A 72,089-nucleotide genomic window follows, 5' to 3' on the forward strand; every position below is an offset into this window, starting at 1 on the left:
TGATAAACCACACGAAGCATACCCCCAAGATCAAGTGAGAATAACATCATTAGGTAAAGAAACCATTAAAGTATCATAGTGGACTATATTCAATGCCATCAACACAAAAATACTTCACACAAGCCTTTCCTTCAAATGTCTTCCAAGCTAATGATTTTGTAAGAAAGTTTCCACACTTGTGTTAGGGAGGATTATACAATTATCCCTAATTTCTTCCAGCCCTAAGGGGAAGGAAGATTCCTTGGTAGGACCATCGGTCGTTATGTGCATGTGATAAATATGTACATGGAATGGTAAAGACATCAAGGAATATGCCACTACCTTTGTTCTAGCTAAAATATGTCTAACATATTGAGTGTAATGATGATAAGAGGGAGCAATCATGAATGGCTAAGTTACCCTTTCCTTGGCCTATTTTTATCACCCTTGTGGTGCACATTTTACTTCAATGATCTTCCTTTTTTGTTATTGCATAGCTCTAAGAAAGGAACATGCACATTTACTTCAGATAACATACTTCCCAAATCGACATCTAATGAAGCATGTTTAGTCCTTTGGGTTGAGGTGGGTTTGGGATTACGATCTAAAGGGACAAGGTTCCTTGTTCCAATTCCTCAGTGGAGCATCACTAGTGCATTATTTGGGTTTTTATGTTTATTTGTTTCTTCTAGTATAATGAAACCCTTTCAATCTACCCCCTACTTCAACAACATTAACATGTTATTTGTAGTTCTCTAGTTATTTTTTCATGTTGTCGTTGAGTAATAAGGAAGATTCTATTTGGAAAATTAGTTAAAGTACTAGAGTCATTTATTAAGTTTAGATGTTTAGGGATTTCCTTCTCATCAACTTGATTATGAGCACACTCTTCTTTAATATGGAAATCGTTACAAATTTTACACTAAGGGAATCGTTTCCAAACTATGATGTCGAAAGGGGAAAGAGTGTTAGGCACACTTTGTTGAGGAAACCTCTTGCTACTAATTGGGCTTGTATTCCCTCTTAGAGCCCTATTGTTTTAATATTCAGGATTAGGATCATAATTTGTATTGGAAGCTCTTTCATAATCCAAAAGATTCAACTTTTCATCACAAGTTGCCTCTACATAATCTCATTGGTCACTTTATCGAATTTTTGGGCAAATTCTTGTAAAGTGGAGTCAACTTGTATTGAGGGTTTAACCTTGACTTCTACTTTGGCTCTAGGATAAGATAGCAAATAAACTTTAGATGTGGTTAGATTGCATTCTGTAGTTGCAACATATGGCTTGGCTTGCTCAATAGTTATAGGTTCCTTTTTATTTAAGGAATAGGATAAATGTACATTAATGCCATCAATATTTAGATCCAATATTGTTTCTGCAATAGGTTTGTAGCTTAGGGGTACCTACTTAAGTAATTGATCAAACATTTGAGTGAAATACTTGAAACTATTATTCTCCTTTTTCTTATCCTCTTCGAATTTGGCTAATAATTGCATCCCATATTTGATGATTACCCACCTTTGGTTGAAGGCATTATGAAATTGGATCCAAGTTTCCATTCCTCTTGAGGGTGTATCTAAGTACCAATATCTAGAATTATCTTCCAAAGAAAGGGAAAATATTCACATCAATACATCCTCTTCTTTTTTGTCTATTCCAATACCACACAAGTGAAATAGATCGATGTGTTTTTTTAGCTATGATTGCATTATTTACAATGAACTTAGGCAACCATTCTTCATGCTTATTGGGAATTTTATTGGGATATCCTTTAATGGTGCTCATGTTAAGGGGCTTATAGACACTAGTGAGCCATGGTTTTTCCATTGTCACTGATATGGATTGGATAATTATATTATTTTTCATCCATAACGATACATTCAGAGTGGAAAAGTGGAGAAATCAACTCACGGGACTGTTTTTACTGGCGAGACCCAGTTTGGAAAAACATGGGTCTGAAACCTTCTAGGAGAATTTTGCGGCATCAAACGAAATTTTTTGGGGGTAAAAATTCACCTCCTAAGCATGCAACTTTTTATGCTATACACACAAAGATATTTCCAATGAAGTAAGAACTGCGTCAATCAGAGTCTGTATGCAAAAGTTATGCCACTCAGAAGTGGACCTTTATGTTTTCACATCTATAGTTCACTAGGATGCCACGTCAACCCCCATTATTCATGGAAAAGGGTATAGCCACATGTTTTTGATGTAAAAGACTCTATAAGAGTCTATATTGTAACTTTATTTAAGAGTTGATGTAGTCAAACTTAACCACTAGTAGGCTATTAGGTTGTGTTATAACTAGGCCACTAGGAGGAATAAACATTTCATTCTTTCAAGATCACTTTGCTACATAATTGAGAAAAGATAGCCAGGAGAGATAGGAGGTAGAGCACAAAGAGAGGATTTGTGCACTGTAGTAGCCCACAAGCCACAAGAATTACTTCTTTGTACCCACAACCTCATTTTCCAAACAAATAAAAAGAGCGAAGTGGCCTCACCTTCCAGTCGGGTTTTCTCCCGAAACGGTTCCTAGAGCATAACTTATATCTTATGTGTGTGTGTGAGATTATCTTTCCATTCTCTAATTTTTTGCATAATTTTCAACCGCATGCATGCACTAATTATAGTTAAATTTACAGATCTAGAAGTTTAATAAAACTGTAATAGTGTAAAAATTGAAATTTTTAATATATTATTATCAGATCTGTTGTGATGAACTGTCCAATTTAATATCCACAGTAGTTTACAGATCATATAGTATAAGAGTAGGTTTCTTTGGGTATTTTGTGGAGATTGCAGGGATCTAGATCTACGGGACCGAAAATCGTAAAACCATAATAATGACAGATGGATTTGTAAATGAACCTCGTGATCCTGCAGAGGTGAGGTTTATGTAGCTGGCAGACCAAGGCGCAGATATCAACCGCAATGTAAGCCTCCTCATGGAGGCCTTGAATAAAAAGCTGGGGATATTTGGAGAAGTTTGGGGTTCAAATGTAGAGGAAAATTTTGAACGGGGATTAGAAGATCAGGGAGAAACAAATAACCAGTCGAAGAAAAAAATCAGGAAAATATCAACCCAGTTTGAGTGTTGTGAATAAATACCTATTTAAAATGGAAGCAAAATTCGATATCAAGCCATACCATACGAGATCAACACTCTGAAGCTGAACCATTGGTTACAACAACTGGAAGTTTATTTCAACGTCTATCAGATTGAGGAAGGAGACAAAATCTCATTTGCGCAGTTGAAATTGGAGGGCCATGCACTGACTTGGTGGGAGAGCCACAAAAACAACTTGAGGTTGGAGGGAGAACCTCCAATGACTAAGTGGGAAGATTTCAAAACCCTCATTATTTCATTGTTTTATGCCATTGGGTACGTGGAGGACCAGTGGATCTAGTGGCATTACTTCAGACAAAAGTCAGGCCAAAGCGTGCAAGAGTACACCATGGAATTCAGGAAGATGTCTATAATGTTGGGTATCTCCCCAAAGAACCCAGATGTACTGATCAATTATTTGGTGGGTCTACACCCCATCTATGTGATAAAGTGATGTTTTTCAAGCCCAAATCGGTGGATGAGGCTTGTGTACAAGCACATTATATGGATAAGATAGGCCTGAAAAGAGAACAATCAATTGGATAAAAGGAGAAGGAGAAATAGGAAGCTTCTAAGGAGGGGAAGAAGAAGAAAAAAGGGGGAAAAAAATACGGTAGCCACAACATACCAGTGCAAAGATCCTAGCAACCATTGCAACCACTGCAACATTTATGGCCATACAGAGGAGAAGTGTTGGAAGTTACATCCAAAGCTAAACTCAAAGAACAAGAATAAAGATAACAAGATGAAGAATCATATGGCCGCAGATTTGAGCAACCAAGTTGAAAGAAGCTCAGACGTGGATGAGAAGATCTTTTGTATGTCAGTGCAGAAGGAGGTGAATCTGAGTAGCTTGAGCACTAGGAAGAGAAAGAAATGACCAAACTCTTCCATATACAGATACAGGTCAAGAAGACGAAGATTAATGCTCTATTTAGCTCAGGATCACAGGCGAATCTCATTGTAGTAGAGCTGGTTAAGAAGTTGGGGTTGGAAGTTCATGACCATCCAAACCCATATCCACTGGGATGGGTAAATAAGGATGCAGAGTTGAAGGTAAAAAAATAGTGCAAAATTAGATTTGATATTAGTGTTGATTTTATTGATGAAGTATATCTAGATGTGGTTCCCCTTAATGTATGTGGAGTCGTGTTTTGGAGTCCATACATGTACATGCGAGATGTAATATTCATGATGAGAGCCAATCAATATCATCTCGTCAAGGATGGAAAATTGTTTATCATTAATGTGCACAAAGGCAAGTCGAAAATTTCACTAGTAAGTGCCAACTAAGCCAAGAAATTGATCAATTCTAGCAAGAAGTATGTTTTATTATTTTTTAGAGAAATTCAGTCTAAAGAGGAGTAAATAAGAGGCAAGGCATCCCTGGAGGGGTGTACTAAGAAAAATAAACAACAATTGGAGGCGTTATTATAGGCCTACAAGGATGTGTTCTGAGAGTCCAAAGGGTTACCACCTAAGGGAGAAGTGGAACATGAGATCCAACTATTATTGGATGCCCTAATGCCAAATATTGGGTTGTACAAGCAGTTTGTTATAGAAGCAAGTGAGATGAAGAAACAATTGCAACAACTAATGGAATAGGGTGTCATTTGACTGAGTACATATCCATGTGGGTCACCCATTTTCATTGTTCCAAAGAAGGACGAGACTTAGCAAATGTGTATAGATTATAGGGCGTTGAATAAAATAACGCTTAAGAATAGATACCCTCTGCCCAGGATAGATGATATGCTAGATCAATTGCAACAAGAAAAGTACTTCACCAAGCTGGACTTTAAGTCTGGATATCACTAGGTTCGAGTCAAAGAAGAAGATACATGGAAGACCACATTCCAAATCGTGAAAGGTTTGTATGAGTGGTTATTTATTCCATTTGGCCTATGTAATTCACCAACTACATTTATGAGATTAATGAATGATGTACAACATTATTTTATAGATTCATTTGTTATTGTCTATTTGGATAATACACTAGTATATAGTGCTACCTGGGAGGAGCATATTTCACATTGAATGGAGATGGTGGAAACATTGAAGAAGCACCAGCTATTAGAAAATATCAAGAAGCGTGAGTTTGCGTAGCAGTCCTTGGTGGAGGAGAACTGAAGATATATCCTTCCAAGATGGAGGCCATCATGAAATAGTCGGTGCCTACTAATGTTTATGAGGTTAGGAGTTTCATTGCAGCAACACAGTACCTAAGGAAGTTCATAGCCTCATTTTCAGTGGTAGCAACACTGCTCCATGCCATAACAACAAGTGGCAAGAGTTTCCAGTGGGGAAAGGTTCAGTAGAAGGATTTCGAGGGGTTAAAGAAGAAGTTCTGTCAAGCACTAGTTCTGGCATTACTAAACTTGCAACGCCCCTTTGAAATGGAGACAAATGAAAGTGGGTATGCTATGGGAGTTGTCTTGATGTAGGGAGGAAGGCCCATTTGTTACCATTCTGAAGTATTTCATGGGGAAATTATTAACTACCCTACCTATGATAAGGAGCTCTATGTCATGGTGCAAGTTGTGAAGAAGTGGAAGCACTATCTGATGGGAAAGGAGATAGTAATCCACATAGATCACTAGTTTTTACGGTACTTGCAGGTCCAAAGTAAGCTACAACAGACCAGGCATTACAAGTGGATGGGATTTTTACAACAGTTTCATTTGGTTGTCAAGTATAAGAAGGGAAGCACAAACAAGTTGGCCAACATGATTTCAAGGCCACCCATATCAAAGATCATAGCTTTGGGGATTCTTATGCACATGGATCCATTCACCCATGATGCATAAAAAGAGGCATATTCAGAGGATGAGGACTTCAAGGAGGTGTATCAACCGTTGTAGAGTTAGAGTCATGTGCACAATGGAGACAACGCCGTTGACTACCATCTCTAAGATGTGTTACTCTACAGGTTGGATAATCTATGTGTTCCTAAAGGTGAGCGACTGCAACTGATTAGAGAGGCTCCCACCTCTAAGGTTGCAAGCCCTTTGGTGTATAGAATATTGTGGCTAACTTGCAAATGTATGAGTATTGGCCTAAGATGCAAGAGCAGGTAGCTAGGTTCATAAGAGGATGTATTCTTTGTTGTACCAGCAAGCCTAGAAACATGAATCATGGTCTATATCATCCCTTACATGTACCTACTTATCCTTGGGAAATGATTTCCATGGACTTTGTGGGAGGTTTACTGAAAACCAGGAAGGGACATGATTACCTGTTCGTGGTAGTTGACAGATTCAACAAGATGTGTGTTTTTATGCCCTGTAAAAAGACCATCAGCGGACAAGAACCAATAAACTTGTTCTTTAGATAGGCCCGTGTGAAATTTGGGATACCAAGGAGCATCATTTTAGATAGGGATACAATATTTCTTAGTGCATTCTGGACTATATTTTGGGAGAATATGGACACAAAGTTGAAGAGATATAAAACATTCCATCCATAGATAGATGGGCAGGCATAAGTAGTCAACAAGAATTTGGTGCAAATTCTTAGGGGATGCAACCAGAAGCATCCAAATACATGGGATGAAAATATGGTATATATACAACATTCTTACAATATAGTAGTGCACACTTCTATAGGAAATTCCCCATTTAAGACTTGTTTTGGATATTTTCCACCTTAACCTTTGGATATTACGTATGGGAAACAAGGAGGAGTGAGGGAAGATCTTAAAGGTGATGCTTTGAGGGCTGAAAAATTTATAGAGAAGATCAAGAAAATCCATCTATAGGTACAAGACACACTGTAGAATCGCAAGAGAAGTATAAGGCCAGGCACAATCAACACTAAACAAAGAAATCGTTCAAGGTGGGAGATAGATTATGGCTACAATTGAACAAGGAGAGGTTGTAGGGGCCTGGTAATAAAATCAAGGCCTTGAGGTATGGTCCCTTTGAGATACTGAAAAAGGTGGGTGATAATGCCTATCGACTCAGCTTACCACCGTATATGCGCATTTACTCAGTTGTGAATGTAGAGAATTTGAAACTCTATGAGCCTTCCATGCTATATCAGGAAGAGTAACATGTCCTACCTTCTATGGAGTATTTGGCTCTAGATGCTCAGGCAGAATTGAAAAAAGATACATTTTTACAGAAGAGGTTCAAAACTACAAGAAAGGGGCAACATGACCTTTGGCAGAATGGGTTGAAGGTACAACTTCCAGGCAAAGTTGAATGGTACACCAGAGAGAAGGTGGAGGAAGAATTTCCTCACCTCATTCAGTAAAAGATTTTGGGGACCAAAAGCCTCCCAAAATAGGGAGGTGTGATCTAGATTGGATCATTATATTGTTTTTCATCCATCTCGATGCATTCAGAATGGAAAAAGTCAAGGAATCAACTCATAAGACCGTTTTACCAGCGGGAGCTAGTTTGGCAAAACGAGGGTCTGAAACCTTCGAGGAGCATTTTCAGGCATCAAATGACATCTTTTGGAGGTAAAAAATTTCCACTTTGGTGCCACACCTTTTCATTCTATTCTACACATAGACATATTTCCAACGACGTAAGAAGCGCATCAATCATAATCCACATGCAAAAGTTATGCCACTCAGAAGTTGACCTCCCTGTTTTCACAGCTATAGTTCTGGAGGATGTCGCGTCAGCCCCCATTATTCATGGAAAAGGGGATAGCCACATTTTTTTATATGTAAAAGACTCTATAAGAGTCTATATTATAACTCTAGTTAAGATCTGATGTAGTCAAACTTAACCACTAGTAGGGTATCAGACTGTGCTATAATCAAGCCACTAGGAGGAAGAGGCAGACCATTCTTTCGAGAGAATTTTGTTTCATAGTTGAAAAAGGATATCTAGGAGAGGTGGGAGGTAGACCACACAGATAGGATCTATGCATTGTAGCATCCTACGTGCCATAAGCATTACTTGTTTGTACATGCAATCTTATTTTCTAGACATAGAAAGAGAGCGAAGCGACCTCACCTTTCAGCTGGGTTTCATCTCGAAAGGGTTTCCCAAAGAATATATTGTGTCTTATGTGTGTGTGTGAGCTTATTTTTTTGTTCTCTAATTTTCTTCATAATTTCCATTCAATTGCATGCACTAATTACAGTTAAATTTACAAATATAGAAGTTTAATAAAATTGTAATAGTGTAAGAATTTAGAATTTTAATATATTATTATCATATTTGTTGTGATGAACTGTCTAGTGGGATACTGAAGAGGAATTTTTTCTAGAGGAGATTTTTGAGGTACAAGATGTATACTTTGCTAGGCTTATGACTAGAAGACTCTAAACTAGAATAAGACTCAGAAGTGTCTCGATGAGCAATTTTAACTTTGGATTTGAAACTTTCTTATAAAAAATTATTGAAGCATGGACTTCAAATTATAAGGATAATGAATCAACTCCTCCACGGTAACAACACCAAAAATTTCACTACAAAATCTAGTATCGTATTGCAAACTAGGCACTCTAGGTCTCAAGGAAACACTAAGATCAGACACCACTATAACCTCAATGGATTCTACCAACTATTTTGTGGTTAAATACCATCCCCACAAAGGAGGATTCCCTAACAATACTTAGAGGTTAGATGATTAAGGATCCTAGGCCAAATGGTTCTCTAAGGAGCTTTCAAAACATACACCCAAGACTCATATTCAATTAATAAAGGCTCAAGGTGAAAAATAGATGATGTATTAGAGGAAACTATTTGCAAAGCCTTGGAGGCTGAAATAATGTGTAAGGATGTTCAAGTAAGTTTTTCCACTAGCCACCATCAACTTATAAAATACCATAGTGAATTAGGTTTTCAAAAATATGCAAGTTAATAACATGCAAAACATTACAACAATTGTAAAACAACCTATTAATGGTAAGATCAACAAAATGTTGAGGATGTTAGAGGAGGTAATAGTTTGTATTTAATGGTTGGAAATGCAAAAAACACCACAAATACTCTAGGCGTTAGACCTAATTGAGGGTAAACCATGCATGAAATGATATATTTTTCTTTTCAAACATTAATAGACGCGATTCCTACCTAAAGGACAATAAAATGTAGGTGTAATTATGCTATAAAATGCATTTTTTACTAAACCCTAACCCTAGTTCACCATAAAAGAAATAAAAATGGAAAAATTAGGTTGATCGACCCATATACATTAGTTCCTTTAGTCAATTAGGCAATGGAGTCAAAAGGAGAAGCTTTATGCACGAGGACCTTGGACATAGAGGGTCAAAAGGAAGTTTACTTCGCCTCAAAAACTGTAACAAATTTATTATTTAGAATATTTAAGGTCAAAGGGTGAAAATCTAAACCCTCTAATGGATACTTGATGACAAATTTTGCATAAACACATAAGAAATAGGAGTTGATTAAGGATATTGCACTTTTTAATATGACATGTGAAAAACCCTAATTTCAGCGATTTCATGCAAAATAGAAGAAGATAAAATTAAAACTTACACTATTCAAGAAAATGTGCTTTCATCAATCTATAAAAGGTCTTCTCCATGCAAAATATATCATTTTCAGACAATTCACACTCCTGCTTAGCTATTGTGTTCAAGAGTAAAGAAGATAAATCTATAGAAATCCGTCTCCATGCAAAATATATCCTTGCCAAGGCAATTTACACTCTTGCTTAGTAGGGAAAAATTTAGGGGCTAATATTCGCAGGGGGGATAATTTTCTATACTTTTTCCAAAAATTATATTTGCCAATTTCCTTTTTTTTTTCTAAAAACAATTCCCTCAAGCTTTATAGTATGGAATTAGTTTACCTTAAAAATTGCTAAGATCTTATACAGACTAATATAATATAACAAAAAATTTAGATATTTTTACAAAAATATCATCAAACATTTTACAACTTTTCTACTAGAGATTACTAAGATTCATCAAGATTTCTAAACTTTCAAATAGATATCCATTCTTAAAATTTTCCCTGCTGCTTAGCTATTGTGTCCAAGAGAAAATAAGATAACTAGTGTTCAGTCTTTGCAAGAGAGGTAAAATGAATGTGTATTACAATTATCCAAGGAAATTCAACTCCCCTCTATTTATAGTAGGGAAACCAAGTCAAGTTTCTCTTAATTTACAATCAAAACCCTAAAAAATAACTTTAAGCATTCAAGAGGAGATAAACTAACAAAATTATGAAACATAATAAAATGACATCATTTCTCCACATGTGTGGGACAAATAGCTCTCAAACATGACATAATCATCATTTAATGAGCATCTCCATCAAGAAAGGTGACAAATTAGTAAGCCACGACCCCTCATACCAGACGTCATCATCAAGAGGCCATGCATTATCATCCTAGGGAATGCATAGGTGACATGAAAACCATAGAGCATGGCATCATAATTAAGAAAAAGTGTTCCAACCCTCCAATGTGTCTTAAGTGATCATCATCCTCATATGGACTCTAGAACCAGGCAACACCCATCAAGTAGATATAAGACCAACCTAGGGTTTTCCTGGGTCCTTAGAGGCACATATGAATATTGTGAATGATTTAATTTCTTGGCTCAATTTTTGATCATTTTCAAGTTTGAAAGAGGCCATATGTCCATGTGCAGGCTCCCCAAAGTCCAATGTTCATATTTCGAGGGGGAACTTTGAGACTTCAAGTTCACAAGTGCTCTCATGTTGGGCTAGACGTCCTCTTTATTGTGTTGCAAAAGGGGTAAGACATCCCTCAAAGGATATATAATCCCTAAAACATGCCCTCAATATCAAGTCAGACCAACAACATTAGGTAAATAAACCATTAAAGTATCACAATGGACCATATTCAATGCTACATGCATAAAAATACTTCACACGAACCTCATCTTCAAATATCTTTCTAGTTGGTGATTTGTAAGTTACCACAATTGTGGTACAAATGATTATAAAATTATCCCTCTTAGGTTCTTTCAAACTTATGGGGAAGTACAATTCCTAGGTAAGCCCATCAATCAATAAGTGCATGTGGTAAATGTGTACATGGAATGGGAGACTTCAAAGAAGATGCCATTTCCTTGGTGCTAGTTGAAAGAGGTCCAACATTTGAATGTAATGATGATAAAAGGGAACAATCATGAAAACCTAAGTTACCCCTTTCCTCAACCCATTTTTATGGTCCCTCTAGTGTTTTACTTTAATCACAATTTTTTTTAATATTCTTGCATAACTTGGTTGACTAGGTTGCTTAATGCTTTTTCAATACCTCTTAAAGATGTAGTGGTTTATTTCTCATCAAGGTTGGAGCATTTATGAGTTCATTTTTTTTGGAGAGAGTATACTATGCTTAGGGATTGGTTGATGTATAATGAGGGGGGTAAAGCTTAGATTTTCCCACATGCTTAAAATTTGTCATAACTCAAACTTATAAAAAATAGCTAAGCCAAGGGAGAAGACACACCTTTGAGAAGAAGACATAGTGAGATAGCGAAATCTTAGTGATTGGGTGAAGGAAATTCATGCAAGTGTACAACCAGAAGAGGAAAACATTATGTAGCAACACGTAAAATCATCGAGGTGGAGGTTGTAGAAATTCTGACTGTAGATTAACCTAATTATGCAATATAACTAAAGCAAAATACTTAATCTACTTCTACAATCAAACTTGCGGAAGCTGAATCAATTTGAGCAAGATCAAGCAGAACACATATAACAGAGAAGAAGAATCAATACACATGAAACACAGAAGAATACTCTGGGGAAAGCCTCAAATAAAAACCCCGTTATCTATATTATCATACAAGTGGAAATATCTCAGGATTACACACAACTTTAGCTGTCATAGCTATCCAGCTCTCAGTACAATCCCTCACACTGCTCATAGACAGAATACACTACTCATATGCCTTCTCCTCTACCCTCCAAGCCTCCTATTTCCTTGCGTTGTTTTCCCTGGGTGTTCCAGCTGTAACCTTGTGTGACACTGATCTCACACACTGCTCCAACACACTGTAAAACTGCACAAATCTCAAGGAATGGATTCCTTCTGCATGCAAGAGATTTTCTTATAGGAAAATTATTGCAACAGATAGTACATTGTCCCTGTCTTTAATCTCAACTGGGTCTTTGTCTGAACTGACATGCATGAGTTATTTATGAGAGAATATTCAGTTATCTGGAGTACACTAGTTTCATGCATACATGCATTAACTGATTGAACTCACAATTACTTCCTCAAACTATTTGGAACTAATTTAACTGGACTTAACTCAGCTAATTGAGCTAACTAATTACAACTCAAATACAACTCATTCTTATCTCCTTAATTAAGGGATAAATTCCTTAATTTAAGGGATAATTGTTTCATGACTTCACAAAGACTTCTAGCTTGAATTTCTCCAACTAATTAACTCAAGATGAATTAATTAATTATTTTTGAAGCAACTGGTGAGACTAAATTCGAATTTTAATTCTCAATTTTAATTCAAGGACAAATTAAAATTGGAATATTCTTGTTGCCACATTTCAACACTCCCTCTCAACAAGAAAGGGATTATCTACCACCTCGATCCTGTCTCTATGGAACTAAAATTTACACTTTGACAATGCCTTAGTCAAAATGTCAGCATCTTGCTCCTCGGTCGAAATATATTGCAACAACATGATCCTCCTCGCCACATAGTCTCTGAGATGATGACACCGAGTGTCGATGTGCTTGGACCTGTCATGAAATACTGGATTCTCAGAGAGTTTGATACAACTCTGATTATCACAATAGATCACAGTTGGATCCATCATCTGATCAAATAAACCAACTAGAATTTTCCGCATCCAAATGGCCTCACATGCTACCTGACTTGCAGCCATGTATTCAGCCTCTGCTGATCTGAGTGCAACCGACCTCTGTTTCCTACTATACCAAGAAACTGCAGCTGACCCAAGGTTGAAAATTCCTCCTAATGTTCTCTTCCGATCTGATGGACTCCCTGCCCAATCTTCATTTGTGAAGCCTTGTAGCTTCACTCCCTCTGTTCGTTTGTACCATAATCCATACTGAGATGTGCCTCTGAGGTATCTTAAAGCATGCTTAGCTGCCTCCCAAAACATCTTTATAGGCTGAACCATAGCTTGACTTAGCTGGTTCACCGCATAGCACAAATCTGGTTGTGTGTTCACTAAATACATCGGTGAACCCATAAGCTGCCAATACACAGTAGCCTCTACTACTTCTCCTGAAGTAGCATCCTCCTTCCTCTAGTTACCTGCTAGAGGAGTATGCATGGGCTTGCACTTCTCCATGTGGAATCTCCTGAGTATCTCATTGGCATACTTGCCCTGAGACACAAACAACTCCCCATCCTTCTGCCACAGTTCCATGCTAAGGAAGTAGTGCATGAGACCCATTTCTTTCATCTCGAATTCTCTTGAAAGGTCCTCCTTGCAAGACATGATCAACTGATTATCACCTGTCAATATGAGATCATCAACATAAAGAACAATGATCAACTGCTTACCTTTTACCATGATATGGTACATGTCCGCATCCACTTCACTCTTTGTGAAGCCCAACCTGGTGAAGTAGTTGTCGATCCTGGTGTACCAAGCATAAGGTGCTTGCTTCAGCCCACACAAAGCTCTCTTGAGTCGGCACACATGCGACTCACGATCGAAGGTCTCAAAAGCTTACGGCTGCTCTATGTACACCTCTTCCTCAATCTTGTCATTGAGGAAAGCAGTCTTCACATCCATCTGATGGATATTCCAACCCATCTGTGCTGATAGTACCAACATCGATCTGATAGATGAGTACCTTGCTACATGAGCAAAAGTCTCATCATAGTTGATCCCCTTGACCTGTGAGAAACCACAGGCAACAAATCTTTCCTTATGTTTCTCCACACTACCATCAACAACTTTCTTTACCTTGTAAAGCCAACGGGGACTCACAACTGACTTATTCTCTAGTCATGGAACCACATCCCAAACACTGTTACGAACTATGGAGTCATACTCCTCCACCATAGCATCAACCCAAATCGGCTGCTGCACTTCTTCCTCTAAGGAAGATGGCTCGGTCTCAACACATTCCCCAACAAGGGCCATGTATCCAGTGTACCTCTCAGGTGACCTCCTCTGTCTGCACAGAGAAGATGGTTCTCCCACATTCTCTCTTGCATCCGACAACAATCTGTCATCTTCTCTTGTGCGCTTTCATCCCTCTCTGGAAGACTCTTCTTGAGTGGATGTCTCAACTCCTAGAACCTCTGCATGCAGCTGCTCCACATCAGTCTGAGGCTCCTCCTCCTTAGGAACCAACAGTTCCTCCACAACTTGTAGTTGGAGCTCCCTCTCAAGGGAAACTCACATGGCCATATGCTCATCAAACTTGAGATCTCTATGAACCACTCTCCTCCGACTAGTAGGCAAGTACACCTGATAGTTGTGGGGTGTATCAGTGTACCCCACAAGTATCCCCAAATCAACTGTCGACTCAAGCTTCTTCTGGGCATCCTTGGTCACATGGAAATCTACAGATGAGCCAAAGATCTTGAAGTGACCCACATCTGGTCTCTTCTCGGAGAAATCTTCCTCTAGTGTCTTCATCCCAAGTATGCGATGCGGGCTTCTATTTTGCAAATAGACCGCTGTGTTGCATGCCTCAACCCACAAATGAAGTGGTAGGCCTTGGTCATGTAGCATCGCCCGAGCTGCCCCCACAATCGTTTTGTTCTTCCTCTTGGCCACCCCATTCTGTTGTGGGTTATGAGGTGCCATCAACTCCCATTTAATTCCTTCCGCTGCATAGAAGTCCTTAAACTCTTGAGAGACATACTCTCCACCATTGTCGCTTCTCAAGGCTTTAATCTTCTTCCCTGACTCTTTCTCAACCAAAGCTTTGAACTCACAAAACTTTGAGAAGGTTTGGTCCTTCTTCTGCATGAAATAAATCCAGCATTTACGAGAAAAATCATCAATGAAAATCACATAATACCTTTGCTTCGCGGTGGATGCTGTCGAGAATGGTCCACACAAATCAGTATGAACTCACTCTAAGATCGCTTCAGCTCGACTGTCTCGATCATGAAAGGAATACTTGGCGTACTTTCCCAAGGTAAAACCTTTGCATGTGTCCACTTGCTCAAGTTTACCTTTGGGAAGTCCAGTAGAGATCTGCTACATTATCTTCAAGGACCCATCATGCAAGTGGCTCAACCACCTATGCCATAACTTGCCAATGTCTTGTCTTTGCACCAATTCTGCTTTCGAACTCAATGTAGCATAGTCATCTACCTCTAGTTTATAGAGATTCTTCACTCGAATCCCAATCCTCTTGGTCTGACCCATGGCTATGTGTCTCAGGAACGCCTTTCCTTTACTGAAGACAACATCGTAGCCTTTGTCCTCCAACATCACGACCGATACCAAGTTCTTCTTCAGTCCAGGCACATACTTTACATCAGTCAAGGTGAGAGGAGCTCCATGCTCCCTCTGAAAAGAAATTGTGCCTTCTCCTGAAACACAATACTTTCCATCATCACCCATCTCTATGCGCATCTTGAGGTCTTTCTCCTCCAAGGTATTGAATAAACTTTTATCGTCAGTCATGTGGAATGAGGCTCCACTGTCAAGATACCAAACATAACCCACCAACGATGAAACCATGATTGCGATGAGAGTAAATTACAATTCGAACTAAGAGGCTAATGCCTCACCTTCTGATCCTTTCGAGGATCCCTTCTTGGATTTCTTCAATGGAAAATTAGTTGCATAATGGCCCACCTCATGGCAATTAAAGCATCTCACTTTAGATTTGTCAATCTTCTTCCCTCCATGAGAAGAATTCGATTTGGAATGGGAAGCCTCCCCTTTCCCTTTCCTTGGCTTACTTGCTAAGGCCATATTTTCTTCATCATCATGCTTAGATGAAGAACCATATCTTGTGCTCCTCCTGATCTCCTCCTGCATTAGATCCGTCCACAATCGTTCCCAATCCGGCAGTTTCTCTCTTCCATTCATAGAGTCCTGGTAGCTATTCTAGCTCTTTGGAAGATCGAGGAGAGCAAGACTCACCATATCATCATCGGCTGTAGTTATTCCCACACTACCAAGCTCATCTCTGCAAGTGGTGAGCTTGTTCAGATATGTGGAAATAGTGTTGCCCTTTTCCATCTTGATTTTCCGAAGCTTATCCTTGAGCGCCAGTTTCCTCTGGTCACTATTGTTCTAATATAGGTCCTTCAATGTCTTCCACATTGAAAACAGAGTCTCCTTCCCATGGAGACTTGAGACAATATGGTCTCGAACTCCCTCCAGAAGAATCTACCTTGCCTTCTTCACACACTTCTTCCATTCAGCCAATTCTTGTGCATTAGCTGCAGCTGGCTTAGGGATTTCTTGATCAATGAAATCCTTCAAACCATTGTCTTCTAATACCGCTTCCATGTGATCCTTCCATGCTATGTAATTCGAGTTTCCATCCAGAGCATACTCGAGTCTCAAGCCATTGAACGCCATTGGTGAACTTTGAAGTATGATAAGAATTCGATTTTGTACCTGCAACCAAGAACTTCAAACTTTGAATTTCCCTTCTCAGTATACTGTTCACAACTTTGATCACCTTTGCTCTGATACCATGTAGAAATTCTCACTGTAGATTAACCTGATTATGCAATATAACTAAAGCAAAATACTTAATCTACTTCTACAATCAAACTTGCGGAAGCTGAATCAATTTGAGAAAGATCAAGCAGAACACATATAACAGAGGAAGAATCAATACACATGAAACACAGAAGAATACTCTAGGGAAAGCCTCAACTAAAAACCCCGCTATCTATATTATCATACAAGTGGAAATATCTTAGGATTACACACAACTTTAGCTCTCACAGCTATCCAGCTCTCAGTACAATCCCTCACACTGCTCATAGACATAATAGACTACTCATATGCCTTCTCCTCTACCCTCCAAGCCTCCTATTTCCTTGCGCTGTTTTCCCTGGGTGTTCCAACTGTAACCTTGTGTGACACTGATCTCACACACTGCTCCAACACACTGTAAAACTGCACAAATCTCAAGGAATGAATTCCTTCTGCATGCAAGAGATTTTCTTATAGGAAAATTCTTGCAACTGATAGTACATTGTCCCTGTCTTTAATCTCAACTGGGTCTTTGTCTGAACTGACATGCATGAGTTATTTATGAGAGAATATTCAGTTATCTAGAGTACACTAGTTTCATGCATGCATGCATTAACTGATTGAACTCACAATTAGTTCCTCAAACTATTTGGAACTAATTTAATTGGACTTAACTCAGTTAACTGAGCTAACTAATTACAACTCAAATAAAACTCATCCTTATCTCCTTAATTAAGGGATAACTTCGTTAATTTTAAGGGATAACTGTTGCATGACTTCACAAAGACTTCTAAATTGAATTTCTCCAACTAATTAACTCAAGATGAATTAATTAATTATTTTTCAAGCAACTGGTGAGACTAAATTTGAATTTTAATTCGAGGACAAATTAAAATTTGAATATTCTTGTTGCCACATTTCAATAGAGGTAATGGCTATATAAGGGAAAATCAAGTAGGTTGAGGTGCATATCAAGTCGTACAATAGAGAAGGGCACATATTTATCAACATTGTAGTTGTACAGTAGTGTGGAGATTTTGTACAAGTCACATAAGTGGGCATCAAGTGGTCTGTGGGTGATTCAGAAACTTTTGGGAGGACCATACAATGTGTACAAGTGCCTAGCTTATTCCCAATTTTTTGTTGTAATAAAGTTTTTCTGAGTGGGATATTTTCTCAGTAAGGGAGCTATTGAGGGTCTAGAAATTTACTACATGAAAGGTAGATTTTGAAAGGAAAATATTTGTGTATTTTTCTGTGGAAATTGGATGTTTTATTTTTGTTTTTCTATTAATTTATTTGTCATTTTAAATCCTAGTAGTACTTTTTATTTAATAAAGCTTAAATTTAAATTTGAAAAATCAACAAGGAAATTTACTAGGACATAATTAGTCATTTACCAGGGTTAGAAAATTAAGTAACTAGACATATAAAAGGGGAAATGAGCATGTGAAAATATGACAGAGTAAAATAGGGAAAGCAACTAAGCAGCAAACAAGTCATTATATTTCATTAAGCAAATTAGCCTACATTCAATCATTCCAATATTTCCATTTAAAAGAAGGGTATTCACTTGGACATGAAGACATAAAATCACTAGTACACATTAAAATATCAATGATATTTGAAATGAGTGAATGCAAATGTAGTCGTAGCGAAGCAATGACAACCAAGAAGCTATTAGAAAATTGGAAAGGCAGAAACATTTTCTTATGTTGATAATTACTTGTGATATTATTATGTTCTTATTAACTTATTTATGTTATTTCTTTGTCTTCTTCTCGTCAGGCAATCATCAAAGAAAAAACATGAATATCATGGACACCATATGTAAGCACTCAGCCAGGGCTAAAACCCCTATATAGGGGAAAACCTAGTTAAGGACTCTTCCTTCAGTAGAATCCAAATGAGATAGACCAAGACCCTAGACCAACAAACCTTCTTCCTCCACCAAGTTAGACTTCCAAGATTATTTAGTAGTCTCTTCTTATTCAGAAGCTTCAGCCCAACAACAATACAAAAATTCAACTTCCCAGCTACATAATTTTGACCCCCAACTACAAAATTTTGGCCCAACTTCAACTCTATAGTTTTTTGTCCCTCTAGTAGATTCACACATGTGATAAAGACAGATAATTTCGACTTCGTATGCTTGAGAGAGGTCTCCTTCTTCGCTAGCCCTTTCCTCTTCTTTCATTAAAATTCACACTTTTTCTAGCCCCAAAACTTGTAGATCGATTTTGATGAGTGAGAGTGACAAATGAGGTCGATTTCTATCTTTATATAGGTGTTTTTGCCCCTCTATTTAGGTCGACTTGTCCAGTTTGAGGCCGACTTGGTGGAGGAGGCCTAATTGACCTATTTTACAATAAAATAAATTTCTTCTTTGACAAATAGAGACCAAGAAGGATCTTTTACAATATGATGTGGACAATGAAACTTGACATAAACCCTAGAAGCCTTCAAATGAGGTGTTGAACTAGAAAAAATTGACCTAAGAATGAAACCCATGCTTTAATAAGTTAATTTCTTAAATAATAAAATTTGTTTTTCTTTCTTTTGATAAATATATTTCATTATGACTCAAATACAATTATGAAGGCCGACACTAGTTACATTCTTTAAAACTCCCTCATAACTAGGGGCGTATTCATAATTAAATATATATAGGGGTACATAGAATATCTCAAAATGAACTATAAAGAGTTCTAGCGCACTCAGTGTTGTAGACTAGATACCTGACTAGGGTATTCTATTCGGTTGGGACTAAGATGGACTCAAGCTTTCAGCCACTCTAGGTACCATCAGGCTTACTAGCTAACCATCAACCTAGGGATCTAGGAGCGTATCCAAGGTCGGATCTCCATGACCAATGCCACCCTCCTTCTTTGGGATCTATACATCAACACATAGGCCAACCAAATGTCATCCCAAGCATCCACCATTATATGCTTCAACTCTCCCTATCAAACTAGATATATCCATTTTTCCAAACATGTTTCTAGAGTGTTCAACCTTTTTATGAAGATATTTACTTGTACAAACACAAACTCCAATCAATAATAAACTTTCAAATATACACACAAGTAAATCCAAACCTTCAGGGTCCTCAATCGTTTTGATGTTACTTTCATCATCAAGTTATATACAATTTGTAGGAATATTTCTTCTTCTTTGTTTACAACTTCAGATATTTCTCAAGTATTTTGTTTACAACTTCATGAACATTTATCGATAGTACTTTTTATTACTTCAAAGTATTCACTACCATAATATGCCCTCCCTCTCAACTGGGGAGATATACCCTTTATTCTATCCAAACCCCCTCTTAAATTAGGGAGATCAACCACTTCTTTTATAACATCGGAGAACCTTTCATGGCTTCTATTCCTTCTTACGATATAAAGGTTATCTTGATCTTCATCATTCACATAACTTCCAACATTAGGTTTATCAATATTATCAAGCCATATTTACTTACCGACATCTTCAACATTTTGAAGATTATGTACCTGCAAAACTTTTGATAGCCAGTACGAACATACAGAAGCATGAACTCAACTATATCATAATCATATGAAATCATTTTGAATTATAGACATTAAACACCTAAACCTAATTAGTTCATAATCAACAAAAGTTACATCTCTTTACATACAAGACTTCAACTTCTTGCTAGCGTTTTTCCATAAACTCTAGACTCCATCTTCAAGACACAAAGCCTTAGATAACAATAATTCAATCAAATAACAATCCTAACATACATCTAAGGTTTCACCAATTTTCAAAATTTACATGCCAAACTCTACTAGGGTTAGTTGCAAACCCTATATTTTATAAAACAAATCATATCGAAAATTAAAAACAACATCATCATCTCCTAGAATATCAATTTCTACTAGGGCTTCGCTACATACCCTAGAATTCATAAAACACGAGCATCAACACATATACATATCTAGGATCACATTATCATGTACTAACATCTCATATCAATATCCCTACCTATTAGGTAAACCCAAGACACAAACATCAATACATCAACAATTTTCACAAGGCTAGGATTTCGATCAAACATATGAACATACACCTAGGGCTTCATTCCTAGGATCTTACTATAATCTTTATAGGGGTTCTACCAAACCCTAGAGTTATAGGGTTTCAATACATAACTTATACATTATCAACAAACCTTAAATGGCTAGGGTTTTTATCATAAAAATGTCAAAGCCTAAACATCAAAGTATAGAATCAACAACCCTAAGTAAACTAGGGTTTCATAATCAATATTAGCATACCCTTAGCAACAAGAGGCTAGGGTTTTATACTTAACTCTAAAGGTTAGGGTTACACAAGAATGATCAAATAATATCATGAGGGTAGATTCAATCTAATGATTAATCACCCTAACAAAAATCTTTTTGATTCAAAACCCTAGTGATAACGATGTCAATAATGTAAAGCAAATTTCAAAAGAAGAATGATCGTACCTTTTATATGAAGAGAAATTTATAACAAAGCTTATAGTCTAAGACATACCTTGATTTTTTCCTTAACAAACCTTGTAGGACATCAATTATTAAAGGGTAGAACTTCTTCGATGCTTCAAGTCTATTCTTTGAAGTCTCTTCCATAACCCTTGGGGATTCAACATGCTTTCATAACTGAGGAAAATATAAAGAGAAATGTTATTAGAATACCATACAAACAACTCTTGATGTGAGGAGGAAACCAAACATGAAAAGATGATACAAAGAACAAAATACTTATCTTTTTGGTGATAGTGGAGGCTCCCTCTTAAACCAATCCTTTTGAGGGATACCTAAAACCTATCAAAATAATTCAAAAATGTTCTAACAAGACATGTTAGACCTAAAAACTCTATAAATCAAAACAAAAATTAAATACAAGACTAAGAAGTATATGTATGATAGGAATTAGTAGTATAAGTCCTTGACTTCCGATTCCTCAACCTTATTCTTCTTCAGTGGTTCTTCATCAACAATATTTGCTTGATCTTTATCTCTCTTCTTATTCCTTGGATTCTCAGGATAATGGCTTTTATAATGACCCATCTTATGGCAATTATAACATTCAATCTTTGATAGGTCAACTTTCTTCTTTGGTCCTTTGAACTTCACAAAGGTTCCCTTCTTCTTGTGATGAACATAATAGGCATTAGAGATGTTTTCTTCTTCATCCTCATTGTTGTTTACTAACGACACTCAAGCTTCTTCTTTACTACATGCATTCCATGTTTTTTCAAATGTTGGAGTATCCTTCCAACTATTAAGTCCTGATGCAAAGAGATTCCAAGATTTTGGTAGTCTTAGAAGAGCAATAATTACGAGTTCCTTTTCTAGGACAACTTCATCTATTGCTTGGAGTTCATCTCTAATTCTAGATATCCTTATAAATTAGGGTGATATAATATTGTATTTTGTCATCTTAATAGTTCTTAATTAATTCTTGAGACTTGCTATTTGACCAATGTTCTTGATGGCGCATAATTTGGAAAGAGCCTCATATGTTTCTTGAGCAGAATCTATGTTGGATATGTATGGGATGAGGTTGTCATTTACTCCATCCACTATTAGGTTCATGGCCAATATTTTGGTTTCTCTGCTTCAACTGTAGGCTTCTTGAATTTTCCTTGAACAAGATCCAAAACTTTGTTCTTTTCAAGTATGAGATCTATCCTCTTTTTCCAGGCCTTGTAGTTGGAGGCTCCTTCTACTTTGTTTTCTCCTTTCATTGAGTTTGACATAGTTCCTATAGATAGTAGACTTATCTCCTTATATGATCCTTTTTCCTTAATGACCTTTCTTTGATCTCCTTTTCCTCAGTAGATCTTCAACCTGCCTTTTTCCTTCTTCTTCACCTTTGCTTTGATACCATGCTATAAAATCGGAAATACAGGAAGATTTTATTATATAATGATAATTACTTGTCATATTATTATGTTCTTATTATCATCTTTATGTTCTTCCTTTATATTCTTCTCATCAAGGAATCATCAAAGAAAAAACATGAAGATCATGGACAACAAATGTAGGCACTCAACTAGGGATAAAACCCCTATATAGGGAAAAACGCAGTCAAGAAATCTTCCTTGAGTAGATTCATAATGAGATAGACCAAGACCCTAGATCAATAGACCTTCCTCCACCAATTAAGCCTTCCAAGATGATTTAATAGTCTCTTATTATTCAATAGATTCAACCCAACACCAATCTAGAAATTTGACTTCCCAGCTACAAAATTTCGACCTCTAGCTACAGAATTTCAGCTCAGCTTCAGCTTTGCATTTTTTGGCCCCTCCAACAGCTTCACACGTGTGTGTGTGTGTGAGAGAGAGAGAGAGAGAGAGAGAGAGAGAGAGATAATTTCGAGTTTTTTATACTTGAGAGAGGCCTCCTTCTTCACTAGCCCTTTCCTTTTCTTTCCTTGAAATTCACACTTTTTCTGGCCCCAGAAGTTTCAGATCAAACTTGATGAGTGAGAGTGACAAATGAGGTCTAGTTGTTTCCTTTATATAGGTGTTTATGCCCCTTTGTTTAGTCCAACTTGGTGGAGGAGGCCTAATTGACCTATTTTACAATAAAATAAATTTCTTCTTCGACAAATAGAGACCAAGAAGGGTCTTTTACAATATGATATGGACAATGACACTTGACATAAAAACCTAGAAGTCTTCAATGGAGGCTTTGACCTAAAAAAAATTGTCCCAAGCATGAAACCCATGCTTTAATAAGTCAATTTCTTAAATAATAAAATTCCTTTTTCTTTCTTTTGATAAATATATTTCATTATGACTCAAATACAATTATGAAGACTGAAGTTGGTTACATTCTTCAACACTCCCTCTAAATTAGGGGCGTATTCATAATTACATATATATAGGGGTACATCAAAATAAACTACAAAGAGTTTTAGCACACCCAGTGTTGCGAACTAGATACTTGGCCAGGGTATTCTATTCGAGTGTGACTAAGATGGACTCAAGCTTTCAGCAACTCTAGATACCATCAAGCTTACTATCTAACCATCAACCATGGTATCTAGGTGTGTATCCAAGGTCGGATCTCCATGACCAACACCACCCTCCCTCTTTGAGATCTGGACATCAACACATAGGCTGACCTGATGTCATCCCAAGAAACCACCATTAGATGCTTCAAACTATCCCTATCAAACTAGATATATCCATTTTTCCAAGCATTCTTCCAGAGTGTTCAATATTTTTTTGAAGAGATTTACCTATAAAAACACAAACCCCAATCAATAATAAACTTTCAAATATACATACAAGTAAATACAAACCTTTGAGGTCCTCAATCATTTTGAGTCTACTTTCATCATCAATTTATATACAATTTGTCGGAAGCGTTCTTCTTCTTTTATTTCTTCAAAAAAACCAAATACATCTTTAGATATTTCTCAAGTCATTTGTTTACAACTTCATGAACGTTTATTGATAGTACTTTTTCTTCAAAGTATTCACTGTCATAATATGCCCTCCCTCTCAACTAGGGAGATATACCTTTTCTTCTATCCAGGACCCCTCTTAACTTAGGGAGATCAACCACTTATTATATAACATCGAAGAACCTTTCATGGATTCTATTCCTTCTTACGGTATCAAGGTTATCTTTATCTTCATCATTCACATAACTTCCAACATCATGCTTATCAATATTATCAAGTCATCTTTACTTATGAACATCTTCAACATCTTGAAGATTATGTACCTGCAAAATTTTTAATAGCAAGTACGAACATACTGAAGCATGGAGTTAACTATATCATAATCATATCCAAGCATTTTGACTTTAGACATTAAATACCTAAACCTAATTAGGTTCATAATCAACAAAAGTTACATCTCTTTACATACTAGACTTCAACTTCTTGCTAGGGTTTTGTCATAAACCCTAGATTCCATCTTCGAGACACAAAGCCTTAGCTATCAGTAATTCAATCAAATAAAAATCCTACTATACATCTAAGGTTTCACCAATTTTCAGAATTTACATGCCAAACTCTACCAGGGTTAGTTGTAAACCCTATATTTTATAAAACAAAATCATATCGAAAATTAAAAACATCATCATCATCTCCTAGAATATCAATTTTTACTGGGGCTTTTCTACATACCCTAGAATTCATAAAACATGAGCATCAATGCATATACATATCTAGGATCACATTATCATGTACTAACATCTCATATCAATATCCTTACCTACTAGGTAAACCCAAGACACAAACATCAATACATCAACAATTTTCACTAGGCTAGGGTTTCGATCAAACATATGAACATACACCTAGGGCTTCATTCCTAGGATCTTATAATGATCATTATAGGGGTTTTACCAAACCCTAAAGTTCTATGGTTTCAATACATAACTTAGAAATTATCAGCAAACCCTAAAGGGCTAGGGTTTTTTTTATCATAACAATATCAAATCCTAAACATAAAATAATAGAATCAACAACCCTAACTAAACTAGGGTTTCATAATCAATATTGACATACTCTTAGCAACAAGACGCTAGGGTTTTACAATGAACCCTAAAGGTTAGGGTTACACAAGAATGATCAAATAATATCATGAGGGTAGATTCAATTTAATGATTAATCACCCTAACAAGAATCTTTGTGATTCAAAACCCTAGACATAACTATGTCAGTAATGTAAAACAAATTTCTGTAGAAGAATGATCATACCTTTGATATGAAGAGAAATTTATAACAAAGCTTATATTCTAAGACATACCTTGAGTTGTTCCTTAACAAACCTTGTAGGGCATAAATTCTTAAAGTGAAAAACTTATTCCATGCTTCAAGTCTATCCTTTGAAGTCTCTTCCAAAACCCTTGAGCATTCAACAAGATTTCCTAACTGAGGAAAATATAAAGAGAAAGGCTATTAGTATACAATACAAACAATTCTTGATGTGAGGAGGAAACCAAACATGAAAAGATGATACAAAGAACAAAATAATTATCTTTTTGGTGATGGTGGAGGCTCCCTCTAACTAATCCTTTTTAGGGATACCTACAACCTATCAAAATAATTCAAAAATGTTCTAACAAGACATGTTAGACCTACAAACTATAGAAATCAAAACATAAAGGAAATACAAGACTAAGAAGGATATGTATCATAGGACTTAGTAGTATAATTCCTTTACTTCCTATTCCTCAGTTTTACTCTTCTTTGGTGGTGCTTCATCGAAAATATTTTCTTGATCCTTATCTCTCTTCTTATTCCTTGGATTCTCATGACAATGGCGTTTATAATGACCCACCTTATGGAAATTATAACATTCATTCTTTAATAGGTCAAATTTCTTCTTTGGTCCTTTGAACTTCTCTAAGGTTCCCTTGTTGTGATAAGTAGAATAGGCATTAGATAAGTTTTCTTCTTCATCCTCCTTGTTGTTTACTAACAATACTTGAGCTTCTTCTTGATTGCATGCATTCCACATTTGTTCAAATGTTGGAGTATCCTTCCAACTATTAAATCTTAATGCAAAGAAATTCCAAGTTTTAGTAGACCTAGAAGTGCAATAATTACGAGCTCCTTTTCTGGGACAACTTCATCTATTTCTTGGATTTCATCTCTGATTCTATATATCCTTATAAATTATGATGATACAACATCGTCTTTTGTCATCTTAATATTTCTTAATTCATTCTTGAGACTTGCTATTTGACCAATGTTCTTGATGTTGAATAATTTTGAAAGAGCCTCATACATTTTTGAATGGAATCTATGTTGGATACGATTGGGATGAGGTTGTCCTTTACTCCATCTACTATTAGGTTCATGGACAGGATTTCGGTTTCTTTAAACTTTGGTTTCTCTACTTCATCTGTAGGTTTCTTGACTTTTCCTTGAACAAGATCCAAAACTTTGTTCTTTTCAAGGATGAGATCTATCCTCTTTTTCCAGGGCCTATAGTTGGAGGCTCCTTATAGTTTGTTTTTTCCTTTCATTGAGTTTGACATAGTTCCTATAGATAATAGAATTATCTCCTTATATGATCCTTTTTCCTTAATGACCTTTCTTTGATCTACTTTTACTCAATAGATCTTCAACCTGCGTTTTTCCTTCTTCTTCACCTTAACTTTGATACCATGTTAGAAAATCGGAAAGACAAGACGATTTTCTTATATACTGATAATTACTTGTGATATTATTATGTTATTATTATCGTCTTTATGTTCTTCCTTTATCTTCTTCTCATAAAGAAATCATCAAATAAAAAACATGAAGATCATGGACACCAGATGTAGGCACTCATCCATGGATAAAATCCCTGTATAGGGGAAAACACAGTCAATAACTCTTCCTTTAGTAGATTCAAAATGAGCTAGACCAAGACCCTAGACCAACAGAGCTTCATCCACCAATTTAGCCTTCCAAGATGATTTAGTAGTCTCTTCTTATTCAACAACTTCAACCTAACAACAATCCATAAATTCGCCTTCCCAGCTACAGAATTTCGACCTCTAGCTATAGAATTTAAGCTTAGATTCAACTCTGCAGTTTTTGGCCCCTACAATAGCTTCCCAGTTTTACACGTGAGAGAGAGAGAGAGATAATTTCAAATTTTTATTCTTGAGAGAGACCTCCTTCTTCGCTGGCCCTTTCCTCTTTTTTCCTTGAAATTCACACCTTTTCTGGCCCCAGAAGTTGCAGATCAAAATTGATGAGTGAGAGTGACAAATGAGGTTGAGTTGTCTTTATATAGGTGTTTCTGCCCCTTTGTTTAGGCTGACTTGGTGGAGGAGGCCTAAATGACCTATTTTACAGTAAAATAAATTTCTTCTTTGACAAATAGAGACCAAGAAGGGTCTTTTACAATATGACATGGGCAAGGACACTTGACATAAACCCTAGAAGCCTTCAATGGAGGCTTTGACCTAAACAAAATTGACCCAAGCATGAACCCCATGCTTTAATAAGTCAATTTCTTAAATAATAAAATTTATTTTTCTTTCATTTGACAAATATATTTCATTATGAATCAAATACAATTGTGAAGACCGACACTAGTTACATTCTTCAACAGAACCCAACTAGGAAATTAGACATAAACACTCAAGAAAATTTGCTTTTAATTGATCATAGTTTGATTCTATGTGCTAAAATAATTGGATCATTTCTCAATTTATGTTTCATAATTTTGTGAATTTCATGCTAAACTTTTTTGTATTCTTTAATTATATTGGAGCTTTTCTAAAGAAAAATATAATTAAATTTCAAACCAAATTTAGGAAATATGAATTATACTAAGCAAATACGCTAGAGATTTAAATTTAACAAAAAAAAGAAAAGAAAAAAAAAAAAACAACAAAACAACCAAGTTAGATTTCAGTATTGTAGTTATGTCTTTGCTTATTTTCATTTATTCTATAAAGAATATTGTCAATAACAAAAACAACAATGAACTTAGTCGATTTTATATCTGTTAAACATTAGATACATGGAAAACATAGTGTATTTATGAATTTGCTTCATTTAAGTCACATTTGAAGCTGGCCACTCAACAAACACATATTTAACTGCCTTTGTGAACTAAACTAAGAAGAAATCAAACATTTCTATAGGTGGAGAGACAAGTGATGTTTCCACTATGATAGTGTGCTTGGCATATCATACAAATGCTTTGCAAGCTATAAATGGGGAAATTGAACTCAAAATTGTTTTTACATAAAATTATAATTTGTCCCATGCATCATTTTAAGCAATTAGCATTTAATATCATCATTTCTAGAGTGCTCATGTTTGTTACAATCCTTGTTCTAGAAAATACTTGTTCATTACCATGAAAATATATAAGAATGTGACTGTTGGCATATATGATGTTAATGAACCATAATAAAATAGTCCGAGGCTTAAGAAACTACCCTCAAGTGGAATAAGACAACATATTGGTATTGAAGATGCAACTCTGATTCAAAGTTTTTCTTACAACCAATGAGGAAATATAGCATGCCTTGATTCAACCTTTTTCAACCACCATGGTAAAACAACAAAAGCACTCATACACATTTATTTTCATCTAAGACAAAAACATAACCGCTTAAACATTAGCACAACCATATTCATTATGAGATAATATTTGATGCTAAATTGAAGATTTAAGGGTATTCTTGCGAAGCAAGCAAATAAAAATATACGAATTTAATTAGTGTTTACTTTCACACTAAGAAAAAAGGATACAAAATCAATATAATTATCTTCAAATATAAGTTTTAAGTAAAATATCATTATAGAGTTTTCAGATAGAAATAATACTAGTCCAACTCAAGCAACACATATCAGAAAACAAAACCAATAGCATGAGCACATAGCTGGAAAAAATTTCAGCACTCTACTGAGCCAATACAGCTCAAATTGTTACAAGAAAGTATCCCATAGTAAAGATAACTTTGGCCATAAAAATACATAACCATATATTATGTTCAAAATTACCTTTGCTTAGAGAAGCCTTATTATCTCCATACCCTACTCCCCATACCCACCTTCCCCACTATACCCTACATGTGTGGTCTTAACTTTACTTAGAGAAACCTTAAGGTACCCCATACCCTTCACTCCCCCTACTCATCATCTCCCTTCTCTGCCTTGTGTACACATTCCATCTCTACATGTGCCAAAACTAGATGGTCAAAAAACTCCAAGATAGTGCTTAGTACTAATATCAATTATATCAATTAGTGTTGTTTTAAGTAGAAATATTTCCTTGAGCAAGAAACCTTAAGGTACCCCATACCCTTCACTCCCTCTACTAATCTCCCTTCTCCACCACGCATTCCATATCTACACGTGCCAACACTAGATGGAAAAAAAACTCCAACATAGTGCTTAGTACTGATATCAATTATATCAATTAGTGTTGTTTTAAGTAGAAATATTTCCTTGAACATCTAAGAATGAAAGATGGAAACACACAAATCCAAGGAACCATATAAATAATAAAGATGAGAGGTTTGCATGTACCACAAGAGGTCAAGATAAATAACACAATCCGATGAAGCACAAGATCATAAGGAAAATGTATTAAACATGAATGCCAATGTGACCAAACCTAAATGATTAAAATCTTCGACTTAACATAACTTGATTTTATGCAAGGAATGCATATGTATAGATTAAACAACCCTTCTTTGTATAATATACTTCTCCTAGGGCATAGTACTTTTAGATTATTACACATAAGAAAAAACTAGCTTAGGCCCAACATTAGTAATGACAAGTAACATAGCAACGACATTTGAACCATATTACGACCTATGAAATTGGATTCGTCCCCCTACCCTCTCGTGTCCCGAATCAAGCGAATCAGACACTATTCGGTCAGATTCGTGTCCTTCCGATCGTGTCCCGATTCTGGGACATGAATCCCAAAAAAACACTTCCGTGCAACTTTAAAAGGCCGATTTTGCCATTCTATTTTCACATTAACCTTTCTTCTTGGCTACGGGTTTGTTGTGGGTGTGTGAGAGAAAAGAGAAAAGGGTGTGGGAGCATTTTCAAGGAGATTCAAGCAACAGGTAAGTGCATTTTTCTCTATTTTGTTTGCATTTTTATTACAGTAGTTTGCATGTGCATTTATTTTACAAATTTGTGCATTTTTTTTTTATTTTTTACAACATTCATGGCTCAATCAATGGCAGTAGGGAAGGGGAAAAGGAAGGGGAAGAATGTCCCCATTGGATATGCCCCTCCTTTTCCAATTTCATCAGGGTCTGTTGCAAGTGTTCTCTCTATTGCAAGTGGGGCTGCAACAAAAGCTTCAAATGTTTAGGGAAGATAACATCCTCAAGATATGCAATCTCCCTTGGGGAAATATGTCACAAGAGTGAAAGGACCAGAAAGCAAGGTGAAGGGAGGAGGAAATGTTGCTTGGAAATGAATCTATTGCAACACTAATTTCATGAGCACATATTACCGTGTGAAATCTCATTTGTTGGCTTTACCAAGTTGTGGAATTGCAACTTGTACAAAGGTTCCTTTAGCAAAGAGGAAAGAAATGGAAAGAGAGGACAATGTTGGTCTGGAAAATATGGCTACAAAATCTATTAAAAAAAAAAAGAAAGAATGATGACCCCCTTCCATTCTTGAGGAAAAGCAACAACAAATTCCCATTTGAGAGATCTGGTGGGGGACAAGCAACAAAAATAAAGGCAATTGCACTTGGTCCAATGAACAAGATTTTTCAAAAAGAGAAACGGGAAGAGATTGATCTCACCATTTCCTTTTTTTCTATCAGAACTTCATATCCTTTAATTTTTCACGCTCACCTCTATTTATTGAGATATTCCGAGCTCTAACTCAAGGGGCTCCATTAGGGTATGTGCCTCCTGGGTCAGAGAAGCTTAGAACTACATTGTTGATGAAGGCAAAAAAAGAGGTGGACAAAATGCTTGATCCTATTAAATCAACTTGGCCAACATATGCGGTTAGCATTGTTTCTGATGGATGGACAGATCCAACACAACAACCACTCATCAACTTCATGGTGTCTTCCTTGAATGGTCCAGTTTTCTTGAAATCCGTGGATGCACTTAGACAATACAAGGATGCACAGTATATGGGTGAGTTGTTTATAAAAGTTATTGAAGATGTAGGTGTTGATTCTTGTGTGCAAATAATTACATATAATGCATTTGTTTGCAAGGTTGCTGGCATGATTGTGGAAGCTAAATATCCACAAGTGTTTTGGACACCTTGCATTGTCCATTCATTGAACTTAGCACTTAAATCTATTTCTTCTAATGTGCTTTGGATTGGAAGCATTATTGAGGATGCATGACATATCTGCAACTTTGTATAAAATCATACAAATGCCCTCACTATCTACAAGGAGTACATGAATCTATCATTGTTGAAGATTGCGGATACACAGGTTGTCTCTTCATTCATCACATTGAAGAGGTTAAGGGAGGTCAAGACCGCTCTTGGGGCCATGGTTATTTCATAGTTTTGGTCTTTTTGGAGAAAGACAAATCAAGTAGCCTCAAAAAGAGTGAAGGACACAATGTTAGATGATGCTTGGTGGGAGAGGGTAGATCTACTTATTTAGATCATGGAACCTATCATTTCTTTGCATCGATTTGCAGATATAGACCAACCCATCCTAGGAGAGGTTTATGAGGGATGGGATTCCATGATTGAGTATGTGAGGAGCATTATTTTACAGAGTGAGTGCCTCGAGTATGAGACATCATCAGAGGCCTTCTTCACCACCATACATGATATTCTTGTCAAAAGATGGAACAAGAATTACACTTCTTTACATTGTTTGGCTCACTCATTGAACCCAAAATACTACAACCATGAGTGGCTGAATGGTGGACCTTCCCGTAGATTCCCTCCTCATATGGATGGTGAAATATCACAAGGGAGGAAAGATGCATTCAAATAGATTTTTTACGATAGAGCATCCCTTGATGAGGTGGAGGATGCCTTTGCATATTTTTCCACTGCCACTAGTTGATTTTTAGGATATGATGTGATTAGAGAAAGAGGGCTAAGAAGCCCTATTCTTGGTGGGAAATTCATGGGGCAACAATCCCTCCTATATAGCTGTTAGCCATGAGGCTCCTCTCTTAGGTGACTTCGTCCTCTTGTTGTGAGAGGAATTGGAGCACATATGGGAATTTGTATAATGCCAAGAAGAGTAGGCTTGAGCAGTACAGGGAAGAGACAATGGTGTATGTGCACACCAAACTCCGTCTTATTTACAGGCAGAGGGATGAGTGGTTGAAGGGATAGAAAAGTATGTGGGATGTCTTTCCTGATGATATGAGTCTAGACATCATTGTTGAGTTGGCATTGGCAAACTTGGATCTCAATGCGCCAGTGCTAGAACATGTCACATTTGATGATGGTGATACTGTAAAAGGGTCATCCTCCACACAAGAAGATGCAGAGATGAATTTGGATACTGAGGAGGAGGATGCAGCAAAGGAGAGCAATGATGACCATGATGATGAGGATTGATGAATCATGACCTACACCTACTGCCTTCAGGCTTATAGTTGTTTTGTATTTTCTATTTCTATTTTTCATTGGCATTATACTACCTATGTAACACATTTTGATTTTGATGACTTAATGAGAAAGCTACAGTGTCTTTTCGTTCTCCTATTCGATCATTGATGAATTGAATATGTATTATGATTTACCATTTATGTCACAATTGTATTTGTATACATAATGTTACTTTGTAAAACTTACATCTCGATTAAGATCTATGTTTGAATCAATGAATTTGTATCATGAATGAGAATTTGTGTAAGAAATATCCAATTTTTAATACACACACACACACATATATAATGTGTCCTAACATGTCCTGTTATGGGGGTCAACATGTCTGTGTCCAACATTCGAATCCCCGTGTCCTTCGTGTCCGTCATCAAGTGACTTAGATTATGACTAATAACCTTTAAATATGTAACAACTTTACGATATGAGCTCATGGGTGAGATGTTCTTGGTAAAAAGGCTAAAAACAACAAAAATTATATCATTTTTGATAATACAATAACTACTGACTTTGTAAGCTCCTTTAGTTGTTGTTTCCTTTATTAAAATCATATTGAAGTAGATTTGGTAACTCCCTTGTCTTGTTATCTATGTAAACCAATTCCAGAAGGTAAAGACAATGGCACACTAATAGCCTGATACAGGTGCTTGATTAGCACTATAATCATGCTAATGTTCCTATTTTTGTGTGAAAGAAAAATACATTATCATACCCTCGTCAATCTTAAACTTCTTCTAATTCCCAACGTGACAAGTCCTATGATCAATCTGACTCTATATCAAGTTTCAACAACTACTAAAGAGCTACCAAGGGATATTAGCTGCCGAAGAAAAAATAAAAAATGTCAAAATATTTCCAATACATATTACACTGAGGTCATACCTACAGACCCTTGTCTAGATATAACTGATACCAGAAATCAAAAAATAATAATTGATTCAGTCCATATGATTCCAAAGCCATACCTGCAGATCGTTATGTAGACAACTGATAATAAACACAATGTTTGCAATCAATCTCCTAAGCAATATGCTATAAGAAGGATGTTTCTGTGTCATCTACTATAGCAAATCATGTTAAAATGTTGCCACGCCGATGGACAAAGACTTGTACTCATTTCTAAAGCAAATTTTTATGCAACATGTCACAATTGAAAATTTTTGGTCTGGATGTAATAACTGATATTTTCTGATGACTGATATTTTCTCAAGCCTTGTCAGCATCTGCAGTCAAAAAGTTCTCTCCAAAAATTTGTTAGTGTAGTGAACTGGTAAATAACTGCACTGGAACTCTACAAAACTACCTGTTATTCTAGAGGATAATCTCAGGAAGGTTCGCACTGAGACAATTTTTGTTTCTTTCGTGACTCCTTTTCCGAGGCTTCTTGAATTTTACATGTGAATTCGCTGCTTTCATGAAATTTTTTATTGATTTTCCTTTATTTCTCTTATGTTTTTCATCAGATGGTTGATCTCCTAGGTCTTCACTTTTATCTACATAATCGCCAAGACCATTATCATCGTCATCTTTTTCTTCTCGAGGATCATCATCCTCTTCATATGAAGAGAATTCCAGCATTTCTACAATATGAGACTTGGCTACTATTATGGACTTCGAGGTATCCTCTTTGTGAGACAGGACTGAAGATAATTTTCAGTAGACATTCATTCCAGCCATGGATTTGACTAGATATTTTTCTCAATTGTTTTTCATGTCATATTGAAAATAGGATGGGAAGCTATTTAACAAACTATTCATTTGTCTTCTTAAGTAATAAATGACAGGGCAGTCGAATGTTCTGGAATCTGAACCATTTAGAAGATAATCAAAACTATCTTTACCATAAAACAAACATGATTTCTCACCTATTTTACTTCTTTTCAGGTATCCAATCCTTACTGAATCCTTCAACACCCTCTTCAATGTCACCATGATCATCCTCATCACTAGCCATAGAGATGCCCTTTGTCGAGTGTCTGGTTTCTTCATTGGAAAATTGAACAGTGGAGAAAAGAGATTTCTAGTAAATGACTTGGAATTGATTCCATTAGACCTTGCAAAATTATTGATGTTGAAACCAATTGTTCACCACAAGAAAACACAAAAGGAAGGAAAAAGACTAACCTTGATTTTCGCAAACTAGCTTTACGTTGTTCAGCTCTTTGTCGCAGACTTAGAAGATATCGAGAAAGTGGGCTTGTGCCAGATTATTTCTCAACCTACCAATACAAAGAATGTTGGCTACATCATAATATCTATCGAATAAACTTAAACCATATTTCAATATATAGAATTTTCCAAAAAGAAAGAAACACCGGAAATAAACCTGAAGAAATGATGATACATGAACATGATCCTTTGGTGAGAAGGAGATTTATGTCTGTTTGTTCCCAACATACTCAATGTTAGACTCAATCTACAATATTCAATAAGGTATTTAAATATTCATGCAAAGAAATATAAAGGTAAGCATCATATTTATGAATTGATTGACCGATATTCCAGTAAAATATAGGTGAAATTACCATAAACTTTTGAACTAATATGCTCTATAATCTCAATAAAGGACGAAACAAATCAAATCAACATGGAAAATGAAGTGTTCCACCATAGTCCAAGGCATTATACACAACTAAAATTGGCGCCAGCTTTACCCCTATCAATTAACTACATTCTTGCATGCAAGTGTCAATATAATCAATTAGGAAAAGTCATGTAACTACCATCTACTCTCAAGACTTCGGTATGTAAAATTGTTAGTATATCATAATGGTGAATTTTATCTCAAAAATGATCTAGTAAATCCATTGAAACTACAACAAAAACAAAAATTAGAAAAGCATAAAGGTGATTGGGATAATTTTTGTCCAATTTAATCGACAAAGTTTGTCATGTAAAGAAAGAAAATCCAACGATGGAGACATAATGTGAAGGGGATGTCTCAAGACATTATTCAATGGACTATTACAAGTCCATTCCATAACATCTTACAAACAGCATATTGGAGTAAATAAATATGAAGGCATCTACCCATAGTTAGCATCATATTTTCCAATCAAACAAAATGTTAGACATGTATACTAGTGTCTATCCCTACTTTAGTAGTGGAAAAAAAAAAGAATAAATTGTTCAATCACTTTCCAAGAAGGGTGGCACTTACAAATAGGATTCTGGATTTTGCTTAGTGGCTTAGCTCAATCAATTTGAATGGACTATTCCAAGGCATAGTTCACCATGGGGCCTCTAGATTCCAGTTAAGTCTCGCTTGGTTACCAGTGGCTATTGTGGCCACCAGTTGAATTGCCTTCCATCCAGATATTCCAGGGAAGAGGGGCAATGATCTTGCAAGGTTTTCCATGGAAAATTATAATACTATGGATAATGCCTCGCTCAAAACCTAGTTGATACAGACCTGTTCTGCAACATACACCTTACCATCTCTGTGATAGTGCGATTTTGCCTCTACACCACTACATTTTGTTGTGGAGTGTAGGGTGTAGTATATTGTCTTTGGATTCCATGTGTAGTACAAAAGTTATTGAATTATTTGGAAAATTATTCTCCACCATTATCAGACCTAAGAGAGATAATTTGGCAACCAATATCTTTGAAATTCATTAAACACTTTAGGTTTTAGTTTCAATAAGTACACCACATTTTCCTACTATAATCATCAATAAATAGAAGGGAATACCTAGAGTTGGTGATTGATATTGTGTTCATTAGTCTGCAAACATTTGCATGAACTAATTGAAAGACTCTCTGTGCTCCCCAAGCTTGTCCTTCATCAAATAGAATGCAATGTCGCTTCCCTGCCTAACAAGCTCTGCAAAGTCCTTGGATCTGGTGTTGGATGTCCAAAAGTCCATCTACCAATGTCTCTCATGTCAACTCAGAGAAATAGGCCAAAGATAGCTAACCATGCCTCTGAAGCCATAAGGTATTGATGTTAGATTCACTTTTAGTGACTAGTGCATGCTTTTTTACCTATCAAATATTCATCAATCTGAATAATGTGTGGTCCTCCATACTAAGAGAAACAGTGTTCTTGGTCTCCTTGTCAACTATGTAGCATTTGTAATTGTTGAAATTGACATCTAGATGGGGTAGTGCCTCATGATCTAACTAACTAAAAGTAGATTAAGCGCCATACCTAGCACATCATAGACATTGAGGAACACCAGCATAGTCCCTCAAAAGGAAAACTAGATATTCCCTTTACCAACTATTGTATAATCCTCCCCACCATCAAATATCATTGAATCCTTGGATGAACACTTGTATTATGTGAATTGATCTTGCCTATTGGTGAAATGGCGTGATGCACTTGAATCGATGAACCAAGCAGATGACTTGGGTTATTTGTTTGTGATGTGGCCATGAATGCATGGAAGGCTAACTCCTCCTTTATCTGCTCTATGACATGAACATGTTATTGAGGCCCTCGCTAGTTGGTGTTTTGGTGAACCAACCTATTTCTGAAGTGCTTCTTCATATTGCCTTCCTTGCCACAATAATGACAAGTAATGGTCTTCTAACCCTTAGTGATGTCTTCACCACTACTCTGGTCTTTCTTCTTGGCCATGTTACCCACCAAAAATGGGTAACTCCATAGGAGAAAAAAAATCTCCCGTTTTGGACAGCCAACCAACCAACAACAATACACATTACTCAATTATGATGACATGGTACATTCATTCGCCATTTCCATTGGCCATACACCTCTCACCATCTGACATTCCTCTTGAAGAAAGGTGGGTTACCACTCAGTAGGTAACTTAACCATTTTAAAATCAAGTGCTTTCACTTAATGTTTTTGGCATTCTAACATGGATAAATGGGTGATCTAGATGATTGAATGATATTATTGTAAACTTGTTTTCTCACCTTACCAAGAGGGTTAGTCTTTAGCCCTAGTCTAGGGGGGCCTCATTGGTAACCTTAGTGTTTTAGGAGGGCCATTACCTGGGAAACTCGGATTGAAGTACCATGTCCATAATCATTCCATATTTAACACCTTTCATCATTTCCTTAATGTCATATCCATCCTTCAGGTTTCTTGTCATTAGTTCATTAGAATTTGGTACTCTCATAGCCACATCCTTGAGTCAGGGTTGGAAAAAAATTTCATGGAATATCACTTACTCCAAAGAATAAAACTTTGCCTCAATGCAACTTACTTACACAGAAAACACACCTAGTTATGCTTTGAGGACAAAGCATCTCTGGAGGGGGTGGCAATGTTATGAGTAAATAATTCATAAAAAATTAATATAGTAATAATTTTGATAATTAATTAATTAGTTAAGTAATATTAATAAAAATTAATTATGTGAATGAAAGGTCGAAAGGCATGACCAATCAATGCCTATTTAGGCACACTGTTCGAGGGGATGTAACTCACCATTCAATTTTTATCAATAAAAGCAACTACTTACTTACTCTTACATACACAGAATCTACACAAATAATTGTGTACTAACATTTCCATTCTCAACACATTTCTAGGAACAATCCATTTTTCCAGCACGCGATTGATGCTATAACTATTGTTGGACCGAGGTACCCCTTCATATGATGACTTTAGAGGGAGCATTCTACAGAATGAAAAGGTTGACTTCTCTAAGAGATTGGAGGAGTTTAGGGGCTCATGGGCACACACATGATGCATTGTGATGTCAGGTGTTTGGACCGATAAAAAAGGTAGAACCCTTATTAACTTCTTTGTTTATTTTCCCAAGGGGACAATGTTTATGAAATATGTTGATGCATATGCACATATCAAAGATACATGATTATTATGTGATTTGTTAGACGTGTTCATTTAGGAGGTGGGTCCATAACATGTTTTCCAAGTCATAACAGAAAATGCTACAAATTATGTTCTTCTTCGTAGGATGCTTATGGAGAGGCATCCTAACTTATTTTTGACACCTTGTGCTACACATTGCATTGATTTGATGTTGGAGAACATAGGAAAAAATCCTTTTGTCAAGGATATTTTTGAATCATCAAAAATCATTACAAGATTTATATAATCATGCATTTTTGCTTCATTTGATGAGAACATTCACCAACAATAAGGAGTTGGTGCACCCTACCATTACACGGTTTTCCACTAGCTTCATATCTCTTCAATCCCGCCTGAATTCTATGTGGGATATGAAGAGAATGTTTCTTTCAGAGGAGTTGTGTGCTTTTTCATATAGCTGCAAACCAGAGGGAGAGATCATATGTAGGCTAGTTTCATACCAGGAAAGCTTTTGAATGGGAGTGCAGGAGGTGTTTAACATTACTGAACCTTTGGCAAAGGTTCTTCGATTAGTTGATGGAGACAAACTTGCAATGGGCTACTTGTATGAGGCCATGGATAAGACCAAAGAATCCATTCACAGCTACTATGATGATAAGGGGGATGAGGGGTTTGAGAAACAAAAAATCATATGGGCAATGATTAATAAGTGATGGAACAATACTCTCCATCATCCCATTCATGCTGCAAGGATCTACCTAAACCCCACATTTTCTTACTCCTATAGTTTCTTATTTGACATGGAGGTCATGGATGGATTTTTCACTTGTGTTCAGAAGATGGTGCCATATCCAACAGAAAGTGCAGAAATCTACAAAGAAATGGAGATATATAGGATGGCAGGTGGCACATTTAGACTTGACATGGCTATTATGGATAGGTGACCAAAATTCCAGGTAAGCTTTAGTTTGTTTCAAATTTCATTGTCTCTTCATACTTTGCTTCAACTTTCAAATTTCAATTTTTTTCTTATGTTTATTTTATTTGTTGTAGATTCACGGTGGAGAATCTATGGTGGAAGAGTACCCAATCTCCAAAGGCTTTCCATTCGAGTGTTTAAACAAACATGTAGCTCCTTCGGATGCGAGTGCAACTGGAGTGTATTTGAAAAAATACACACCTAGAAGTGCAATAAGTTAAAAATATTCCAATTAATTTTTGAATTCATTAAATAATATTTTTTTTTAATTATTAATTTATGACCCTTGTATAGATTGGATTCCTAGGGACTTAATGACATGGTCTATGTCTACTACAATCTTCGATTGTGGGTGAGGCAACTTGAAAGGACACCTGATATGGAGACCATCTCATTGTATGGGATTGACACAACTGTTGCATGGAGGGTTGAGGCTAAGAGGCCTATCATGGAGTCAGCCCTTGATTGGTTAGAGGAGGAGGTAGTGGAGAGGGTAGCAACTGCAGATGAGGAGGAGGAGGAGGCCCAACATGAGGAGGAGGTGACACCACCTACCATGGTCACTAGTAGAGGATGTGGTCTACCTCCTATAGGTCCTAGTTCTTCAACTTCTAGAGTGGAACACAGTCCATTGTCAACCCCAACGTATTCTTCATCTTGAGGGAAATTTGTTACATTTTCTCGCAAGAGGGACGGATGAAATCAATAGTATTAGTTATTTGGTTCATTTCATTGTATATGATATTATGAATCATGATATGAGATACATTATTATATTTTTTGTTGATATTTTGAGGTTGAGTCATGACACATGACTTAGTATACAGGACATGATTCACGGTTATGTGTGATGTAGCATTAGACATGATGTTACACATCTTATATATTAGTTCTCTTTTCATATTTATGTGTCAATGAATTTATTTTATGTTGTGGATGCTTTAAATATTTAAAAAAATGAATTTTTTTTTTCCATTTTTTACTGATTTTTTCTCGATTTTTATGATTTTTTTTCGATTTCGAACCCTCACTGATTTAATCCGATCGCGATTTTCGCAATACTGATCCAAGAAGTTTGTTTAAGTGAAGAAAGATACCTAGAAATGTGAGCAAATAGTAGGATGAAAAGGAGAGAAAGAAACCAAATTTTTGAAGGACTGTTTTGGGCTATATCTTCCCACACGTGCAATATCTAGGGCATCATCATAATTGCAACAAGACCAAATTTCAGACCTGCAAAAGTGAAGCTAAAGTTTAGAGCCAAAGGATCAAGGAAATAATTCGAGTTGCTAAGGAAGTGGAAGCACCCCAAGTGAAGGGGGAAAAGATTCAAATTTTGCCCTAAAACAATCACACATGCGAAATTACAGTTAGTGCAGAAGGATCGAAAATTGCAGACTTCTTGCAGTGACCGAAATCCTAAAGTGAGGCCGAAATCAGAAGGTTTGAAGCAACATTGACTTGGGTTGACTTTTTGAAGGACAAGCTGATCAAAGAAGAGATTGACTTGGTCTTGGAAGGGTCTTTGACAAAGGTCTTAGGTTTTGGAATTTGTCATCTTAACATTCTATAAGAAGAGAATAATTCTTGTGGGTTTTCCTCTCAAGAGGAGAGGTTTTGGCCCTAGCTAGCAGCCTACATTTTGTGTCCTCTTGTCTCATTGATCTTCATTTTTTGGTATTTTTTTGGTGATAAAGAATACAAAAATAATCAAGTACATCAAGTTAAGTAAAATAACATCACAGGCAATTATCAAAGTAAGAGAAATAAACTAATCTATTTTCCCTTAGATTTATCAACACCCCTTAGAGGTTGGAAGCATCTAATAGGGTTGACCATCCAGCCACCCCTAACAAGGTGGGGAACATTTTTACAGGACTTGGTCTAGTTATATATTTGAATGTGATCCCAATTTGAAGTCTTATTATGCCCTTAACAATTAAGTATGTTCCACTATGATTCATCTATGGTCATTGTCTCTAATGAATGGTTACTTTCACATGACTTTGAGATGGGTTTTTTAGGTGGTCCTTCATAGATCAATAGAGGCCTTGAGGGCATAAATTTCATGCTTGTACTCCACATGATGCCTAGGACATATTGCACTTTTGGAGTGTAATGATGACCATGCAGATGCAACATTGCCCCTCCATAGCAAAGAGTTGGGCACTTTGATGATTCCAACAGTTGATTGACACCTCTAAGCACCCCTAATTACTGAAACACTAAGCTCACTTTTCTTATGTTGTTGATTCTTGATTATGTACTCAGCAAATCAAGCATCCCCTTAGGTTGGCCCTGACACTGTTTCATGAGCATAGCTTGATTTGGAGTCCAGATGATGGTGGTCATCCCTAAGATGACTACAGAGGAAGTGTAACACCTCATGGAAACCTAACACTTGAGAGAGATTACACTATGTTGTCTTGATGCTCCCCCTTGGAGATGACATAGGGCACCAAGAGCTATATTTTGACTTATGGAGACATTTTGAGGCTTGATTGAGGGCTTCCCCTCAATCACTTGGTTGATTATGATGGTTGGAGATTTATCTTACCCATTCCAGCATTTTGGAGCTTTATTTTCCCTAAAAGGGCATTACTTCATGGTAGAGAGGAGTTTCGAACCACACATGTGGGCTTTTGGTGGCTTACTTTATTGTATTGAGCTATTGGGTTGGTTTGTAACCCATTTATTTCATGTACGCTCAAAATTGAACTTGTCATATGGCATCTAAGCTAATAATTTAGAGTGATTGACATCATATATATATAGAACATCACTCTCGTGTCATTTTTTATCGTTGCCAATGGATTTCAACCTCCTTTAGAGAGCTCGACTTTGCCTTGTGTAACTCGCTACTTGCAGAGATGTGATATTTTTGGAGCTACTACTATTGGAGATTGATTTTTGTCTTGGAGATGTCTTTGTGAGATTGAAAGAAGGTTATTTCATGGGAGAATTGTAAGTTTAGTTGCATATTTTTTATCTTCATGTGATTAATTAATGCAAGGGTTTTTCTTATTCCATGTCTAAATGCATATTATTTACAGAAAATCTTGATTGATTGTTGCATGTTAAATTAATCTTGATATCTTTAGGGGGACTCCTAGAGAGTTTCCCAAATTTAATTTCTCCACTCACAAAGAATATAACTATGGCATTTCAAGTGAAAGCTAAGGTTTCCCCCCTTACTCCAAGCATTAACTCATTTTCTCTTAAATTTATCCCTAAAGACTCCATCACCGAAGCAGGAATAGGTACTAGGAATACTTGTGTTGGTCAAAAATTATAGAAACTTCAAAATTTTCTCCTTTCCTTATTTTCTAGGTCCTTTAAGGCAAGCCGCTAGGGCTACTTTGTAGGGCCAAATTCAATTAGGGCACCTCTAGGTGGACATTGGAGATTAAAAGGCTCGATTTTAACTTTGCTAAGCCATCTCACTCAAAAATTTAGCATTTTACATGGTTACATTTTCCAATGTTCCATGGGGACACGTCCCCTAGGGTGGGCAGCATGCCCCCTCACTCCTTACGTTCCTCGAATGGGAAAACTCCTGGGAAAATCTTTCCACACGTCCCCCTTTTCGGGAAATGTGGGGAAACCCCAGGGGAAACATTTCCTCAATGAGAAAACATGTTCCCCTTGTAGGGGGGTGCAAGGGGAATGCAATGGGACGTTGGTTTTGTATACTACTACCAAGGACCCTTTGAACGCAATTATTTTTCAAAAAGGAAATGCTTTATGATAGTGGAAGCCTAGTATTTGACCATATTTTCCTACTAATTCTATGCACTTCATGGAAATGTTCAATTTTTAAAGTAAAAGTGACATTCTCCTTTATCTTTCATTTTCATCCTTTTACTTATATTTTTAACATTACCATGAAATGATTCAAAAGTTTTGAGAGTGGTTCTGACCTCATTGGATTTCATATGGAGAAAGCATAATTTTAGATCTTACTCAAAATCTAGCAAACTTAATAGTTTCCGGGATTTTAGGATTGAGGGGATTGCAATGCTCCATTGGAATTTCTCATGTACGAGGGTATGGAAATACTATTTAATTAAGATCATCAAGCCCTCTATATACTTTTATGTTAGTGGCATTAGTTGTTGAACTCTTTTATCATGAACCAACTAAAAAAAGTACCCATCACTCAAATAAAATCTTTATTTGACATGCTATGTTTTTTCAGTTTTATTTAATGATTAGAGGGTGATATTGATGACGAAGATCCCAATATACTTATAGGAAATTATTTTGATGATATGTAGTTATTTGTTGTAGCATGATTTTGTTTGACTGTTAGAGGCCATGTGGAGCTTGTTTGTTGATGTATTTTATGTTTAGAGATGGATTTCACTTGGCGTTATTTTGGTTATGTGCACCCTTACATGATATATACATGAAAACTTTTGCTTATTTGTGTATAAATGGTTTGGATTCATATGGATGCGCATATATATATATATATATATATATATATATATATATATATATATATATATGCGCATCCATATGAATCCAAACCATTTATACACAAATAAGCAAAAGTTCTCATTTATATATCATGTAAGGGTGCACATAACCAAAATAACGCCAAGTGAAATCCATCTCTAAACATAAAATACATATACATATACATATATATATATATATATATATATATATATATATATATAAATAAATATATATATATATATATATATATGCTTTTGGCTGGCCAGTTTTTTGGTTTGGTTTTATTTACCGGTTCTAGTATGGTCTTGACTAGTTCTTGATCTGGTGGGTCTACTAGTTTGATGATTGGTTCGGTTTTGATAACATTTTTTTGTTTTATACTTCAACATAATTTCATTGTCATATGATGAATTTACTTTTTGATGCGCATTCCATAATTTTTTTTCAAATGATGAATTTAATTTAGATGTACCTTGCATAATGCCAAATGATGGATTCAATTGACTTTTAGATGTACATTGCAGAAATGATAATTCATAATAGTCTAATATGAAATGATAAATTTCAATTTAGATGTACATTTCGTAATTATTAAGATTTACTATTTAGTTATTTACATATTGTTTGGATTTTCTTTTTTTATTTTAATATATTAAATTTTAATAATTTATAATTTTTATGACTTTGATGTCCCCCCGTTTCCCTGAAATTTCTATAAATTTTGGGGTTGCTTATATACTTCCCCCTTGTGTGTATCGTTGTTCTTGTGCTTCCCTATCCCGAAAACTTTAAATGGAACATTTAAATTTTCCCAAGAAGGACTGACATCATCCTCCATAAGTAATTTGGGTCCTAGAAAAACCCTAACCCTAGCTAGGGCTTCAACATGGACCTTAATTTGAGGGTTTACTTTCTCCTTTGTTTATTATATCAATTTCAAACCCTTTCTTGGGGTTTGTAAGCCTGGATATTCCTTTTTTTATCAAAGTTTTAAAAGTTGAAACTCTAGATAACAAGTGTTTTTTTTAGGGCTTGGTATATGATATGTTGCTCCTATACAAAAGGAATTGTCTTTGTCCATTAAAGAGTATATTTACCAAGTTTACATTTACATCACCTTGAGCCACTGAACATAGAATACCTTTTAGGTGATTATTGGGAAGTCTCCTTTGTGGTTCAATTTCACTAAAGTGCAAGAGGAAGATTATTGAGGTGACAATGGAAATCTCCCTCGTTGTTGCAACAAGGTATGGCCCTTGCCTTGTGAGGCCTCTCACAAGGCCTACTAGATTTTGAGGCAACATGCCCCTTTTCCTTTTCCTTTAAAATTGGCAGCAAAGGCTTGCTCAAAACCCTCTGTATCACTACAACGACCAAATTGTTCCTTCCATCTGTCCTACTATAAGAGCTTATTCCAAAGCTCTCCAAAACTCAAGTCAACATTTGTAGCAGTGATGTTCAAGGTCTCGATGAAGTGTTCATATGCACAAGGTAAGTTTTTCAGCATGATTATCACCATGTCATCATCTTCCATGTTTTTGTCAATTACCTCCAACTATTATTGGATGCCCTTGATCTTGACTAAGTGCTCTTGTAAGGATGCACCCTCACTCATCATGATAAAAACCAATGTGTTCTTCAAAAGGAAGACTCCACCTTTGTCTGAAGTCTCATGCATATCTTTCAAATGCTTCCAAATTGTTGTTGAAGTTTTCGTTGCTTGAACTTCAAGAAGCATTTCATCTATCATGGATAATTGCATCAAAATTATAACTTCTCTGTCTTGGCCATCAAACTTACCCTGTTCTTTACCCACAATAGTGGGTCGTGTCTCCTTGCTAAGAACGATGTTTGACAAAGACTTGTCCACAAAAGTGGTCAACATGCGTTCATTCTACATATTGTATTTCTTCCTCAAGAATTGTTAGTTGCCTTCTAGCATGATGTTAGACAACGAAGTCATGGATACAAGTCACAAGCGTAGAAAATTAGATGGCACCAAATGATTGTACCAGCCACATACCATTGACAAACACACAGATTTGTGAGAAATGTGCCATAAGTCAACCCAAAAATACTTATTTCTATGTACAAATAGCTGAAACTTCACAGATATAGATAAATCTATCCTCAAACAACTCAAAAACAGTGAAATCTACTAGTAACCATCATCAAAACAGACAATTTCTCCCTGGATCTACTAAAACATAATAGATCAACAACTAAAAATTTCATATCTGCAAATTTGGGCACCAATATAATAATAAAAAAAACATATTCAATTTGGTTTTAATTCATCTATAAGGAAATTGGGAAATAAGATAATTTGGGCCATAAATATAAAAAAAAATTGCAATTTTCTGAGAAATTAGATATAATTCAGTACAATTATGTATGGTTGTATGAATTTTGTACAACTATGTTGCTATATCGTATGATAGTTCTATATGACCTCTAGAAATGATGGTTGAAAACAACGACTAGAAAATGTTGTATGGTGGTTGAAACTTTAAAAAAATTACATTGCTTCAAAAAAAAAAACACATGGTTTAGTGATACCCTTATTGCTCTTTAATGTGTTATGCTAGCAATTCTTCGATCCACCTCTACTGGCAACAGTCCATAGGTCTTCACACTCTCACACACTCATCAATTTAATCACGATTTTCTGATTCTCTCCAAATCATCATACAATGCAAGAGAAAAGATTAAATTGGCTTTAATACCATATTACGAAAACCGAGCACATAAATAAACCAAGAAAACTCAAAAGAGTTCTTTGTATTGAGTAAATACTCAAAAAGTAAAAGCTTTCTTATATAGGTTACAATGGAGTCTAATCAATCCAATTTATGAATGTAGGATATATTTAAATACACATTGAAGTGAAATAAGACAAAAAACATAAAATAAACTAAAGTTCAATTGACTTTATTAATGCCTAAGTCTAGTACCTAATCATTACTCTAACACCATCTACTAGCTAATTAGTCTCCAACTATGTTGCATGGGGACCCTTCCCCACCAAAATTCATGGTGTTTCCTTCGTCCTGGTGATCTAGGTACTTTGGAACTCGTCAGAAACTTCCCCAATTGATCGGGGACTCCATCAGGGACTTGGGGACTTTCAGGCCATCCCCGGGCCATCCCTCGAAAAATCGAGGACTTTAGGATGTTCCCAAATATCATGCACATTAAACTTAATATATATATATATATTTAAAATATAAATTTGAAAACCTAAGTTCTAAACTTTAAAGTCAAAAAATTAAAAAACAAAATTTGAAACCTAAACCCTATCACAACATAAACCTATCGACTAAACTAAACCTATCATATACACACTAAACTAAACCTATCACATACTACACACTACACTACACGACATCAGCGAAGGTAAACATTGTTACAGAGACACGACAGCGAAGGTAAACATAAGTTGCGAGGGTTGCAGGTAAACACTGAGCTCAAGCAAAGGTTGTGGGTAAACACAGGTTGTGATGCTTAATGGTAAGAGTCGAGCGAAGTCTGAGACAGTGGGAAAAGGTAAACGTTGAACAAAGAACTCCATTCATGCCGGCAAAGGTAAACATAGCTGAGAGAACTCGAGTGAAGGCTGTAGGTGAGGTTAGAGTTGAGTGACAGGGCGAAGTCTGAGACTCTTAATTTGGGATTTATAATTAAATTTTAATGACTTATTCATGTTTACAGTCATTATACTCCATGAATTAAATTGCCTTCAATTTGAACTTGTCTCTTTCTCCATGTCTGTGAAAAACCTTTTCTTGGCATGAATATTTGAAATTTCCCTGTGCCACAATCACCATGACTTTAATACCATGTTAAATATATGCAAGAGACAAGTAGGAGAGACTAGATGAGAGATAAGATGATATATCAATGTGCTACTAAATTACTAGTGGTGTTGTCTATATACGTAGCAAGTTCCATTATTCATTTTAGGAACCAATCAACTAATTCCCTGAATACATTAACATAAACATCATTTATTATATATAATTTATTTCACTTTATGACATTATTACTTTTGTACATAACATTTGTTACTCCTGAAATAAACATTACAATGGCTAACTCATCTTTAACACTTAATGTTATAAGGTAAATAGATGGGATGGTAATACTCTTTGTGCTTTGTAAATAATAGTGATTTTGAATGATTATGATATACATTACACTGATGATAGGTCCCATAAGGTTCTTAATTGCTAGACTTTTAATTTGGTATTTATAAATAAATTTTAATAACTTATTCATGTTTACAGTTTTATTACATTTTAATTTTAGTCTTTAAAGTTTAGATGTTATTTAAATCTTGAAATGATTCATCATGCATCATAGAATTATTATGTAGACTACAGTATATTGTAGGATGTAGCAGACTAATAATACTTCTTAAGTTCTTGACAATGGGAAAATATGATGAGATTTGTTTTTGCGATGCGCAATGATGATTAGATAATATTAGACTTTAGTATTTTATTTTGTAATTTGAATTTCAAAATTAGTAATATTTCTAATTTTTATATTTTAATTTATCTTCCATGTTTATGTTAAATTACTAAATTTTATTTTAATTTTAATTTTTTAATAAATATATTATTTTCTGCACTTGTCATCCCAAACTTGCCTTCTCCTGAAAATTTGGGGGTGCGCTCTAGCCGTCCCAAAAACTACACCCCCCCCCCCCCCCCCATACCCCCCAGTCCCCACAACCAATGCAACATAGGTAATACCTTGTAAAATTTATTATTACTGTAGATCTATTGAATAAGAGCATTGTTGAGATTTTAGCAAGTAAATAAATGACAAAACCAAAAACAAAATAATACACGAATCTTAAACACATGCACACAAAGATTTCTAGCCTTCAAAATCTGTTGTTTTATTAATAATAATTTTCAACATACAAGGGCTCCCTACCTAGGAAAATGGTCCTTTGAATAAAAATACAATTACAACAAAACCTAGAGAAATTCCAGCTAATTAAACCCTCCAAAATTTGTCTGTTAATCTTGTTGGGTGATCTAAATCCTTCCTCCTTATTTCCCCTTGCACTCTTCCTCACAGTTTGCACACTTGGATGAATGTCCTTTTTCACCAAATCATTGAGATCTCATTATCTTACTCTCTTGTGCAAACTAGATGTGTCTTCTCCTGTAATGTCCCCAACTGCTTAGGAGAAATAAAACGAGTTTCGCTAGCCTAATGAATTCCCGTAGGCTAAGGCGAGAAATTTTTTTAATAAGGGAACATGATTAACGTAGGAAAACTTTATAATTGTCTAAGGGGTGAAAAGGGGGACATATCCTAGAATAATGAAAAGTCACTTTAATTTTATAAAGTGAAATTCTCTCAATTATAACAAGAGAAAAGTGACTTCTCATTCTATCGTTTTCATTTTCAAAAAATGAGCTCTTGGAGATTTTTCGAGAGAAGCCTAGTGTTTTGGAAACTCTAGCTTCCATTTCTAGCTTCAGCGTTGAAACTGAACACCCTAGTTGGTATTGAGAGTGAAATCACTCATATTTCATCATTGATATTCAAAGCAAAAGATGATTTGCAGAAGGTATTGAGGTAAAAAGGTTTTATCCTTTGATTTATCTTATGATTTTATTTACATCATATATATTTTCATAGGATGAAGATTCAAGTTCAAACGGGAATCCAAGTGACAACTGAAGGAGGTCGAATCTCTCTCCCTTTGTGTTGGATGAGTTCACTAGAGAAGAGGTCGAGTTCAATCGAATAAAAGGGTACAAGTTTTGGGCTTCATGTAGCACGAGTTTACCATCTCAAAGGAGGCCAAATCACCTTCCATTATTGTTCGATGAAATTTGTAACAAAAGAGTTGGATTCCCAATCAATATAGGAAGTTGTGTGTACTTGTTTCAGAGGGTGAAACTCGTTTTGTGAAGATTGATATTACAGTGGAGAAAGGAAGGTCAAACTACATCCTAGTCTTCAATATTTCTAGATATACATTGCTAGCTTTCCTATTTTGATATGAATTATATGTTGGAGGTTATTCGATGAAGATAAACCCAAGTTCCACTATTCTATCTATGTATTGTGTTCTTTACATTCAAATGAGAAATACATTGTCCATGATTGAGTTTATTGTAATATGGACCTCTTATCAACATTTTACACATTTCTGGGTTTAATATAAATAAGTTCAAGACATCACCATGCCACATTGTGGGGTATATTGATTGTTGTGTATGTATATTTGAGCATAAATATCTAAACGGACACCTACAACACTTTATTTGCAAAGTATTTGTAGAAATTCCACAGTGGGCCTAATTGTTTAAGCTTGGAATTTTTGTGGGTTTCTTAAGAAATTATTGGAAGGGAATCTTACAGTGGTATCAGAGCATGTTCTTGGATATTTTTCGGGTCTAAGGGAAAATTATCAATGATTTAATGAGTGTTGGAGATCACCCATATGCCACTTATAAAATACAATATAAATTCAGAGAGCCTACTCCCATTTATGAGGAGGAAGAGTCTCCGGGAAAAAGAAGAGAGGAAGAAGAGAACCCTAGCAAGGAGAAGGGGTAGAAGAAACACTTGAAATAGAAAATCCAGACATGGGTGACAAGGAAAATCAAGCATCTAGTAGTCTTCTCAGTGCACTAAATGATTTGGCTAAGGGCCAAAAGGAGATGGTGGATTTGATGAGCCAGATAGCAAACAAAGGGGCTTCCACCGGCAAGGAACCATTAAATGGGGAAGGGTCTAATAGTGTAGAGGCCAGTAATGCTCATGATACCACACAAAGCCACTCACACTCATATATTAGAACACCCAAACCAAACATGCCTCAGTTCATACATGAGACAACAGAGGACCAAACAGAGTGGACAAGTCAAGGGATCTATTATACATATTACTTAGAGGAGTATAGAGAATTTGGATGCGAGCTCCAAGCTATCATGACCTTTACGTATTTCTACCACCTTCAACTAAAGAGCAAGCCTAAGACAGTTCAGAAGGCTTTGAGGAAAAACAACGAACTGCAAAAGACATTGTGGAAGGTGACCATCCCTTGCTTTGATGGGTCATCCAAATGATCAGCTCGAACATGAATACAAAAGTTGCACACATATTTCCAGTTGCATCAGATGATGGAGGAAGAGGCCAATTGCATGAGTGGTGGTACCATGGGTTGGTGACAATGGGTCACAACAACATCACCTCATATAAGGATTTCACTCAGAGGCTCATTGAGTGATTTGGTAGGGAGGATCCGGAGCTTCATTTTAGGGAGTTAGCTCAGCTCAAGCAGACATGCAGTTTGAAGGCCTACATTTCAAAGTTTTAGAGACTGGAAGTTATGGTCACAGATATCTCAAAGGCTAGATTGGTGATGCTATTTGTGGAGGGTTCTTCTAAACCTCTATGTGGTTGGGTCAAAGCTTTTGAACCATCCACCCTTCTTGTGGCAATTAATAGAGCCAGGGACATGCGGGATGTTGTTCCTAAGAGAAGATTCCCTCCTAAGCCTTCCATTCCCCATAAGAGAAAAGAAGTCAAACCTTTTTAGAGGGAAGGCACCAGGAAACCAAAGATGGGTGATGAAACCCAAAAGGAGTAGAGAAAGAAGCTTTGTTTCAATTTTCAAGAGAATTGTGCATGAGGGCACAGTTGTGTAGGAAAGAACAAGGTGGGCAAGGCCCACTATATTGAGGTGTACTCTGAGAGTGACAATGATGATGGAGATGAGGATCCGGTGCAAGAACAAGTATAGGGACAAATACATCAGACAGTTGGGGGTGAGACTTCACATGTAAAGGGAAAAGCCCCTATTATTGCATCCATGTTAGGATTCCTTGGGTATCATACTTTAAGAGTCAAAGGGTTTCTAGTAGGACACAAGGTGACTGTATTGATTTATGGTGGGGATTATCGCAACTTCATATATGCATCCATGGTTGAATAGAGAGGGATTCCTATAGAGGATTTTGATGGCTTTGTGGTAGCCATACCCAGTGGCCATCAGACAGATTGCATTAGATACATCCCCAAGCTGCAGATACCCATGGGGAATTACACAGTAACTAATGACTTCTTCATGGTGGATGTGTCGAACAACAATGTGGTGTTAGGAGTTCAGTGGCTCTACTACATTGGGAAGTATTCTATGGACCAGCAGAACATGGAGATGGAGTTCATAGATCCAATGGATGGCAGAAAGGTAGTTTTGAGGGCCATGCATTAGTATCCATCGAAGATAGTATCATATAACAACATGGAATAAATGTTGAGGTGGGTTGATATTGAGTGGGTGGTTGAGTTCTTTATTACAGACAACAAATAGTTAGACTAGCAGCGACAACATCTTGACGAGATTCAGATATTGCTCTGTAAACACTATAAGGTTTTTTATGAAATTCCTCCAAGTAGACCACCTAACAAGGGTTTTGAACATGTTATTGAATTGGAGGAAGGTGTACAGGTGGTCATTACCAACCCCTTTCATCATCCGAATGTTTACAAAGACAAAATTGAGAAGGCCATAAAATAGTAGTTGAGGTTGGGTCACATTCAACCTAGTTCCAGTCCAATGGCATATTTAGTGGTCATGTATAAGAATAAGGACGATACCTTGCAGATGTGTATTAATTATCGGGCTTTTAACAAGATGACAATAAAAAACTGGTATCATATCCCTAGGATAGACGAGATGATGTATGAACTGAGGGGAGACAAATATTTTTCAAAGATTGATCTTTGTTCAAGCTACCATCATATTTGGGTTCAGGAGCAGGACATCCCAAAGACAACTTTCAAGTGCCACTATGGGCACTACGAGTTCTTGGTTATTCCATTTGGGCTAACCAATTTCCTTGTGACTTTCCAGTTATGTAAGAACCATGTGTTCAATAAACAGTTGTGGAAGTACTTGTTGGTTTTCTTTGATGATATATTGGTCTACTGCAAGACTTGGGAGGACCATCTGATGCACTTGGACGAGGTATGATAAGGAGAATTAGATATTATATTGATTTTCCTTAACTTTATAATTAATTTTGATGTGAGTTGGCATTTTATTACGTTATTAGATCTTATTCATCAAGAAATTACCAAAGCAATGAAGATCACAACAAGGCAAAGTACACAAGATAAAGGCTCCTAGCCATGGGAAAATCCAAAATAAATGTTTCTCTTCTTATAGAATCTTCTTACAAATGATACTTCCAAGACCCAAAGACCAAAGCCCAAAAATCCTCCCAAGCACCAAGTCAGCCCCCAACAAAGTCTTCTTCAAGGCAACTTCCAAACTTCTACCTATTGCAACTTCATCCCAGAATTTTGGCCCTGCAACTATTCCTCAAACTTTTGGCCTTGCAATTTCGACCTCCTGCAACTACAGCTGCACAAAAAACCCTAATTTTGCAGGTGTGAACAAAGAGATATTTATCCCAAGAGACTTGATTCTTCCTTCCTTCCTTCGTCCTTCTAGCTCTTCTTCTCCTTCGATTGAACTTTTGATGAGTGTGTGTGCCAAATGGGGTTGAGCTCCTTGTATTTATAGCCCTTCCTGAGGGTCGACTTACCCTTCCTTAGGTCGACTTGAACTTGTCTTGGGCCAACTTGGTCTTGGAATAAAAAATGGCTTTTTATTGATAAAATAAATATCTTTCTTTATTACAATGAGTCCAAATGGGACTATGATACATGATTAATATTATTCTTTATCCTAGAAAGATAGAGAAAATCTAAAAGCACGAAGAACATGCTTTTGACTCAAACTTGAGTATGAAACCCATACTCCCAAAATAAAATATAATTTTTTTTTCTTTCAATATAAATAATATACATTGTCATGATTACAATTAGGTCATTATGAAGATCGAACCTAATTACAATTTTCAACACTCCCTCTTAACTAGGGAGGTAGTCATAATCCCATTACATGGTACAAGGAATACTAATCTTGAAGCATTCTCATAAGAAGAGTTGGATTGATAAGCCATCTTTGTCAAGCATCTTTATCATAACCAACACTATCCTTGAAGGCCTTAACTCGACAAGCTCATCCTTATTTGAGATAATTATGTTGGGAGGCTTTAAATGAGTTATCACACTACAAATACCCCATTCGGATGTTCACCGGTATGTCCTTTTAGGACTGTTCTTATCTTGGATTTCCAATCTTGAATTCTCAAAGGATAACAGTCTTCTTCGACTACTCTTATCTTGAATGCCTACCTCATCCTCAAAGACTATCGATCAACAACTTCATTTTCCTTGATTCTACGATCCATAACAAGTTTCAATCTAAGATGACGATCCAATCCTCTAGAATCCATTATTTATTTATGGCCTACACTAAGACTTATGATTGTTAGCCCTAGTCAAGTGTATGACTCATAAAGACAAGAACTATCCAACATCACTCCCTCTCAATTAGGGAAGAGATGTCTACCAAACCAAGCTTGTCTCTCAAATAATCAAGCTTATTTTTATTAATGTTGTTGTCAGAATATCTAGTACTTGTTCATCAATGGGTATATAGTGCAGTTCCATGAGCCCATCTCGTTCCAGGCTTCTGATATAGTGGTACTTATTATTTATATGCTTTGTCCTAGCATGAAACATCGGGTCTTCTGTCAAACTAATACAAATTTCATTGTCATAATGTATACATGTAGGGCTGAGTGGTCATTCAAACAAATCCGATAATAACTTCCTAAGCCAAACAAATTCCCAACAGACTTCACTAGCAACAACGTACTCATCTTCAACACTACTAAAAGAAACACTATCCTGCTTTCTTCTCATCCATGAGACCATGGAAGATCCTATGCTAAAGCATCGACCTATTGTGCTTCTTCCATCTGCCTCACTGCCACCTCAATCTGAATTTGTATATCCCATAAGTTGGATTCCATCACCTGTATATTGGAGGCAGTGATGTATGGTTCCACGCAAATATCTTAGGATATGCTTGGCTATAATCCAATGATCATGTTTTGGCTCCATTTGAAATTGACTAAAGACATTTATTGCAAAACAAATTTTCGACCTTGTATTTACCAGATACATCAAGGACCTAATCAATTGTCTACAGCAAGTAGGATCCACCAGAATAGACTCTGAAATCCTTAACTTCTTTAGATTGGTAATCATAGGAGTCATCACATGCTTACTATCCATCATGCCAAACTTCTTAAGAATCTTAACCACATATTTACCTTGACCAAGATATATCTCACCTGGCTTCTACCAAACTTCTAATCCCAAGTAATAATGCACAGTCCTAAGATCCTTCATATCAAACTCGACTACTAATTTCTTCTTGTATTCCTGAATTCGATGCTCTAACCATGTAATGGGTAGATCATCCACATGCAAGAGTATGATGGCTGGTTCACCCTAGACTACCTTGATGTATAGGTTAGGGTTTGCAAAACTCTTGGTAAAACCAAGTCTCAATAGGTATGCATCCATTCTTACATACCAAGCTCTAGGTGATCCCTTTAAGCCATATAGAGCCTTCTTCAACCTACAAACATGAGACTCCCTTAGATTTATTTCAAATCCTTGAGGCTTATCAATGTAGACCTCTTCATCAATAATTCCATCCAGAAATGTTATTTTAACATTGATTTTATGGATGTTCCATCCCATAGCAACATCCAACAAAACAAGTGATCTTGTTGTTGTATATCTAGTTGTGGGAGAAAAGGTTTCCTCGTAATCAATCCCTTATTTCTATGAGAATCCTCTTGATAAAAACCTTGCTTTATATTTATCAACGCTCCCATCTGCATCTTGCTTTATCTTGTAAATCCATTTTGAAGTGACTATAGATTTGTCACTTGGCCTAGGGACAACTTCCCACACATCGTTCTTCATGATAGACTTGTATTATTCCTGCATTGTATTCATCCACTCTTGATGTTTATTTGCATCTTCATAGGAGGAAGGTTTCGCTTCAATGAGCTTTATCACATATGCAGCATGCCCAAAATACCTTTTTGGTTGTTTACTTTCTCTGAAGGTCTGCTTTATTGTGTGTCCTTCTGCTTCTTGTAGAGTAGCTCTCAACCAAGCAAGCCTCTTCAATTTAATGGAAAAATTACTTGTTGCACAGGCTCACTAGGACCTTCAACATCTTCTTGAGAAGATGTTTGATCTTGACCATCATTATCCCTTAAGATATCCTCAAAGATAGGTATCTCTTCTTTATCATATTCAACGGGAAAATACTTTGATTCCTTATAAGCTATACTTTAATCAAAGATGACCTCCCTGCTTACTTCAATTATACGATCCTACTTAATATATATTTTTTTACGCCTTAGATGAAGCATTATACCCAACAAACATGCCCTTTAGACTGATAGGATCCAACTTCTTTCTTTTGTCCCTGGGTATATGTACATACACAGGACACTCAGATATACGAAGATGATCCACACTTGGATTATTCCCTGTAAATGCTTCTTCCAGAGTCATGTTGTTGAGAATCTTGTGAGGACTTTGGTTCTGCAAGTAAATAATTGTCACACATGCCTCTCCCCATAGGAATTGAGGGAGATCTTGATCATGTATCATGGCCCTGATACATTCTTCAATAGTTTTGTTCTTCGTTTTAGCCACGCCATTCTGTTAGAGATTATAAGGAAGAATAATCTCCCCTTTAATCCATGCTTCCTTGTAAAATGTTATTAGTTCTTTGGAGGTATATTCTCCACCATTGTCGGACCATAGAGTCTTGATATTCCTCTCGGTCAGATTATCCACTTCGTTCTTGAATTCCTAAAACTTCTTGAATACCTCACTTTTGTTCTTGAGGATATATAACCAAGTTTTCCTTGAGAAATCATCGATGAAGTTTACATAATACTGATGCCCACCATGAGATTTTACTGACATGGGTCCACATACATCGGAATGTATGAGATCTAAAACTTCCTTAGATATGGTATTACTTTTTGTAAATGGTTTATTTACATTTTTTCCTAGAGCAGACCCCTTACAGGTCCCTTCATGTTCTTCCTTCAATTCGAGGATGACATTGACCATTTGAATTAGAGATGGAAAAATATTATAATGAAGGTGTTTGTACCTTCTATGCCATAGTTTGAAAGGATTCACATCCAATTGGACTAGGGCTTGAGATAGAAGTGTAAAAATTCTATATAATGTCCCCTCACGAATCCTAATCACCTTAACATTGTCAATAATAGAGCCTTTACCTCAAACCAAAACCTTGCCATCAACAAAAGCAATTCTATCACCCTTATCCTCTAGACAAGAAATAGAAAGTAAACTTTTCTTCAAACATGGAACATATAGAATGTTGTTGAGGTGAATACTTCCACCAAACTTGAGCTCCAACGAAGTAGATTCAATCCCTTTCACCAGATAACTCTTCTTGTCTCCAAGTTCGATTGAGCATTAGGGGACTTTTGAGGTCTAAAATGAGCCTCCTAAGGAAATTATAAAATAATAGTGGAAATAATCAAATAATATTAGATTACATCATCAATTTTAGAGGGAAAAAAGAAAAAACTATTTTTTCAACTCATATTTTCAATTTGTCTCCCTATGGGGTTACTCAAATTTCGAGCGGAAACAATTGTTGGATGCAGAATTTGAGTCCTCATCTAAGGAGTACCCATGTTGCATACTTTTGATGGACCCTGCTACAAGAAAAATGAGAAATACATGAAAAACATGATTGCAATCACATTTTTTCACTTATGTCTCATTTTTTGTGTAGCGGGGTCCATCGAAAGTATGCAACATGGGTACTCCTTGGATGAGGAATTAAATTTTACATCCAATGAGTAACCCCACTCGAAATTTGAGTAAACCCTTAGGGAAATAAGTTGAAAATATGAGTTGAAAAGGTAGTTTTAATATTTTATTATTTTTACTTTTTTACTCTAAAAATGGTGAATCATCCCCCATGGTTGACATCATCATATTGAATCCTATTGGTTCTTATAAATTTTTTTGGTTGTAAGTTTTTCATCAAAGGCCCATTTTAGACCTCAAAATTCTCCTAATGTGAGAGGAGTTTCCTTTTGACAAAGTTTGAAGTTGACTGCATTCTCTCGTCATATGTCTGGAGATACCACTATCAATAACCCATACACTCGCGTCCTTGAAAGTGTCAGATAAAGCGGAGAAAAAGATTTTATCTATTACTTTCATTGTTAGATTGGAGATGATATTCAATATTTAACCCTTGATAGATGTAGTGAGATTCCCAAGAATCTTCAAAACCCTTGTCATAGCGCCAACTAGGATGTGATCTTTAGTCTCCTTCTTGCACCTTAGCTCTAATACCATGTTGGAAAATCAGGAGACATAGAGATTATATTGATTTTCCTTAACTTGATAATTACTTGTGATGTGAGTTGGCCTTTTATTACTTTATTAGATCTTGTTCATCATGCAATTACCAAAAAAATGAAGATCACAACAAGACAAAGTACACAAGATATAGGTTCTAAGCTAGAGCAAACCCCTCCAAGGAGAAATCCAAAAAAATGCTTCTCTTCTTGTAGAATCTACTTATAAAAGAGATTTCCAAGACCCAAAGACCAAAGCCAAAAAATACCCCCAAGCACCAAGTCAGAGCCCAGCAAATTCTTCTTCAAGGAAAATTCCAAACTTGACCTACTACAACTTCATCCCAGGATTTCGGCTCTGCAACTATTCCTTAGAATTTTGGCCCTGCAATTTCAGGCTTCTAAAACTTCAGCTGCACAAAAACCCTAATTTCGCAAGTGTGAACAGAGAGAGATTTAGCCCAAGAAACTTGATTCTTCCTTCTAGCTCTTCTTATCCTTCGCTACTACAGATCAAACTTGTGATGAGTGTGTGTGCCAAATGAGGTTGAGATCCTTGTATTTATAGCCTTTCTTAAGGTTGAATTACCCTTCTTTAGGCCGAATTGAACTACTCTTGGGCGACTTGGTCTTGGGATACAAAATGGCTTTTTCTTAATAAAATAATATCTTTATTTATTACAACGAGTCCAAATGGGACTATGACACATGACCAATATTATTTTTTATCCTAGAAAGACCTAGAAAACCTAAAAACACAACGAACATGTTTTTGACTCAAACTTGAGTATGAAACCCATACCCCAAAAATAAAATATAATTTAATTTTCTTTCTTTTTCTTTCATTGTAAAGAATATACAAAGTCATGATTACAATTAGGTCATTTTGAAGAACGAACCTAGTTACAATTTTCAACAACTTATTGGGGATTCTGAAGGAGCAAGAACCATATGTAAAGGAGTCAAAGTGTGAGTTTGGCATGACAAAGATGCTCTAATTAGGGCATGTGATTGGGAATGATGGGGTTTAGGTCCATCAAGAGAAAATTTGAGCAGTCATTAAATGACCTACCCCAAAAATATAACTCAACTGAAAATCTTTCTTTGACTCTGCATGTGCTATAGAAAGTTTGTCAAGGGATTCTCACAATTAATAATGCCTCTTACAAACCTCAAAAAAAGGCACATTTTAGTTGGATCGAGAAGGCACAAGAAACATTTGAAAATATGAAGTAGGTGATGAGTTTGTGCTCTGTGCTTTCCTTACCAAATTTCACCCAGCCTTTCGTGCTAGAGTGTGATGCTTCAGGGACCAAGATAGGAGCAATTTTGATGCAAGATAACCACCCCAAAGATAACTCAGAGATTATGAGCGACATTACTTAATTTATGAAAAGAAGATGTTGGCCATCATGCATGCATTGGCCAAATTCTGACAGTATCTAGTGGGGAATAGGTTCAAAGTAAAAAGAGATCGTAACAGCCTGAGATTCCTCATGAAGCAGAAGGAGCTTAGTGAGAGACAACAAAAGTGGATCAATAAATTGTAGGCCTATGACTTCGAGATCAAGTATGTCAAGGGAAAGTACAATGCAGTAGCAAATGCCTTCTCAAGGATTCCATCCACTCTCTTACCCATGGAGATAAAAAATGATTAGAAGTCAATTTTGCTTGTAGAATACTCTGAAAACAAATTGACCTGTGAGATTCTAGAGCGGTTGATATAGGATGACCGATACTGAGTTGTGGACGACATCATCTACTATTAGGACCAGATCTATCTTGTACCGAAATCACAGCTGAAAGAGAAAATAATGCAGGCAACTCATAACTCACCTCGGCCGAACACTTGGGGTACCTAAAAACCTACAAGAAAATCAGGAGAGGTTCACTTGGAAGGGCCTCAAGATGGATGTGCTAAGGTTTGTGAAAGAATGCAGCATCTGCCAGCAGAACAAAGATGAACATACTCATTCGGCAAGGTTTCTACAACCACTCCCTATTCCTGAGCAGAAGTGAGAGAGTATCTCCATGGACTTATCATTGGGCTACATTTGATACTAGGAAAGGATTGCATATATGCAATGGTGGCTCGGCTCATGAAGTTCGCTTGTTTGCCATACCATATAAATATTCAACATCATAGGTGGTCAAGCTATTCTTCAGGGACGTCTTTCAATTGCATGGGGTGAAAATGTGAAGTTGGGTTACACTTTTTGCCTTTTTTTGAGAAAAAAATATTACTTTTAGAAGTTTTTCAACTTCAGACAAGCCAAAGCAATTTTTTCTGTTTAGAATTTCATTTTACAATTAAAATAAAACTTGTAAGAAATTTTATTAGCTTTTTATTACTTATTTTTTGGAATTTTTTTATTCCCATTTGATATGTCAACTTAGCAATTGTTTGTCCGTGTGTTCTTTAAAAATTAAGGGATTCATAACACGTCATGTTTTTTTAACACTAGTGTATTCTTTGTTAACCTGGCGGTTTTGAAAAAAAAATGTGTTGCAACAATATAGATAGACTCTACTTCGATATTGTTATATTTACAAAACCAATTAATGCACATCATAATTACTAGAATTTTTTGAATTGAACCAATATGAAAAAATTGTAGATTTTGAAGATGTTTAGTTGGGTGTCAAATTTCTCAACATATTAGTTATAAAATAAAAAACTAAAAATACCCATTACAGAAGATGAACCAATGTAATGAACCATAAATTTTTCATATTTTTTTATAATGTATTTTGGAAGATATGGATTTTTTATTTCACTTAATCATAATGACCTTCAGAAATTTTTGGCACACATTTTTTTAGAAAATTAATTAAAATTAGCAAATTTCTATGGAATTCCATAACATTTATATCTACTGAAAGTAAATTCAATTTTGCATATGCTTGTATTGGTTCTGTTAGTAAATTCACCAAATTTGATGAAGTTTAAGCATTCCAAAGTTGGAAAATAGTGACCAAACCCGAGATGTTGTAGGTTAAAACAATTTAGTTGAAATTGTGTTTGTCGTCGACGCCCATTAAAATAAACGGAAAAATAATTTGGTTGAATTAATTTAAAAGTTCGGTTGTATTATTTTTAAAATTTCGGCCGAAAATGTGTCGATATTTTCCGTTGGCCACAAAAATAAAACAATTCGACACTTCGGAAAAAAACGTTTCACCCGAATGATATAAATAAATGGAATCAAAACATTATTTTCGCACTCTTTTCTCATTTGGAGTAAACTTTTAAGTTAAATCTTCTGGGCTAAATTTATTGGAGGAAATTTTTTGGACTTAATTTTTAAAGTAAGTTTTTTGGGCTGAATTTTTTAAGTGATATTTTTTAGCTTAATTTTTAAAGTAAGTCTTTTGGGTTGAATTTTTTAAGTGAGATTTTTTAGCTTAATTTTTAAAGTAAGTCTTTTGGGCTTAATTTTTAAAGTAAGTTTTTTGGGCTAAATTTTTAAAGTGACTTTTTTGTGTTGAATTTTTAAAGTGAGTTTTTTTTTAAGTAAATTTTTTTGGCTGAATTTTTAAAGTGAGTTTTTTTTAAAGTAAGTCTTTTGTGCTGAATTTTTAAAGTGAGTTTTTTTGTCTAAATTTTGAAAGTGAGTTTTTTTTGCAGGATTTTGAAATTAAATTTTTTGAGTTGGATTTTAAAAATCTACATAGATTGAATTATCATGGGAAATCAAAGAAATTGCAAGAGAAAATATGATCAAACAAGAGACATTGAGGCTCGTAGAGAATACAGGAGAAATTATTACAAAAGAAAGAAGGAAGAACGCGCAAATATTGAAAGGCCAAATCAATCTCAACTAGAAATTGACATAGGTATATAAATGTAAATATTATAAATGATATTTAAAATTTAACTAATATATTGTGAAAATTAATTTTTATTTGATGAACTAATTTAAAAAGTATTTTGCAATGTAAACAGAAAGAGATATTCCTCATAGCATTGATGATGAGATTGAAAATGTTAAAAAACAAAGTGAAAAAAATAATGAACCAATGATTGATGATGTTGTTGAAGATGTTGAAAGAGATTCAAGTGAAGAAGTTGAAGCAATATATATATATATATATATATATATATATATATGTCATGTGTATTATTGAAATACATATTTTTAATTTAATTGTCATTCAAACACTATTTTTCAATTTTATTATTTAATGAATATTTATACCCATTTACATTTGATTTTCATATGTACAGATGAAATCAATATAGATGATTAGATATTAGAAAATGTTAACACTGACATATATGAAGATAAAAAAGTTGACCATGTTATATGATATCGTGTTAAGGTCATTATTGAGAAGTTCTTCAAAGATGAAAGTGTGACATATCAAACTCAAATTTTGAGAGGTCTCTTAACATCAAAGAAATTAAAAGATGCTACAACTCTATTAGATATTCGAAGATCAACGAAATATAAAAATATGAAGGAAAATGTGATTCAAAATACAAATAGTGCTCTAAAAAAAATTGGAAGATCTAGAAAGAAAAACGATGTAGATGCACGTAAAGCAATACAAATGGCAGTGGTTTCATCAAGTACTAAAGAAAATCATTTGGTAAAATCTATGGCAAAAATATTAGGGACCTCACAAAAAACATTGCACAAACATAGGAAATTTTGATTGCAAATAGATGTAAATGATGAGCTCAATTGTTGGGTAGTTATTTGTAGGAAACCATACAAATATAGACTTGGAGAAGACGTTAAAAAAATAATATATGAATACTGGATGAAAAATTCATGTGTTTCACCAAAAGCAACGGAGGTGATGCAACGAAGAATAACACGAAATCAGTATGAAAAACATGCAAAACATATCTTGGACACCACTCAGATAGAGTTGTTCAATAATTTCATAGAAGAGAATCATGAAATTAATGTCTCAAACAGTACTTTTGTGCAAAAAAAACCATGGCATGTTAAACCTATCATTGTACGCGACACTTGTTGTTGTCGTTATCATGTGGAGTTTCAATTATATTATGACACCATCCTTAATTTTGGTAAAACAATTTGGAAATATCATCTCCTCCTTCCACTATCCATGGTTTCATATCCGAAATTTTATGTGAAAGAGAAAGTTATGAATTATTTTACCAAAAGAAATGTATTGGTGGTAAAAAATGTGATCATTGTGGAAATTTGACTTTATTTCACAACAAATATTCTATTGATATAAATGATCAATCATTGTCTAACCTAAAAGTGAAATGGAAGAGATATGAATATATCCATACATCGATTAGTTCAAATAATAGTACAAGTGCTAAAAGGATTGATTTACAAGAAAAAGAAATTGTCATGTGATAGAGTTTTTGAAGAAATTTGAGACAAAAATTTATAAGTACACCAAGCATTCACATAGAGATGTATGGCAAGACCTGCAATTCAAAAAATACTGTGAAATTTTTCCACCATGGAACATTTTGCCAATAGTTTATTTTGCAGATAATTATACATTTGTTCCACAAAATGAAATACAGAGTTAATATTATCATTTTGACCAAGTCTCTATGGTTGTCCATATTCCATATAGACATGTTGAACAAAATGTTGATAATATAGAAAGCACTAATGAGAATCGACATGTTATTAAAGAATATCACTTTTATATCAATGACGATCGTACACATGATACACATTTTGTACAATGTTGTTTTGAAAAGATTTATGACTCATTGAAAGGTCGTGGAATAAAATTCAATGAACATTGGATATGGTCAGATGGATGTGCGGGTCAATTCAAATATTCACGCTCATTTTTTTAATTGTGTAGGCTTCATAAGAAAACCCATATTAAACTTTGTTGGAAATTCTTTGAGACGGTTCATGGAAAAGGAGAACATGATGGTACAGGGGCATGTATAAAACGAGCACTTTGAAGAGATCAAATGGACCACTCTGCAAACAGACTTGTCTCAACTAGACAAGTTGTTCAATGGTGCAATGTTGCACTAAGCCTTCAGACTAACCCATCAAGGGAGGTACAGATGTATGTACATATATACAAACTAACTTGTATATAGTTTTAATATAAGATAATTTTTATTAATTTTCTAATTTTAAACATTTATAAATTATATAGTTTAAACAGTATGAGGATGATTATCTTTAATATACAAATTGTATTTTAAATAACATATTTAAATTCTTGTTTGAATTTACTATAGGTTTTTCTGGCATATTGGAGTCGAAGAAGTTGATAGATCGATTACATATGAAACTGAAACAATAAAAGAGACTCGAAAATTACATTCAATTAAAGCAAAGGTTACCCAAATGCGTTTGCATTTGATAAGGGAAAATATTTTTGTTTTTGTCCTGTTTGCATAGAGGGCACACAATCCAATGATGTTTGTGAAAACAATATGTATGTAAAAACTTGGCAACATACATAACTAAATACAAAGGGGGAAATGTCATTTGCAAGCTTCGAAGAGATGTAATCAGAGGAGACTACAGTATCATTTGAAGGTGATCAGGTTTCTGATCTTGTTAGAGAAGGTAACATTTCAATTGATTTTAAAATCAATGTGTATAAGTACCTAGATAATAGTTAAAATATAGAGTTCTAGAAATAGATAATAAAATCAAGTCCATATTGATATTTAGTTAATTTCATGTTAATTATGATATGAATTTACACTAGTTTTATTATGCAGGAGATGTTTTTGTTGTAGTTTCACCCATTAACAACATAGAAAATGTCAAGTATTAATTGATGTGATGTACTGAACGAGAAAAAAAAAGGATGTTATTGTAAGACTATGATGATAACGATTTTATATATGAAAGAGGGTCTATTATACTGAAAGGTTATTTTTTCCAAGAAACTCACCAAACTAAGAGTAATGTTTACTTTCAAGACTATCAACCTGATGTCAGAAGTTGTCAATATAATCACTTGATGTGTGCAGTGCGCATAAAGTTGATAGAAGTTCAATCAAAAAAATAATTGAAAGTTAAAAAATAGAGAATTTCAAAAGTTGACCATGAACGGATCATTGAAGATGGCATTCCATTAGATTTTTTTAATTGAACTACCCAACAATTTATTCTACTTGTATTCATCTTTGATAACTTAGAGTTCAAGTACATTGTTAGAATTAATTGTTGTGCACTCTTAAGTTGTACAATCTTAAGAATATGATGATGTGAAAGCGATATTCATTGGATTTTGTATTGAGTTATAAAGTTATATGTATATTGTTTGTTATGTAGACTTCTATTGAGAATTTAATACTATGTTGATTTGTGATGTATATTGTGATATTACTGCTCTGTTAATTGGTGAAGTATATTGCGTTGTTACTGCTATGTTAATTTATGATTGTGGTTGGTTGAGCCGAGCGTTGTTATTGCTCTGTTAATTTGTGATTGTGGTTGGTTGATCCATTTACTAACATTATAAGAATGATTGAATGCAAAATGTACCAGCTAAATGCAAATTTAGTTTCATTTCTACATATTCATGAACCTAAATTACATATAAAACATTTAAAAGCATCAAACCATGCATGCATCATGCAAATTGTGGGCCATGTTTTATAATGCAGTTTTATCTAACTTATGTAAATGTGCATTCAAACAACTTTATATTAAAATTTAACTATCAGCTGACATCCATAGTAGTCTTTCTATACATGAATGCAAAACGTACATACCATATTTATAATGCAATTTTAAGTTATCATTGTTTTAGACATTTACACCGAATTATAAGATTCATTCAAATGCAAAATGTAGACCTCACATTTTGTAATTTGCAATTTTAATAAGTTCATTTTAAATAACTTGACAAAACAACTTCAAAAAAAAAAAAACTAAGCATCATCTACTAACATTATAGGAATGATTGAATGCAAAAGTACCAACTAAATGCAAATATGTAAAACATTTAAAAGCATCAAATCATGCATATCATGCAAATTGTGGGTCATGTTTTATAATGCAAATTTACCTAACTTATGTAAATGTGCATTCAAACTATTTTATATTAAAATTTAACTATCAACCGACATCCATGGTAGTCTTTTTATACATGAATGCAAAATGTACATGCCATATTTTATAATGCAATTTTAAGTTACCATTGTTTTAGACATCTATATCGAATTATAAGGTTCATTCAAATGCAAAATGTAGACCTCACATTTTCTAATTTGCAATTTTAATAGATTCATTTTAAATAAGTCAAGACAAAACAACTTTAAAACAAAAAACAAAAAAATCATCTACTAACATTATAGGAATAATTGAATGCAAAATGTACCAACTAAATCCAAATATGTAGTACTATTAAAAGCATCAAACCATGCATGCATCATGCAAATTGTGAGTCATGCTTTATAATGAAATTTTATCTAACTTATGTAAATGTGCATTCAAACAACTTTATATTAAAAGTTAACTATCAACCAACATCCATAATAGCCTTTATATTCATGAATGCAAAATGTACATACCATATTTTATAATACAATTTTAAGTTATCATTGTTTTAGACATCTACATCGAATTATAAGATTCATTCAAATGCAAAATATAGACTTCACATTTTGTAATTTGAAATTTTAATAGATTCATTTTAAATAAGTCAAGACAAAACAACTTAAAAAAAAACCTAAGAATCATCTACTAACATTATAGGAATGATTGAATGTAAAATGTACCAACTAAATGCAAATATGTAAAACATTTAAAAGCATCAAACCATGCATGCATCATGCAATTTTAGGCCATGCTTTATAATGCAATTTTATCTAACTTATGTAAATGTGTATTCAAACAACTTTATATTAAAAGTTAACTATCAACCGACATCCATAGTAGCCTTTCTATACATGAATGCAAAATGTACATACCATATTTTATAATACAATTTTAAGTTATCATTGTTTTAGACATCTACATCGAATTATAAGATTCATTCAAATGCAAAATGTAGACCTCACATTTTGTAATTTGCAATTTTAATAGATTCATTTTAAATAAGTCAAGACAAAACAACTTTAAACAAAACCTAAGAATCATCTACTAACATTATAGGAATGATTGAATGCAAAATGTACCAACTAAATGCAAATTTATTTTCATTGTTACATATTCATGAACTTAAATATGTAAAACCAAGTTTTAAGCATCAAACCATACATCATGAAAATTGTACCATGCAAAATGTACATAAACTCCAAAATTAGCATATATTAAATCATAATAAAGAGTTCAAGATTCAAAATGCGTCCAAAATTTATATCATTATAAAAGTAAATATATAATAAATAATTGTTAAATAATAAGATGCATCAATTCATAATAAATACTTTTACTTTAAATACGTCCAAAATTTATATCATGATAAAAGTAAATATAATATAAAAAGACTGTCAAATAAAAAGTTGCATCCAATAAAATCTCGCTGAAATATACGATTTATCAACATCCTCGTGCTCTCATCAAAATCATGGGTGCCCTACACAACATGTGTAATTGCATATATACATAAGATTTTATACTTCAAAATTAAATTTTAATTTTTTAAAATTAAATGAGAATGTAATATTATCAAAACAAAATAATAAAAAGTTTCAAATTCCATGCAATACCTCACGGTGTTCCCCCTCCATTATGCCCTTTTGGTGCTCACCATTTATTGCGCTCTCTTGGATGCCCTAAACAATACATGTACATGTATATATTAAAAAATTTAAATTACACATGAAAATTATGCATAAACTTGCAATATTAAAAAAAAAAGTGTTACACAAATTTTTCAAATTGTTTAGATGATCCTATCCCCATTGTTGACTCCATCGCTAAAGTCCCTGGAGAATTGAAATCATCTCCCCAACTTAAAATTCCAAATTTTTAAAACTATAAGATAAATCTATCTCATCTTTTAATGAAATTTGCACTTCAATTTATAACAAAACATAAGTGTAATATTCAATACTTGTGGTACATCTCCTAATAGGGAGGAATATGGTGGCACTATGTCCAAAACATCGGTCAGAATCAGAATCTGTTAACATTTACTATATATACATAATAATTTCTTTTAAAAATATGTCCTCACAATATACTGATATAACAAAAGTAGAATAATAACTGTATCAACATGAAATCTTCAAAAAAACTAACATCTCTCAAAATATCTTCATTGGAACTTGAACCTAGGACCATGAAATTATCAAAATTTTCATTCAATAAACGAGTTAACTGCAAATTGTGACCATATGGTACATTTGTGTTAGATTATATCTGAAAAAATAACAAAATGTATGTGAATCGACATTAACACATACATTACAAATTACATCAAAATATTCACCCTAACCATTAACACATATCGATCCCACACCCTCTTCTTCATGAACAATTATGTCTTGCTAGCCATTATGATAAGCCTTTACATATGCTTTAAGCTCCTCAGTATTCATATTATCGATCTCATCATTTGTTTTGTATACAAAATTAACATGTGCATCAACTTGTGCTCTTTGTCGATTTAGACCGATATCAATTATGGTCAATGCACTTTGTATGTTGTCTATAATTATATCCATTCCTTCTCAACTAATTTGATAAGTGGCATCCATCTCTAACCACAAAGTTACCACATGAGGAGGTTGGTGTACCAAAGGTGGTTGAGGATGAGGCAATTCAGTATCACGTAATGCGCCCTCTCGATCATATAACCGAACTTTCCTAGTACCATAATATTCAGATGGAAAGTCAATATAATCGGGTTTCATACCCAAAAAAATATGCATAAAATATTTTTTCAAAATAAACTAGAACCTCATCATTCCATTGCATCTTTCTGTACGTTGCAAGGAACCTATCATACAAATGGTTAGCTATATCAGGGTGCTTAAAATATTTCACCCTGATCATCTTTCTTTTCGACCCTTATTTGAAATTAAATATAGATTTTGCATTTTCTTTTGTAACATTTTTATTAACCTCAGCCCATTTATCGGGACCCATCATTGCTTCATTTCTATGCCTCATCATATCTATAAATGAATCTGTGGTTGGCCCAAGCTTCTCGTAAATATCAAGAAATGAGCTTAGAGAGTGTGTAACTATTTCTAAACTTTCTCTACTCTCCGTAGGAAGCTCCAAACTCCCAAAATTTTTCCTCAATTTAAAATAATGAGTTGTTCACCTTTCTAATGTGCATTGTTGGAGGTTTGCCTCCCAAGGAAGCTCATTCGAAATATCATATGGATAAATGGTAGTTTGTGTCTGGCCTTCTTCTTGAACTATCTAGCTTCTCTTACGTCTACTTGGACCAAAATTTTCACCCTCTAGATCAATATATAAAATTACATAAAAATAAAAACGTGTGAACAAATGTATTCATACATGTATGCAAGATAGACATGTATACGCATATGTACATACAATTCATTTACATGTACAAATTTGTTTTAACATATAAAAAAAATAAAAATAAAAAAATAAAAAATAAAAAAATATATATATATATAGAGAGAGAGAGAGATATATATATATATATAAAATTTACCAAAATGATGTTGACCACCCTGAGATTGATGACCACCCAAAGAATGTTGACCACCCTAAGATTAATGACCACTCAGAGAATGTTGACCACTATCACGCGACAACATTGTGAGCGAAGCATCTAAAAAAAATAGAAAATAAATTCAATATTTATGTGTACATACATATGATTCTACTTATTTATCATTTAAGTAAATGCACATCAACACACACACACATATATATAACATGATGTGAATGATGGACCACCCCGATTCATTTGATATTCTCTTTGATCCATGACCTCGACCTCTTGCTCTAGTAGATGCATGAGACTCTATTGATGTTCGCCTCGAAGAATCATGTGGAAAATGCTCATCCATGATATGGATATCTATAGATATATAGATGCATGATATTTAAAAAGTTACCTCGTGCATTTACAATTCTTTTATAAATGTTATTTATAAAGATCAAGAATTCAAAAAATTGTTGTAACCCTTGAAGTTACCTCATGCATTTAAAAATCTTGAAAGTTCTATTTAAAAATATTAAGAATTTAGAAAATTGATATAATCCTTGAAGTTACCTCATGAATTTATTGATGTAGCCCTTGAAATCACATCATGTATTTGAAGATCTTAAAATTGTTATTTAAAAACATTAAAGGAATTCAGAAAATTAATGTAACAATCTAAAGCTCTTCATTTAAAATATACTCAAGACTAAAAACACAAATGTTGAAGCACACACATTTTGAAAATTAAATACAAAATTTTCTAAAACATGTCAAGTTCATCACGCTGTGTTTACATAGTAGGGGCACACTTGGTATAGAATTGAAAAAACCACATGGTCATTAAAAATGACACATTGATAACTAAAAAACACACACATATCAAAGATATCTTACAATGTCCATCAATAAATATTGATGGAGAACTTCTTAACGCAAATTCATCTTTCACACACAAATCTTGAATTGGTATTGCCTCATATAATAGATCACTAGACATCCTATTAACATTTGCATAATGTCTTATGAGAAATTATTACTGACAATATTTTTTGCTTCTCCATGCAGTTGTTTTAACCTCTCTCTTTTAACTTGGTACATGCCTTTCATTTTGTTGCACACAAGTTCGGAATTGGTGAAGACTACAATTACATTAGATCCATACTCGCTAGTTGTTCCTAAGCCTTCTATCAATGCAATATAATATGCTTCATTGTTTGTTGTTCTTCCATGTACATTCATTTTCCTTTGGAGGACTTTGTTCGTCACAATATTGCATAGCACATAAATAATCATCGCTTGCCCTGGATTGGGATAAAAAGAAACTTCTATGCATAATGTCCATTTTTCAACCATGTTTAATAGTTTTCTGATCCCTGTAAAAAACAAATTCAATAAAATGAATTTGATATACTTTTACAGGTATTGTTAGGTTGTGCAAAAGATTATAGTTTAGACAAATCTATCGGAAGGCTAGGTAGCAAGGAAAGGTTGTTTCTACTTGGTTGGATGGTTGGAGAATTGCAAGAAGAAAACAACTAGAGATCTCTAATTCAACTCAACTACAAATATCTAATTCATTCAACTTAGATTCAACTCAACTGAAGGTTGAAAGTATTTACTAATTTATTTTTATGTTCATTCCACAGATACAAATCTTTCTAATTCAACTTAGCTTCAAATCACCCAAGTTTGAAAGTATTTCTTAATTTATTTTTATTTTCATTCTTGGAAATTTAACACTTATTCTGCCTTGTTATAAAAAAAATTATTAAAGCTATAATACATGTTTATTTATATGTCATACATGGGTCTATTTATATGCTTCTTTAGAAACTTTAATTAATAGAAGAAAAAAATGAAAATTGATACACTGGTTTTATTCTAGTAAATTTAACACTTATATTACCTTGTTATAAAATTTGCTTACTAACCTATAATACATTTTTATTTATATGGCCTAAATGGGTCTATTTATATATGCTTCTTTCAAAATATAGTTAAGAAGGAGGAACAAAAATTAAAATGAAAAATTATAGACCTAGTTTTATTCTAGTAAATGTAATATCTATGTTACCTTCTTAAAATTAAAACACTAACATTAAAATTAAAATACAAAAAATAGATTACAAAGCAATGCCAACACTCTTATTAGATTCAATCTCATGCATCCAACAAAATAGAAATGAAAAATATGTATTTCAAAAAGAAACTACTACTTAAAAATAGCAA

Source organism: Pinus tabuliformis, chromosome J (genome assembly GCF_031772625.1).
Source record: "Pinus tabuliformis cultivar Carrire ecotype Pingquan chromosome J, CPIR1, whole genome shotgun sequence".
Classification (NCBI taxonomy): domain Eukaryota; kingdom Viridiplantae; phylum Streptophyta; class Pinopsida; order Pinales; family Pinaceae; genus Pinus; species Pinus tabuliformis.